The following is a 72,089-nucleotide window of genomic DNA, read 5'->3' on the forward strand; positions in this document are numbered from 1 at the left end:
AATATTTCTCTCACATTTAAGAAGGAAACAGTGGAAACCATCTCCACTGATTACAAAGCAAGAGCGGAATTTAAACAGATGAAAATAAATGTAGTGGCACTAAATCAAAGCAGGAGGCAGTTGCTACTGTTTTTGGTATTCAGAAGATGGTGCTATTTGTTTGAGTATGCATTGTATTCATGAATCTGTTTATTTGCTCCCTGTGGCTTTCACAGCTGCCCTCTGCAGAAAGATTGTGTTTTATCAACACTGCTTGACAGAGCCAGGAGTCCATGTTACAAACATATGCGCTTTCTTTATTAATTTGTTGGGGATTTACGGAAGAAAATATACACAAAACACGTTGACATCAACACTATACGGCTCAATTGAGTGCACCTTTTGTCCCGTTGTGTAAAAGGCATACATATAGGAGAGTCATTTTCATACAGAGGACCACCTTTAGTACTGTTTCTGCTTCCAAAACACACAGAAAAAACATGCTGCTGCAGAGTTTTTCTTTTTTTTCTTTTCTTTTTTTTTTTTTTTTTTTAGAGATTGTTATTGGCAGTTTCTTCTGGCTAAATACATATAGTCTAATTAAATAAAGCTTGTTCAACTCTGCCACATTACATTTGCATAGCAAGAGCTTTAACCCATAAAATAATAACATAATAACCTATAAATAATAACTTCAAATTTTCTTCTTGTTTTAATGTGAAAAAAAATATAATACATCATGCCTATAAATAATGACAACACCAAACTTTTCTGTTTTAGTACAAAAAAACCATTTAATTATGAAAATATTTATTTTCCTTTAACAAAAAAAATGTGAATTACCTGAACAAATATCAACAAACTGAAATGTCTTAAGAAAATTAAGTGCAATTTTAACAATATTCTGCCAATCAATAACAATCACATTACATTTGCATAGCAAGAACTTTAACCCATAAAGACCCAATGCTACTTTTGCGTCAGTTCCCAAATGAAAACTGATTTATCACCATTTATAATATTATCCTCTGTATTTTGCATTTTTTCAGAATAAATCAGGTATTTTCCTGTACTTAATTTACTGATCATGAAGATGTTTATTAAAGCTCAGTTTAAAGTTGATGGTCATTATACAGGGTGGGGAAGCAAAATTTACAATATTTTGAGGCAGGGATTGAAAGACAGTGTATGACCAATTATTTTATTGAAAGTCATGAGAATTTATTTGCCACAAGAAAATGGACATAACAGAAAATGTTTTTATTCTATGTGTCCTCCTTCTTTCTCAGTAACTGCCTTCACACGCTTCCTGAAACTTGCGCAAGTGTTCCTCAAATATTCAGGTGACAACTTCTCCCATTCTTCTTTAATAGTATCTTCCAGACTTTCTCATAATAGTTTTGCTCATAGTCATTCTCTTCTTTCCATTATAAACAGTCTTTATGGACACTCCAACTATTTCTGAAATCTCCTTTGGTGTGACGAGTGCATTCAGCAAATCACACACTCTCTGACGTTTGCTTTCCTGATTACTCATATGGGCAAAAGTTTCTGAAAAGGTATGGATAATAGTGTTAGGTATGATTATGACATCAATATATGTTTGGTTTCAAAACAATTGACGTAGTGCCTGCTGAGAAAAAACAACTAAATGTTCATTGTAAATTTTGCTTCCCCACCCTGTATAAGAAACAGAGAAAACTGCAGAAAAAGTGACTTTTTCAGTAAAATATACCAATAACTTAACATAAACCATAAAAGTGTCATTTCTCAAACTCCATGGGTTTTACTGATGAATCAAAGTTGTAGAAGATGATGTTTCCACGGTAACTACAGAGCCTCTGAACATCCAAATGGGTCATATCTACCAATGAAAATATGATAAACTGCATTTCACACCAATTATTTTACATGTATTGATAGGATTAGCAGCTCAACAGGTATTAAACAGTTTAGATCAGTAGATGGTTCCAGTCGGTGATGGATATTTGGGTATTTAAGGGTTAAGATTCAGTAAACTGAAGTTAAAGCGTGACTTTAGCCCGGACCGATCATGCATCAAAAACGTGGGCAAACTCTAAAAGTCAAATATCAAACACAAATCACTAAGATGCCGCAAATGTTTAAATTGATTGGCTCTGTGATCTCGTCTTATTCTTTTGCTTCGCTTCAGCACTTTGCACCAGTAGCAGAGAAGAGGGACTTTTGACTGAAGCAAGAGAGGAAAGAGTTGGGGTAATTTAGACTAATTTGAGCAAACTCAAATCTCAAAGCCTATTCCACAGGAGACCTCAAGAGCACTTTTAGACGGTCAAAAAACTGTGGTAGTGTAGTAAGAAGAACAAGATCATTATTTCCATCGCACTTGTTCCATATACTGTAAGTCTGAGACGAGCCCAGAGGGAACAGAATTGACATTGATTTTTCTTTAGAAATTGATTTTTCTCTTCACTGACAAGAGTGTGAAGGCTTCAAAATATATCAACAGGAGTGAATATGAACAGCAGTAGTTCATAAAGTGCTTACTTCGACATTAAAACTTCTCATCTGGTCAAATGTTGGGCTGGAGAGGTCAAAATAAGGTGGGAACGTGTCACCTATTCAAAAATACGACCTCTGCGAGTTTGTAACTTTGTGCAACTTAGTGAATTCGTTCTAAAAAAAAAAATAAATCAACCCAAAAGATTGTGAAGATTGTGAGCCTGTGTACACGGACCGTAAAAATCCAGTTACTGAGTAAATGAGATAATTATAATAATTGGATCTGACACATTTACATGCACTTCAGAAATGTGATAATTGAAAAATCCAGGTTTAGGCGTTTCAGTCCATTATCGTATTTCTTTTGGAGTATGAATAAAAATATATCGGAAATTTCACGTTAATGTCTGATGAGTTCACTGCTGTTTTCTCCATTTTTTTTTTTTTTTTTTTTTATGTAACTTATGTGCAGATATAATAGAATGAAGTAAATCAGACTAGTGCAGTGGTTCCCAACCTTTTTTGGCCTGTGACCCCATTTTAACCCTATAACACCAAATGTATCTCATTTGATACATGAGTTTTGAAGCCCTCTACATGATCAGTGTGATTATTTTTTTTTCCTTGAAATCTTGATGTATAAAATTAGATGCATGCAATACATGGATAATCCACTGGGGGGTGGGGGGTGGGGGGGTTGTCCACCAGAGGCCTTTCCAGTGACACTACAAGATTGTCATTAATGAGGAAAGAGGCAGAACTTTGCCAATTTTGAAAAGGAATTACCAATTTGTTAGACATGTTTGTGTTATATTATGTTTTTGTTTGTTCAAAAATAATATTTGAGCATTGAGACCTGATGTATCAAATATGATACAAAATTTAAACTCATACATGAAAGTTGATATTTGAAAAAAAAAAAAAAAAGTGGTTGTTCAGAAGGACCAATAAAGGCTCCAGTTTCAAAAAACTGGGATTTTCTGTAAATGATTTAATGGTTCAGGCTATACAGGGTTAACATTACGAATTTCTGTCAACCCAGACATTCAAAACAGAGACTATTTTTTTTTTTTGCCAAAATTAATTTGCTTTTGATCTATACTATGTTGCAAATAAATGTTCGTTTTAGATGGCATTTAGTCTATATAATGTATATTATTATGGACAGAGGCAGAAAAGCCAGGTGTAGATTACTGCACAAAGTGAGAATTTGATTTTCCTTGGTCAGGATATGTACAGTCAGTCCAGCTTGGATTTACAAGGCTGACAATTAATACTGAACAAACAATAACTCAAAGTATGAATTATGAAAGAGCTGCAGCATCTGAAACCGACCACAATGAACATTTGAAAGATAAACAGTACCACAGTGCTTCAGTTTCAGCTTCAGTTTGTCATGTCTTTTATACACTGTGATTGTCTCTGTCAACCCACCATATATTTTTTATTAGTAAGTTTTTTTTTCTTTTTTTTTTTTCTTTTAATTTTTTATCAGTTACTAGAAATTCCCACGCCGGGTCCCGACCCCATGGTTGAAAAACACTGGATTAGTGGGTATACATGCATGAGGACGTTGGAGTATTGGTTAGAAATCTAGGTGTGATCATGTGATTTGTCATAAATTATCATATGGCATTATGCTGTTGATGGTCACTTGAATAATCGGATAATTTCAGAAATTCGATAAAGATCAGATTTTTAGTGTTTGTGTAAATGGGCTGAGTGACAGAGAATCCTTCCTTCCTTCCTTCCTTCCTTCCTTCCTTTCCTCCTTTCTAGTGAAAATACAGTAAAAAAACACACACACAGACACTCATTTCTCCACCCACTTTCCCTTCGATACGACAGAATACAATGCAGTCACAGGCTGTATCATTGGAACTCTGTCATGAGTTTAATTTAATCAAGATTTTAATTTAATCAACATAGAGCTGAGCAAGTAATAAGCTACCTAATAGTCCCTCAGTTTGACTGTTTTAAAGCAGCTAGATCATCTCTTCTGCTTGCATTAGTGTTTTATTTCCACCTGTACTCTAGCAGTGTTTTATTTGTCCTATAGTGAAGTATTTAGCACGAGCTTGTACAGTCTGGGTTTTTTTTCAGTTTTTCCTGTTTTTTTGTGTGTGATTTTAATAGCTGTGATAGGACACATCATTGTTCTCTCTCCCATCTGTCTGTGTTTTTACTGGATAAACACTGTCGAAAGTCTGTCATTGAAACCAGTAAGTGAAGCAGAAGTAGACAGCAGATTAAGGGGGAAGCAGGCAGCCGTAAATCACAGCATTCACTGGAATTTTCACTGGAAAATAACGGCTGCAGTGTATTGGTCCGCAGAACTAGATGATATCTAAAAGTGAAAGAGTGCATGAGAGAGGATTTTTTTTTTTTTAACTTTAAATTATATTAATCCCAAAGCTCAACACATTCAGCCTCACTTACCCGAGCTCCTCTGATCCCCTTAGACTCCCTTCTTTTGCCGTCTTACTGTGTGCATTTAGATCTTGAATACATTTTTAATGAGAAAATGTCAATAAATGTTAGTAAGTACATGCAAGGCGAAGGGCAAACAGAGTTCACGTCACATCTCACATATTGCTGTTTAGATTACAGGTGAGCTGCCTGTGCTGGACAGTGATTAGTAAGACCTGTCGTACGGCTTTGGCAACCTCACATTCTTTGTATAAGGCCATGTAAATATGCACCGCATTAATGTAATTATGCAAAACCACCCGGTGAAAAAGCTGTCCGGAACATATCCCGTTCAATTAGAGGCAGCGCTGATGCAATTGATGTACGTACTTCCTGGGAAGTGACACATATTCTGCAACAGATTTTATCACTGCAGGCCAGTTTGATACTCTGACAATTTCGTAGTGAGAGTAACATGCTGCAAAAACCGAGTGTGGTTTTGCAAAAGCACATGATTAGTGGATTTTTCTCTGCCTCTGTTCTTAATATATCCATCAGTGTGCAGAGGATGTAATTATTCCTGAAAGGTGGAACAAGGAAGTGGCTTTTACGCTTGCAGAAAGCATTCCTCAAAGTGATGACCGAAGGAAGTGAGATCAGAAGCAATTAACTACCGAGGAAGGAAAGTCACGGGGCTTTAAATCTTATTGCTACGTGGCTCTTAGGTTTGTGTTGTTGTTAATTACTAAAGTAGCTCACACAAGAGAAAGACAATCAGCATTTTTCTCATTGAATCCCATTTTGTTTGTCAGTGTCGGTGCATTTTACAGAACAGACAGGGGCAGACTTTGCAGACTTTACATGATTGTTTTTCCTTGAACTCAGGCTTTAAAAAATAGAAGATATGCTGTTTTGCTGGTTGGAAAGAAAATGCTGATTTAAACAGTGTGAAAGTTCATCATATCTAACCTCACAAATGACACATTTTCGGGACGGCTGCGGTAGCCCTGATACCCTCTGTGGTTTAGATTGACAAGCGTTAAATAGCTTGGCGGTGGCTCCTGTATGCTCTATTATCACAAGAGGACATATCGACTGTTCCTGTTTAATGCATCAAGACTCCTCCTGTAGCACCGTGTCTCTGGCCTTCATCTATGATTCATTTTTATTACCCATCATTCCTGGGACAGAGGCCCCCTGAGGCTTCTACACGGCACGTGGGGCGGAGCGGAAGTTAGCTGACACCTAATCTGCTCAATGATAGACCGGTGTTATTTATTAGATCGCGGGGTGAATCCTGATTCGTTGACGAATGGCGCTACAAAGAGATCAAGCATTCAGTGTACATAGACAAAACACATAATGTGCTGAAAGCAAGGTTATGGTGCAGTGTCTTTTCACATCCTATATTGAAAAACACAATGAAATAAAAATTCATAGCAATTCCTATCACCCCCCCCTCTCCCCCTTCTCCTTCCCCCTCCCCCAAACCCATCCCTTAACCTGTGAATATATCTGCACAAGACCATGACCGGCTACCAAACCCCTCTGTATTTCTCAGATTACTTTAAACAAAATTACCCCGACCAACATACAGTGATTCTCTATGCGGACAACCCCCCTGCAGATAATTTTCCTGTGTGCCTCTGTGTATATATTATTCTCTTTCTTCGCCCTCTATCAAATTTAATCAGTCTCAGCTTTCCTCACAAGCTGCAGCGGCATGGCCAGTAAAATGCAACACGACTGACAACAGCAGAACTCTATTAATTCCTGAACCGCCGTGGTCCTGTGTAATATTTGTCTTAGCCAGAGGAGGGGTGTGTGTGTGTGTGTGTGAGGTGGGGGTATGTAAATCGTGTGGACTATGTTTCAGAATATCAACGATTAGAGTTGCTTGCCTCATGGCTCAGCAAATTATTCCATTAAATAGCACAGGTCCACTTGTGTTACTAAACACTAGATATTAAACAGCTGCAGTTTATGCTGTATACTGTACTATATGAACCATGTTTGGATATGGGGCTGTTGTATTAACTCTTTAAGTATATTTGGGTCATTTCTGACAAAGTGACAACAGTGATTCTCAAACAAATCAGACAATTTCACCAAATGGGGCCTTTCCGTGTTTAGATACTATAATGAATGTGTTTAGACGATAATGAATGAATGAATGTTTATTTACACCAACACACCACCAATACAAGCAAATGCCCAAAGCAAATTAACCCATTAAGACCCAGTGCTACTTGTATGTCACTTCCCAAGTTAATTTTTTTTAATTTGTTTAATGATTTATCTCCATTTATCATAATATTATCCTCTCTATATTTGCATTTTTTCAGTGAAAAATTGGACATTTTCCTACATTTAATTTACTGATCATGTATTTTAATCATCATGCTGAGATTACTTTTGAGGGTTATTATACCAAAAACAGAGAAAACTTTTGAAAAACTTACTTTTTCAGGAAAATGTATCATTAACTGACCATAAATCAAGCATCTCCATCCACTGTCATTGATCCAACTTTATGGGTTTTACTGGTGAATCAATGTTGTAGAAGATAACGGTGTTTTCATGTTCACTACGGAGCCTGATCTGATGACCATGAAAAGACGACAAACTGTATTTTACACCGATTATTTACACGTATTGATAGGATAAGTGGATCAGATGTTATTCAACTTTTTAGATCAGTGGATAGTTTTGGTCATATTTGGGTTTTTATGGGTTAACAACATAAGACAACCAAAAATATATTTTTATATTAATGTACAAAATAAATACTATAATTTTAGTGTTATTTACACATCTGAAAAGGAGTGGGGAGAAGTTAAAACTTAATTTAATCAGCACATGACAAAAAAGAAGTATATGTCCATAAGGCAGGTTAGTTACACATATTCGTGATGCAAAACCTCGTACAAAAATAACTGATATGTTCGGACCAGTGAACGTCATGAAAGGGTCCCATATTTTATGAAACACCTGTTATGTAACTTTCTTCTGAAATGGTCTAATATCACATGCACCTTGTTTATATATACTTATATTTAATACTATAGATTATATACTTAAGATTTTGCAACTATGTGTGTGAATATTTTTTTCTTTTTTTTTTTTAAATTCTGTTTTTTAACATTGTGCACTGTCTTGGTCTGAGCACCCTTATTTCATTGCATGTGACTATTCTATTCTGTTCTGTTCTATTCTATTGCTCTCCAGTTCAGATGAACACATTTTCTTGTACATAATGTAAGTATCCTGTAGAGTTGCCTTTTATATTTCCCAGTAATAGTGGTATTTGTTACACACAGTGTTTCACGCCCTGTAGTATGCTATAACAAACCAGAATCGCTGTATTTTCTTAAAGGACAATGTGTGCTACTGCCTGTTTATATTAAATATATGTATCTGAACGTATTGGCCCTGCCACCAGGAGGGAACACAATGACAAGGTGTTATATGTTATATATATCTGCAGTTTACTTCTTCAATTGTCACACGTTGTAACAGCCTCCTTCCTGAATGAAATATGAATTTGTCGCTCCATGCTATGGCACCTTAATTAATTAGACATAGTCAGGCATTTGGTCAATGAATGGCCAGCCACTCTGAGCCAATCTCAAGATCGCATTTGCCAAACAATTAAATAACAATTCCTTGAAATTTGACATTCTGGCCAGGGCACAGCATCACAAATATCAAGAAAAATAAAGCTCACATGCTGATGTTTTCTGAAAATCAGCCATCATGGTGTGCATGTTTTAGCAGTTCATTCTGGGTATTAATGCGCTGAGTGTTGGAGGTACTTGTTTTCTCTAATGGATATGCACTGGGACTGAAAAAAAAAACAAAAACCCAAAAACATTTTCACTACACGCTGTGCTCTACATTTTCAACTGGAGACCACTGGGATTATTGTTTATAATTGTGTTACATTTACTGTATGTACATTATTTCCTTGGCTGAAGGTGCATTTCAGGCTCAGTGAACATCCAAAGGTCGTAGAATACACAGAACAAGAAAGTACCTCAGTTTTGAGCTAAAAACCTTCACATTAGCCTTAACAAACATATACTAATGCAACTAGCTGCTCATAAATCTAACATAAAATGAATCATTTTGTAAAGAAAGAAAGAGATTTCAAGTATATATTCATCCCCAGTATGTTCTGAACTAAAAAACATCACATTAGCTTTATCAAACATTTGTTAATGCAACCACCGACTTATATTTGACATAAAACAAGTCATCTCGTTCAAAAGTGGTTGAAGTATATAAACATCCACCTTAAGTCACCCATCAAGGACACACACAAGTTTATTTCTTCTCTAATAGTCCCTCCATGCTCTTACAGAAGACCGGAAAGGGCACATATCTGGAGGATACTGTTGTCTCGAGTGTTTCAGGCCTGTCAGCTTTTGACAGAGGCAACAATGAAAACCAACTAGATTGGGTGCAGGGTGAAAAGAGTCTTTGCAGGTTTATATATTCACTCTATCTCGCTCTTGGAGAATGGAGGGATGGTGTCTGTTCCAAGGTGGCTTCTTGCACCTTCCATTGTCAGATTAATAAATAATCTGTGAAAATGTAGCATTATTGTAATGGCTTTCAGGCAGCCTGCTGATGATACAGCAGCTGCATATGGCAATCTATCTCTTTAAATATGAATATGTTAAAGAACAGGCGCTCCATTAGCTATCCTTTGCACTTCCATCCCACCTTGTTCTCTAGCCTCATGCACTCAAGTTAAGTGTTATGCGAACCAAAAAGTAGTGGATGCACACGTCAGAGAGTGTATGTGGCTCTTCAGAGGAGTTCACAGAGTCATGCTATTCTTAGGATGGAAGCTTTTGTCAACTTTCAGCCATAAAGGGTGGCATATTGGCATCATTCTGTTAGGCAGTGTGAAAATCTGCTTCAAGTGGTGGATAATATCCCATTGTAACGAACAGGCCCTTTGTTACTGGAAAGTAGCATTTCACTCACATCGTACTTATTTAGTGAACCACTAATTTGAAAAGAAAAAAGGATTGCACATGGTTGTTTTAAATTTATTACCTCCACCAAGGAGGTTATGTTTTGTTTTTTCTGTTTGTTTGTTTGTTTGTTTGTCTGTTAGCAAGATAACTCAGAAAGTTATGGACAGATGTTGATGAAATTTTCAGGAAATGTTGATACTGGCACAAGGAACAAATCATCATAATTTGGTGGTGATCATGGTGGGGGGTGATCTGCCTTGGTGGAGGTGTGAAAAGAATGGCAACGGCATGAACGACAGCCGATCGCACCAAACAGACTCATGTCACCGACCTCGCCAGACTGCCCGATGACGTCCGACCGCGAAAAATCAGGTTGGTTTGTCTTCGCCTTTAACCACTGATTCAGGGTTCTGCTGCTGGTCAAGACCCTGCTCCTGTCCTCCAACGCACTTTATGTATACAGGGTGGGGAAGCAAAATTTACAATGAACATTTAGTTGTTTTTTTCTCAGCAGGCACTACGTCAATTGTTTTGAAACCAAACATATATTGACGTCATAATCATACCTAACACTATTATCCATACCTTTTCAGAAACTTTTGCCCATATGAGTAATCAGGAAAGCAAACGTCAAAGAGTGTGTGATTTGCTGAATGCACTCGTCACACCAAAGGAGATTTCAAAAATAGTTGGAGTGTCCATAAAGACTGTTTATAATGGAAAGAAGAGAATGACTATGAGCAAAACTATTACGAGAAAGTCTGGGAGATACTATTAAAGAAGAATGGGAGAAGTTGTCACCCCAATATCTGAGGAACACTTGCGCAAGTTTCAGGAAGCGTGTGAAGGCAGTTATTGAGAAAGAAGGAGGACACATAGAATAAAAACATTTCCTATTATGTCAATTTTCTTGTGGCAAATAAATTCTCATGACTTTCAATAAACTAATTGGTCATACACTGTCTTTCAATCCCTGCCTCAAAATATTGTAAATGTTTTCTTCCCCACCCTGTATGTCACTTAATAAATATGCACTTTCTGAAGGAAGAAAATTAAACAGAAAAAGAGTGGACCACAACTACTCCTGCCGCTGTCTCAATATTTCAGTAACTCACTGCAGCCCACTAGAACCTACTACAGCCTAACCTGCCTTCCACCCATACATGCAATTTACTGTCTTTGTGAAAACAACTGTGTCTCCGGTAGCTTGAAAATGATCATTCTGCTTCAACGCGGCAACTGACTGTTTTGACTGATATAAATATCAAGCCTATGTTCTTTGATGGGCATGATGTGCATTAACCAATGTGAAAAGCCAGTAACAATAGGTTTCTGTCACGCAAACAAGAATAGAAATGTCATTCCTGTCAGCGCCGATACTGACCAAAGTTCTCCCTCCGTCTCTCGCTGGTGGACTCTCTCTGTCTCTTCTCTCTCTCTCCTGACAGAAACTCACTTTGACGATGTGAAAGGAAGGCTCTGTTTCTTCCATTATTCAAACATTTTAGAACTTGATATTAGTGTGAGACCCAGACATCTCCTTATGTCAGCGGCGGTCCTGCCTGCATACGGAAAAACCAGAGCTGGGTACGCGCTGAAACATTTATGCAGGTTATTTCTACTTCAAGGAATTTTCTCTTTATTACTGTATTTCTGATGCAACATTGTGCAAATTCGTCTGGCTGAATAATTCATTAATTGAAATAAAGTCACTGAGAATAGATCAGCATGGCCTTCATCACACTCCCTTAAACATTAATGACACCGTCTCCTTTTTTTTGGTTTTATTTTTATTTATTTATTTTATTTTATTTGGAGGAAAATGCCCAAACAAGATGGCATTGCTGTACTTTAGGAGCTAGAAAATAAGTCAGAGCTAATTCATAAAATCGTATTAGTATTATTTTAGAACGTTAAGTGGATGCATGCAGAGACGAATCATGGCTTTTTGTATCTTACATTACACTGCTGCTTTTTGGGGAGTAATAAAGAAACATGATTAGTCCTGCCCTGGAGAGCTGACTTGGAGTGTTGCCTAATTCTCCAACATGCTCATACTGCACAGTTATCACCTTGGGATGATTGGAATTCTCTCTCTCTCTTTTTCTCTTTGGGCATCGCAAATCACTTAGGCCGTAAATTAATAGCACAACAGATAGTGAACAGTCAATAAATGCGCTGCTAACACTTTTCATATTCATTTTCAGGATTTTCATTTGGTGAATGTGCAAATCACCACTCTTGAATTAGTAAAAATCAAGCAATTATCTTAACACCATCTGTGTTCATTCTAAGGCAGTACATCAAGGGCATGGTATGTTCTCTGCACTCTTGTCTTCTGATGAGTATAAAAATTAAAGGGAGGTGGTGGTGTGTGTGGGGGGGTGCGTTTTACGGTTGTTATGGCAACAGCACTGTAATAGTCGATGCTCGGTAAGGTTTTACAAATACAGTAATGCATTTGTAGAGATGGCTGAATTAACTTCAGAGTCAACAGCTGAGAAATGAGCAGTTTTTCACTCCGTGACATACGCCAACAAATTCCTGAAAGCATACATTAGATGATTAAATGAAAATTACTGTAATTTCGCTTGGCGCAATTAAAGGATTTTTGTCACGGTCACATCGCCACTATTTGTTGTTACTTTTTTATGTCTCATGCAACAAATGCACCAAAAAAAAAACCAAAAAAAACCCCACATGCAACAGCAGACCACACCATACTTATGGTTTCAGGTCTCCAATAAATAGAGATAATTTCCCACTCACAAAAACACTTAGAACAAAAACAGCAACAAAGACTCGAAGCACATTTTATCTTTAATTAGAGATTTGACTCGAAAAACAACAACACAATGCTTACCTTGTTAAATAACTAAAACACTGGTTGTGATTCTACTATGTTCATGTCTGGGTGTTATTTGGCTGGATTTTGTTTACTCTTATAGACCTACAAGTGGAGTGCTTGTTATTTTAATGAGAACTGTGAAATGTTGACAGCATTATCATTTATCAGACTGAACAAACTTTTCGTTCCTACTTTTCCTAATTGTTTAAAATCATTCCCTAATAAATTATACGATGTTTATTGAATATAATGTATTCCCTAAAGCCAAAAGCCTTTTTAACTGATCATACTAGGTAAGAAGCTAAAAATCCAACCAAATGAGAATAGTAAGAGCTCATTATTAATGTCAGCAAAACTCAAATAACCCCAAGTGTTCTCGCAAAGAGGCTAATGGAGCAAAGTGAAAGTGGTTGATGATGATGATGATAACTTCAGAATCGAGCTAAAACTGGCATTAAAAATTAACTGACTTACACATCTTTCACATTAGCTTCAGTCTCAGAACATTACCAGAGTGATTTAAAGTACGATGGCATAGTGCGGATAGTTCCTGACCCTTTGCACACTTTGGTGTCAAGCTATCGGTTCACATCAGTCCGCCTGATCTCAAGTTCATTTGAGGGAAATTAGCAACAGTTTTAATAAAGCTTGTTGCCCGTGAGGTCAGCTAACTGTCTGACCATGCAGATGTGACAAATTTGCTGTAATTACTTGCAAGCTGCAGCGTAATGACAAAGTATTACATCCCAAGAAACCTGTATGTGTCTGGAAGCAGTGACATGGCCTATTTGATAGCTTCATGTTAACACTGGGACCCCTATTTATGTATCTGAAGGCTCAGCGCATTTATGATTCCTACTGCTGTGTCCGGTGCAGACTGCAGGGACCAACCATCATGCTGTAAGGCGGGTGGGTTTTAACCCATAAAGACCCAAACATCCAGCCCACAGCCGAAAGCATCCGCTGATCTAAAATATTAAATAACTGTTGATCCACTCATCCTATCAATATGTGTAAATAATTCAGGTAAAATGCAGTTTCTCAGCTTTTCATAGTCATCATATATGGACCATTTGGACATTCAGAGGCTCCATAGTGAACGTGGAAAGACCGTCATCTACTGCAACATTGATTCACCAGTAAAACCCATGGAGTTTGATAAATGTGTGGTTGCAGATGTGTGTTTTTATGCACAGCTGATTTTATATTTTGATAAAAAGACACCTTCTAATTTTTTTGTGATTTGATTTGATAACTTTTATGAACACCTACATGATCAGTACATTAACCCATAAAGACCCAGTGCTAGTTTTGTGTCAGTTACCAAAGGATTTTTTTCTCACTAGTTACCTTTCTTAAGTGATTCATTACCATTTATTATGATATTATCCTCTGCATTTTACATTTTTCACTTGAAGGTCTGGTTTATAATGCATTAAGCGCGCATTCATAAGACATTATAATGCATTTATAATGCATTATAAAAGTCATTATAACAGTTTATGATCATGTACAACAACTTATACCAAGGTTAATAAAGTATTATAAGTGTAGGCATAATGTATTATAAATTCAGCTTTCATGATGTTTTATACATCCATACCAAAGCAGTGAGAAGGAATTTATTTTTTTTTAGGTGAGGAACTTCTGTTAGGTTTTGTCACTGGTCTCTATACCCATCTATTTTAGGGATTTCATATTTATTAAAAAAAAAAAAAAAAAAAAAAAATATATATATATATATATATATATATATATATATATGTTTGAATTAACAAAGATTTAGAGCTGCCACATTGTTTTTTTTACATATAAAGCAACATGTAACATTTCTATTTACTGTCTCTGTTCTTTTAATGTTTTGTTTTTGCAAAATAAAGAGTTACGAAGAACACTTTGATGTCTATTTTTTACTTACACTTTATTTAGAGCCAGCAGATACTGCTCATAAATCATCATTCTTGTGTTATAATATCATCAGTCGTCCTGTAACTTATTATTGATGCTTCTAAGGCATTATTCAGTTTCAGAAACTACATGTCAGAGCAGTTCTCTGTGTCTATAACTGGCTAGAGTTATGATGGTAAGAATGTGTTATGTAACCCAGGACTTAAGATTCTTCCTACAAACACTGTTGTCACTTTGGTATAGATGTATAAAACATTATGAAAGCAAAATTTAAAATACATTAGGCCTACACTCATAATACTTTATTAACCTTGGTATAAGTTGTTTTACATGATCATAAACTGTTATAATGACTTTTATAATGCATTATAAATGCATTATAATGTCTTATGAATGTGCGCTTAATGCATTATAAACTAGACCTTCAAGTAAAGTGTTACCCATGTATTTTCCAACATTTAATTTTGACGTTCATGAAAACTCAGAGTCAAGGTTATCGAGGTTCAAGGTTCAAGGTTACTTTATTTATACCTGTGGGTAGATTTGTTTTGCAGACACAGTGATTGCTTTGGCATTACAACAAAACATACACTGAAAAAAGACAAACACAAATGCCAAGCTCTCACTCACTGCCGGTCGCTGTGTGCGCATGCGCCCAACACAAATCCTTCGCAAGAATTACAGTGACGATAATGCAAGCACACATATAAGACATAAGACATTATAAACACAGTACACAGGGTCACATGATGGAACTTTTTCAATGGATTCAGTTGTGGGAGGGGGACAGGAAAAGAGGAAGAATGTTGTAAGGCAGACAGAGATGGGGGGGTGGGGACGGGGTGTTAAATGCTTATATGTGGTGAGTTGTGGTTGCAAAAGTTCCATCAGGGCAGGTGGGCTCCCCCAGGCCCCTGTTCCTGGGTGAAAAAATCTTGTCAATTGTGCTGAATGACCAGTTGATCAATTCCATAATTTAGTTGTAGCAGGGGATCCAAAGACAAAATCAGACGAGACACAGAGGCAAAAGCAGGAGAAAAAAAAAAAAAAGGAAGGCAAGGACAGCTCAGAAACACGTCTGCTCTCAATAGAGGACAGGACAGGAAAGGTTACTGCAGTGTTTTTCAGCCTTGGGATCGGAACCCTACGTGGGGTCGCCTGGAGTTTAAATGGGGTCACCTGAAATTTTGAGTAATTGATAAAAACAAAACAAAACAAAAAAAAAAACTTACAAATAAAAAATATATGGTGAGTTGAGAGAGACAATCACAACACATAAAAGACATGATATGACAGCACTGTGGTACTGTTTATCTTTCAAATGTTCATTGTGGTCAGTTTCAGATGCTGCAGCTCTTTCATAATTCATACTTTGAGTTATTGTTTGTTCAGTATTAATTGTCAGCCTTGTAAATCCAAGCTGGACTGACTGTACATATCCTGACCAAGGAAAAAAAAATTCTCACTTAGTGCAATAATCTACATCTGGCTTTTCCGCCTCCGTCCATAATAATATACATTATATAGACTAAATGTGGTCTAAAATTAACGTTTATTTGCACCATAGTATCACCAAATATTACATGATCCAAAACAAATTAATTTTAACAAAAAAATTCTCTATTTTGAATGTCTGGGGTTGCCAGAAATGTATGATGTTAAAATGGGGTCACCAGCCAAAAAAGGTTGGAAACCACTGGGTTATTGTATCAAAACAGAAAACTAAAGAAAAAGTGACTTTTCCAGCAAAGGTATGAATAAATGAATGTAAAAACAAGTGTGTCCATCCACTGTCATTGATCCAACTCCATGGGTTTTACTGGTGAATCAATACTGTAGAAGACGACGGTGTTTCCATGTTCACTACGGAGCCTCTGAACGTCCACATGGGTCATATCTGATGACCATGAAAAGACGACAAACTGCATTTTACACCAATTATTTATTCCAAAAAAAAACATGACAAGAAAAAAGAAAACCAAAGCCTAACTGCTTTAAAATGCTCTAAAACAAATTAACTCTTTCCCGTCTTCTTAAGCCCATGATGAATTAAATATTTTTATGAACAAATTTGTTTCTTTTGAAAATAAAACTGGAATAATATAGACAAAAAGTCTACATCTCACTGTGTAATGGTTTTATTTTCATGACTGATCTACTGTATTTGTGCCAAAGGTTGCAAACATGCATATTAACCCATAAAGACCCAATGCTACTTTAGTGGCAATTCCCAAATATATTTTTCTCACTATTTATCTTTTCTTAAGTGATTCATCACCATTTATTATAATATTATCCTCTGTATTTAGTGTTTTTTTAAGTGTAAATTAGGTATTTTCTTAGATTTAATTCACTGATCATGTTGATATTCATTAAAGCACAGAATAAATTCAAAGGTTATTAAATCAGAAACAGAGAAAACTGAAGGGAAAATGACATTTTCAACAAATATATCAATAACTGAGCATAAAATGAGTGTGTCCATGCAATGCTGTAGAAGATGACGGTGTTTTGCACATTCACTATTGAGCCTCTGAACGTCCAAACTGATCATATGAAAAGACAACAAACTGTATTTTACACCAATTATTTACACTGATTGATAGGATTAGTGGATCAACAGATAATAAACATTTTATTTCAGTAGATGCTTTTGTTTGCAAGTGGAGTTTAGGTCTTTATGGGTTAGATATAGAAAAATACCTGATTTTCACTTAAAAAAAAAAAAAAAAATGGTGATAAATCACTTGGTAAAGATTCAAGATGCAAGATTCAAATCGTTACCAACACCATTTTTTATAACATTATTCTCTGCATTTTACTTTTATTTAGTGAAAATCAGGTATTTTCCTGTGTCTAACCCATAAAGACCTAAACCTCCATCAAACAAAAGCCAAAAAAAAGTCATTTGGAAGTTGTGACAAAAATAGATATGGGTCTTTAAGCTTTAAAAAAGGCATTGCTTTGACATTCCCTGCACAGAAGGAACCTCACATAAACCCACCACAGATTAGCTTATGTGTGCATTATTGCTGATACTGAATATTTATCAGTAAATACATTTTTTACACATTATTCATTTATTCAGCTAATCTTTTTTGCTTCCTATCCAAAAAAAAATACAAATACCTACAAAAAAATAAAAACATTATTATATCTCTGTGTAAAGTATGGACTGAAGAGAGTGAGAGAATGTGAACACCTATAGCCACCCTTTCGTCAATGAATATTACATTAAAGGAATATTCTAAGGATGTGTGGTGGTTGGCTTTAGTTGCAAGCGCACACGCAAGGTAAGTTACCTCTGCAAATACAGTGATATTGTTTAAAGTTTGATGTTAATCAATACTGGCACAATGGGGGGAAAAAAAGATATATATTGCTTTAAATTTTCATAGAGACAGGGCTTTGATACTGAAATTAAAAATTAAAATGATGCAAGTCGAAGCCTATTTCAGTAGCAGCTTTGAAGTATTCGGATTATATGTCGGTCTGGTACTTGTATGTTTTCTAATGTATATACGAAATAAATGTGAGCAAACACTAGTTCTATTTTTATGAAGCTATACTATAATAAAATGACCTCTCCACGCTCTCTCTGTGGTGTTTTCCTACAGTTTCCCTACATGGCCTCCTTTGACTTCCTCCGCACTCGTAATGATCGGGTGAAACCGATGACCCGAACAGCTGAGTCAAAACCATCCCAGTTCTCTCTCTGCAGCTCCAGTCCGGCCCTCTTTCGATTCTGTCCCAGTTAAACAACGGTAAATGTAGGTTTTTCAGTTTTTAGCTGAGCTGCTGCGGACACATAGTGCATGTATGAAGTTTCCAAACACCAGGACTTCCAGGACTGGTCTTTTGTAACCGAGTGGAGAAACTATGTTGGGATAGAAGTTAACAAGTGATCACATATTTCTACAGCAGTGAAAATCCTCCTGTGTAGCTGTGCTTTTTCTATCATCTTCACAGAAAACACTTGAAAGACGCGTTCACAGATAGAAACGCACCACAGCACCGCAGTATATGGATAGTGTTCTGGGCTTTGTCTATTCTCGAGTGCTGTTCTTGACAGTTTAGCATGTTTTATCTTTCTGAATGATCCAGCGTAAGGATTTAACAGTTAAAAGACTTCAAACTATTTCTGACACAACTTCCAAATGATTTATTATAGACATTTAATCTTTCTTAAGTGACCAGTTATTAAAATAGTTCCCTCTGAATATTGGATATTTCAGTGGAATGCAGATATTCTCATTCACTGACCGTGTAGATGTACGGTTATTATATGAAAAGAGAAAAAAAAATGAAGCAAAAGTGACTGTTTCTAGCAAAAATATACATTTCACTGAACATAAAAACAAGCATTTTGGTGCTTCTTTGAAACTGGGTTCATTTTGGTACCTGGCACTTTGCCAGCTTTTAGACCCAATAATAAAAGAGAAATTTAGACATATTTCCCCCCAGGATGTAACTAATGATGACCTCATATAAATGCAAAAAAAAAATGATCCTCTTGCTCTGAGCCATACCAAAATTAATTAATTTTTTATCAAATATTTGGGCCAAAAATACGACCAAAATTAGGACATGATTAGCTACCTTGGTGTCAGTGCATTTGATCTCGAAAACATGGCTGTAAATGGTCTTATATACCACTATAAATAAAGACACTGTTAAATGTGTTGATCCTAGTGGTTTTTCTTAATCCAGACATGTGGGTTTTTCATGAATCTCAGTCTCATTCCAGGTTTTCTGTGTAACCCATCGTGTCCACTTGCGTTACATGCAGAACCTGCCCAGTTAAACACAAATAAATCACAAATGATTTTGGAACAGCGGTCATTTATGAAACACTCTGCCTTACATAATTAGTTCAATTCCCAAAATGTACAGGGTGGGGAAGCAAAATTTACAATGAACATTTAGTTGTTTTTTCTCAGCAGGCACTACGTCAATTGTTTTGAAACCAAACATATATTGATGTCATAATCATACCTAACACTATTATCCATACCTTTTCAGAAATTTTTGCCCATATGAGTAATCAGGAAAGCAAACGTCAAAGAGTGTGTGATTTGCTGAATGCACTCGTCACACCAAAGGAGATTTCAAAAATAGTTGGAGTGTCCATAAAGACTGTTTATAATGTAAAGAAGAGAATGACTATGAGCAAAACTATTACGAGAAAGTCTGGAAGATACTATTAAAGAAGAATGGGAGAAGTTGTCACCCGAAAATTTGAGGAACACTTTCGCAAGTTTCAGGAAGCGTGTGAAGGCAGTTACTGAGAAAGGAGGAGGACACATAGAATAAAAACATTTTCTATTATGTCAATTTTCTTGTGGCAAATAAATTCTCATGACTTTCAATAAACTAATTGGTCATACACTGTCTTTCAATCCCTGCCTCAAAATATTGTAAATTTTGCTTTCCCACCCTGTACCTGTGAGAGAATAAAGAGATATTCGAAAAAAATAGTAGCATGTAATTTTCGTGTCCTTTTGACTGTGTTACATACGGATTTTTGTATTAAATATAATGTAAAATAACATGATAAATGTTTCATAAAAAATATACTTTCTCTTTTATCTCAGTAGATAATTATTTTTAAAATAGACCCAAAAGTGCTTCCAAACTTGCTTCATAACATTAGTCTACATCCGATTTGAATTTTTAGCCCCATGTCCTGTTTTTAGGGACCAGTTTCATAGTAGCACCCATTTCCATTTGATGAATCAAAGTTGCAGAAGACGACAGTGTTTCCACGTTCACTACACCACCTCTGAACGTCCATATGGGTCACATCTGATGATGACGAAATGCTGAGAAACTGCATTTTACCTGAATTATTTACAAGTATTGATAGGATTAGTGGATCAAACGTTATTAAACATTTTAGATCAGTGGATGTTTTTGGTCCCTGGTGGCTGTTTAGGTCTGAGGGTTAATAGAAAAGCAAAAGCAGATCCATTTATCGCAGACAGTCTGACTGACTGCTGTGGAGTTCCAGATATTTAGTCTACCGAGTCCAGTTACTTTACTCCGAAACACTTATCAGGATATAAAAATGACCCGCACGACACAATCTCCCTAGACTTACTCTGACTGCATTTGTCGGTGTCACCATTTGTCACTGTCATGTTTATATTTTACGGAGAAGACAAATGCCTGAGCCACCTGTCCTCAGCCAGATGTTAAGGCAGATGTATCCATAGTGGGAGAAGCTGACGGAACTTCATGAAACAGCTCAGTACTTTACAATCACAACTAAACAGTGTATGTGTAAGTGTGTTTACGCATATGAGCCACTGCTACATAATGGAATATCTGGAAATGAACATGAATAATAATAATAATAATAATAATAATAATAATAATAATAATAATAATAATAATAATAATAATAATACTGGGTTACAAAAAAATGTTTTTTGCAAGTAGTCTGGGTTTTTTCAACTGAATTAGGACCATTTTGCACCGCTAAATCCAAAGATGACATCTGTTTTTCTCAATCAGGTCAGGTTTTTTTGCTAATTTGATTTTGAAAAATTCGATCTTCTCACAAAATATAATAATTAATAGCAAAATAAGATTGCTAAGCACACTTTATGAAACTTGTGACTTGATCCCTGTTAGGTACAATGGTGTATTCACCGCAGATGTAGCAGAATACGTCAGGCTTATTTTTACAAGATCTTCTAGTTGAAGCCATTTCATTCACCTGTAATATTAAAAAAAAACATTAATCATAAATTGGCAAAAGTAAAATCTTCAGAACTCATTTACTGCAAGAAATATGAAAGAATTTTGTATCATATGATGTGAAAATGCCCATAAATGTAAGCAAAAATGTTAAAAAGCCAATATGTAGCATAGTTCAGAAAGTTGACCTGATTGAGCAAAATTAATGAGATTTTTGGATTCAGCACACCAAAATTAAACAATAAACGTGTTGTTGACCAATGTAATAATAATAATAATAATAATAATAATAATAATAATAATAATAATAATAATAATAATTTTTATTAATAACACACTTTTCATTCAGTGAATCTCAGAGGGCTATAGTAGAAAAGGACCAAACCCCCCCCAATAAACATCAACTATTACAAGCCTTTTTAAATAGGTACGTTTTGAGCTTGTAATTACTCTAAAATATGCAGTGTTTTTTTGTTTTTGTTTTTTTTTCCTGTCACAATGACTCTGATGATGATGTCATCATGTCTATACGTGTTCTGATGTCAGCATATCAATTGCCTCTATATATGTGCCAAGTTTGAAGTAAACTGAAACAAAATTGATGTTTTTACAGACATTTCAAATTTCACCCATTAATAAGTAAAAGGAGAGAAAAAAAAGATTTAAAAAATTCATAAAAAATTGAAACTTTGACCTACTTTTCCCAAACATCTATTCTGGGTCAATGGGAATCTATACACCCAATTTGGTATGAATTTAACCAATAGTTTGTGCTAGAGTGTTAATAATCAAACAAAGAAAGAAAGAAACAACGGGGTAATAATAAGTATCATAAATATAAAAGTAAGCAAATCCCACAGAAGGGGAACATATCTGTCTGTAACCACCACCCCACCCCCAGTCTAATGGACAATGCAATACTCACTCATCAGTGCAAAAGTCACAACCCATGCACCTTGTTTTTAATTTTACCTTGTATATAGATCCTTTATTACTTGTATATATGTATTATGTATATTTGTATTAAACACTTTTTATTCAAATTTATATGACTGTTTGTTTTATGTGTATGTGTATGTTTATGTGTATGTTTGCTGCTGACAACACTGTGAATTTCCCCATTGTGGCATCAATAAAGGAATATCTTATCTTATCATTTTATGTTGTATATATTTTTTTTATCTGTAGTATAGTTAGCTTTTTGCATATTTTAGTAGTATTTATATATTTGAACATTTGATCTTTGCAGTTTTGTATAATGTTAATATTTTTCAGTATAATTTTGCATGATAATTTTATACAGTCTTTTTGCACTTTACGTATTTGCTGCTAAACAGAAACAGTTAAACAGATTTTCATTGTTCCTGTAAAGATCTATTCTATTCTATTCTATTCTATTCTATTCTATTCTATTCTATTCTATTCTATTCTGTATTTAAAGTGCATCTACTTTATTAATACTAGCATTTGTTAATTCCACCATTAGTATTGCGCCTGATCATTTTTATTTGTGGTTCAGTGATTTGTTTGTTTAAAAGAAAAAAAAAAAAAAAGAGAGAGAGAGAGAGAGAAAAAAATGTCATGATCTTTTAGTTTCATGCTGAACATTGATTAATTAGTAGAAAAGTTGGAATACTTTTATTTGGAATATTTTTATTTGTGGTTCAGTGATTTGTTTGTTTAAAAAAAAATCTAAAAGGACAAAAGAGAGAAAAAAAAAATCTCATCTTTTAGTTTCATGCTGAACATTGATTGATTAGTAAACAAGTTGGAATATTTATGTCAAATTCATGCCATATTTGCCTACAGCAGGTACGTTGCTGTTCTATAAAACAGTTTCTGCAGATACTTCATCTGTAAATATCTTTATATATGCTATAGAATATAGATGAATAGAGGGAAGAAAGATGACGGAACCCTCCTCTTTAAGTTTTGCAGAGGTTTTCTTCTCTTTTTTTTTTATGTAATGTGTTTTTCTTGTTCAATTCAGAACCGTTAGGACCTACCCCTTGAGGCTATTTTGTTATTTGTGACTTTGGGCTGGAGAAATTGGCTAAAATTGAAAAGAATCACAGACTTTGAAAAACAGCACAACAAAGTTTTAGACTAAATGGACTTTCTTAACATTTCACCTAAACTAAGATCCACTGGGGGAAATGCAGCGCTCTTGTCTGTTTGCAAGTTATAGAGTTGAATAAGTAAATAAATTGTAATTATAAATAGCGTTGGAGTGTATCCCAATCACTGTTTAACATTTTTAACAACGGTTTAATCTGCGTACTTGATCTTGCACATTACTCACACTGCAATGGAAATTCTAAATCCGACAAACATTAAATAGATGATGAAATGTGAAGACATACCCACTTTATGTTCACTCTTATTTCTAATGACCGTTATTTGAACATTATTAATACCAGATCTTCTCCTAATTGAGCAATTCTCCATAACATCTGGCTGATAATGATATGTGATTTGTGTTTTGGATGATATATAATGATGATATACTTATGGATTGACTGGAACTTCAGAGTGAAAGCCCATGTGAACAGTTGGAGGCAGAGGGCATCTGACAGCAGGAGATGTCTCACAGGTCACGAGGTTAAAAGGTACTAACAAGTCGTTTATTTTGAAGTTCTGCTTCAGTGTGATATTTATTTTCTTGTGAGTAGAGGCTAGACACATGACATACTGTCATCTTTATATCCTGTCAGCATGGTGCACAGTTTGCAAGGCATTATGTCATTGCGGAGGCAGTGTGTGCCTGTCTCTGCATAGATCGTATTTTTGTGAACACAGCAAGTCGGTAGATGTAGAATAGCAGCTTTATGCTCACATCACAGGTGTTTCTCCAAGGTAAACACAGTCTTATAAGATGTTTTGAATGCCTTGAAAAATAAACATGTTCTATATGTAGGACAAAATGTAGGACAGTGTTGATTCCATAAAGTAGGAAAAAAAAGCTGATATACTTACATCACAGGTTTGGTCCACAGATTGGATGAGATCTGATCTGATTTTGAAGCGTCTTACCAAATACATTTGCATATAAATGACAAAATAGTATTTAGGAGCTTGTCTCTTGATTCATCAGCATATATGAGAGTGGCTCATCAAAGACAAATTTGTATAAGTCATCAGAAATTTGTGCAGACTCTAGTGAGCATGAAACACTAAACTCAAGACCTTAGCATAAAACTGAGCAGAAATTATTCTGTACGGGTGTTTTTGTGTATCCTTCTTCTTCAACTGACCAGAAATACAGAGTAAAAACAAACTAGATCTAGTTAAATTAAAAACTGATATTTGTTCTTCTTTAAACAGTACAGTACACTGTGTGCCGTGTGTATTTCAAACCGCTTTATGATCATCTAAAACGTCCTGGAACACACTTCTCAGCCTGCCCAAGGTTGTTACACCTTAACGTGGCACACGCTGTCTAATCAGATCTTTGTGTGAGAAGATGGCTGTCGCAGATGTCAAGGAAAGGACAGATGACATGGATAGAGGATGGAAATTTTCAAAAAAAAAAAAAAAATTGCACAGGCTTCTAAGAAAAACATGAAAAGAAAAAAGAAAACCAATGCCAAACTGCTTTAAAATGAATTCACTCTTTTTAGTCTTCATAAGCCCACTATGAATTAAATATTTTTTATGAACAAATTTGCTTCTTTTGAAAGAAAAACTTGAATAATGTTGATAAAGAGTCTACATCTTGCTGTGTAATGGTTTTACTTTCATTAATGATCTATTGTATTTGTGTCAAAGGTTGCAAACATGCATATTAACCCATAAAGACCTAATGCTACTTTAGTGGCAATTCTGAAATATATTTTTCTCTCTATTTAACTTTTCTTAAGTGATTCATCACCATTTATTATAATATTATCCTCTGTATTTAGCATTTTTCAGTGTAAATTAGGTATTTTCTTATATTTAATTCACTGATCATGTTGATGTCATTAAAGCTCAGAATAAATCCAAATGTTATTAAGTCAGAAAAAGAGAAAACTGAAGAAAAAAAATATCAGTAGCTGAGTATAAAACGAGTGTGTCCATCCACTAGCATTGATCAAACTCTATAGGTTTCACTGGTGGATTAATGTTGTAGAAGATGACGGTGTTTTGCACATTCACTACTGACCATCTGAACGTCCAAATGGATCACATGAAAAGACAACAAACTGTATTTTACACCAATTATTTACATGGATTGATAGGATTAGTGGATCAACAGGTATTAAACATTTTACATCAGTAGATGGTTTTGGTGATGAGTGGCTGTTCGGGTCTTTATGGGTTAAATGCATATTTCCAAATAGACATTTTGTTCATATTTTTATTAAGCCTTCCAATGAACAACTCACAGTCTGAACTAGAGGCTGCTTCTCCAAAAATCCTGCAGTTCTATCACATCAGTGGACCGTACTACTATCAACTGAATCATTAAGCCAAATTAATGATGCATAATATTCAGTGTGCTTCTCTGTTCAAGGTTCTTTCTTGTGGAGGTTAAACTCTTGGAATACTGAGAGCGCGTGTAAAATGAATTTAAAAAAAAAAAAAAAAAAAAAAAAAAACATGGTCAAATCATGGCTGGAGTTTATTAGATATCAACCCTTAGGAAAGAGCTGATCCTAATTACATCTATCAAAGTAGTTCAAAGGTTGTTTTTTTTTCATCTTTTAAGTTGCTTTGACTCAGTTTCTTTGCCGTAATAGTTGTACTGTACATAAGTGAGTGACTGTGTCTATATATGGTTCTCTATTCACCCATGTATCTGGTTTTACATTGATAAATATACTCAAGTGACCTCATTATCGCTGCAGAACTACTGGTTATCACAGAGCTTTGTAAGAGACGTAGCTCTGACTTTGTATCATCAGTACAGTTAACTTTGGAAATGCCCCTTTAGATTCATTTCTCAGTTTGCTTTGTAAGTCAAGGTCATGTCAATGATAGATTGGACGGTGCTTCTGTGCCTGAATTTAGCCCCTTTATCTCTTTAAATCACTGCCTTAAGGCTCCAAATTGATAAAACAGCCAGGGTCTCATTTCCAAAACCATCTGAGCATAATAAGTATGAGCTGTCCAATGGCATTTATGTGTCGATCTGCTGGAGTGCAGAGATGGAGTGCAGACGCCGCCAAGGACCCATTATTTCAGACCCCCACAGTTCCAGGGAATTGCGAAGGTGCCTCAACACATACCTCAGCACATTTTCATTTGCTGCATTATCATAAAATGTGTTTTAACCCATTTGTACTCAAACCGTATTTTTACGATGCATGCTTTCCGTGCTCCTCTGGTCAATGGTTTGTTCACCTGTTTAGTGTTAAAACTGAAACACAATCATAGTTCATCTACTATAGGTGAGATGCACAGATGTATGTAGCCCAGTACAGAAACCAGGAAATGGATTTGTTTTAGTCAGTAAACATCTTTGAGATCATATAGTTTAGGGCTGCGGGATATTGGAAAAAACTGACATTGCGATTTTTTTTTAACCCTGCGACATATATATTGCGATATGAAAAAATACTCAGGAGTATATACAGTGGTGTATTCATCCCTGGAGAAGTGGGTATACTCACAATTTTTTCCTTTTTTTTTTTTTTTTTTTTGAAGTAGTCCAGAAAAATGCCGTTTTAGAAACAGTGACATGTCAGACTACTCTACTTAGTTTACCCAGAAATCCATCAGTAGTATTTGCTCACTATTATAAAATAATCATGACTTGATCAGGAGCAGTTTGTAGGTTTTACTGGTCACACAAGCAACTGCATGAATTTATTCAACATGAGGCAAACGGAGGATAACGTTAGCCTTTCATAATGTTAGCCTACTCACATAGTTGAACAATAGGCGACAAAATCTATTCTCTAAATGTGCAGTCATATGGGCAGTAGTTTAAAACAGTGACTCATTCTGAAACCACCTTAAAACTTAACTCAGAATTATGTATTCCATGAAAGTAGGTTCTCTCGATATGTGTCACTTACTTGAAAGACGTTTATTCTGCCTTTCTTGTTCGCATTTCCAGTAATCGCATATCTTTCAACAAGACATGCAGTGACCTGTCAATCAACTGGAGTGACACTGGCACTTGAGATGGCCAATCAGGTTCCAGAAGTGGCCAGCGCTAAGCAGAGCCCTGGCTATGACGCTAAGTTAGCAATATTTTCCTCAGCATGACCCGCCTTACTCTGCCTCTGATTGGCTCATCAGTCCTCATGCCTAAAGTTAACCAATCTAATCAGTGAAGGCAGTGAGTACTAGCCAATTAGAGGCAGAGTAGGGCGGGTCATGGCTTCACCATCCTAGGAGAAAAAATGGGCAATGTGGCTCATAGATACTACTGAATGGTGCGCATCAGGGGGGATTTAGAAGTGGGTATACGCAATACAGACTGAAAAATAAGTAGGTGTACGCCGTATACCACTGTATACCCTGGACTACACCACTGAGTATATAATAGCTGTGTGGTGCTGATGGAAATGGTCAAACAAATTAGTTGTGTTACTTTTCATTCTGGCAACAGGTGCAAGACACTGTCGATACAGAATACGTGTTTCAATATCATCGCTCCTATAGTTGAAATAATTCCAAACAACTGACATTGCTTTTGTTTTTGGCACCAAGTCTTTGTTTATCCTGTCCGTTGCACATTTTCATTGTTGTGACCGGCAACTCACTCCAAACTGATTAAGAAAGATTGTGATTGGTGGATCCCTGCATGCCATGTGTGTCACATACCCTTGAAATTAGATGAAAACACAGTGAGTTCATTTGCCTCCTACATTGCAGGACCTGCGATGTGACTGTTGCGCACACATACATCGCGATGTCGATGCACAAACAATCTATTGTGCAGCTCTAATACAACTTATTATCCGTCTGCACCTTCTGGATATCTGAGATAGGCATAAGGGAATTCTAAATTTTATCTATAAATCTGCCAGAATGTTAATCTTAAAACAAACCTGACAAAGACTTCATCTATTTTTGGTCCGCCAAGTCCTTTTGTCTCTCTTTATTATATTCTACTCCCAGTGCTGGTTGTAAAATCTTTTCCCATTTTCTATGGATAGAACGTGGTGCTGCAATAATAACACTAACAACCCTAGATATAATCTTGGATATATTTCTTATCCCCAGACAAGTCATAGAGCTTCTTTGAACATCAATTCAGTGTTAGATTTTGCTCAGCTATCGTTACAAAGTGTTATGTGAGGTACAAAGACATACTGATACAAAACGTCTCACATATGATGAAAAATGGGTTTGCTAATGAACACAATGTGGGTTGCAGCTCTTCAACACAAAGAAAGTTATGATCTGTTCTCTGCGCCTGCTACAGAGCCTTTGACCCACTCTTTGTTTATCCCATCGCAGTACACGATTCCCACCTCGCCTTGTCTCACACCAGTGGGTTCTTCATGTTGCTAATGACAGGCCTGGCCTTAGAGAGGGTACTTAACCAACAACTGGCATTTGGCACTGTTTTATCATTAGACACGCATGTCTCTAAAATGCAAGCTCCAAGGAGCAGAATAATTATACAAACTAATGCTCACCATTGTTAATTAGTCTGTTCCAGGGTTGGTTTGAAGTGTCACCATGTCAGGTTGGAAGATGCAACTTCCTGGTGGATGGTTGATGGAGAATCTCAGCGTGCTACTAAGAAACCGGGTAAGTATTTCCACCAGCCCATATGCTTCCTGAAACCATGTCTGACTCATCATTGTCAGAGCCACGTTGCAGGTGCATGTTTTATCTGGTCTCGTGTGGGTTTTGATCACATAAACCTGTCATTCAGGTGGAGTTGAGCATACGGCATATAAACCAGCCACAATGAGCTCGATGCAATTATGATCATGAACGCAAATCATCCTGTTTTTACCAGTTTGTGTCTATGATACTGGTAATTCTAAGGGGTGTTTGTATGTGTTAAAACAAAGATCTCACTTTTCCTCCTGAGAGCCCGCAATGCATTTTTGTCCTCTATAGGGGACAAGACCTCACAACTTTACTTGAAAAATATAAATAAATAAATAAATAACACTTTCAACTGCAAAGGACATTCCATTAAAAAAAATAAATAAATAACTAAATACATCTGAAAAAACTTGTTGCATCATGCTGTTTCCAATCAAGGCAGTTATTTAAAGCGGTCATATTTTGCTAAACTCACTTTTATTAGTCTTTGATACATTTATTTGTGTATTTGGACCAGTGGCGGCTGCTCGTCTTTCAGAGAGGGGAAGCTCATTGTCGGCTTACTTCAAAAAAATCGTCAAGTTATTTAAACATAAATTCGGCCCTCCGTTCCTTTTTAAGAAAATGGTCAGTGACCTTATCGTACCAAGTAGGTGTCTTTTCCAGGGACTTGATAGCTAGTTCACTCCGACCTAGCCAACAGTATGATTGATTTAACTATCTACAAAACGATATTAAACTCAAACAAGAAATTATTAAATTATGAAACTGAAACAAGAAAACGTTGAAAATATGTTAAATTGAAACAAGGAAGTACAATGAGTGTGTTTTATTTACAGTGCAAGAAATCAACGAGTAATTTCCTAGTGGTTTCTCTCTCAATTTCACAAGCAGAATGTGCGACGGTATTAAACTGAACTGTGTCAAGTGAAGGAGTATATGTCAAAATAGCTGTCAATCAAGCGGGATTGCCTTTCGACTGATCCTCCAATCAGCACACGGAAGCCCGGCGTCCAGCCCAGCCGAGCTCCGCCCACAGCTCCATTCACCCCCAGAGACACCAAGCGTCCAGGGGCGGGACAACATCATGGCTTTTATCCAATTACCGTCCAGTTTTGAGGCAATGAAAAAAACTGTTCCACTCAGTCCCATTGAAGTGCACAGACGCTGAGCATCTACGGGCAAATGCACTGAGCAGAGATCATATAAGAAAACAGCGCAACGGGAATGTATGAGAAGTGAACAACATCAAGTCCGCTGATTTGTGATAAAGCTGATTCTGAACGAACTCATCTTTGAGATGAACATGTTCTAACGCATTTGTAGTCAATGAAATGTCAACACAACCAAACATATTTAACCATTTAATTTTCATAATTTTAGGGAAAGCTGAGCTTCCCTTGCAGTCTATGAGAAATCGCCTCTGATTTGGACCCTAATAGTTTAAAAAGTTTGAATCTGAACCCTCCAGGTGCTGCAAAGTTATCTTTATATTCATTCCGGCAAAAACTGAGTGGATTTCTACAACCTGTTTTAATTCCTGTTTAATTTGCTACGTTTTATAACTAGTTACTTCACGACATTTGCACAAATAAGTTCAAGATTTCCGATGAACATTTCTCTGAGTACACCATAATTGTTTTTCAGCAGCAGCGGTTGTAGTCCATACTGAAAATATGTCCAAACTTCAGGCTGATTACCAAAAATGTTCAGTTGCTGGTTGTATTTAGTTGCTGAAATAGACAGAATGTTCAACAACCTGGAGGGGGCGGGGCGTGAGGTGGCCACGTGCATTTAAAGGGCCAGTGCTCTAAAGGACCTTTCTGGTGTCATTACTCAGAAATAGGGTTGAAGATGGATCTGTGGAGTTTAATTAATGAAAAATTCATATCCAAGCATACCATTTACCATTTATGTAGACCACAGAGAAATATTTTAAATGCATAATTCCATTTTTAAAAAGCAAAAGATCACTTCTTTAGTGTAAAAAAAACCTAAACTTTTAATTTCCTGGGTCTCAGGAGATTAAGGCTCATTTAGACTTGCTTTACGTATGTAAATATGCACGTCGGTTTGCGTCCATGCATCCATTGTGTTGGAATGAGCATTTCTCAATCAATCTACCACAGGGCGCTACTCTTAAGTAACATACTGGCCAAATACCACAAAGAAGAGTAAAGTTTTTTTTGAGAAGAAGAAGAAGAAGAAAGTCAATCATAACAAACATGGTGATGGCAGAGGAAGTATTACTAATGTGGATAATAATGCTGATATTGAGAATATTAATGTACACTGTTGTCCATAAAGTTGGAATAAAATATTTCATACCTCTTTCCATGAAGTGATTTATTCTGGATAAATAAAGTGTGACTGGGACACAGTATGTAATCATTGTACCTGGCTAAAGGTGATTACTGATGTGTATAAACAGGAATAAAAAGAAGGCCTGAAAACAAAATTATTCAAATTTTATGGTAACAGAGTACATCTGAAGCACAACAAATGACTTATATTGCAAATTAGCTTTGAATGTAAATGCTGTGGTTGGTAACAACAATCTACGTTACATACAAATACTTGTCCCCATACAAATAAATATTAAATAAATAAATCAGGTATCAAAGTTGATGATTACCAGATCAGTATTTTAGATGTAAATAGCTGATCCGGCTTTTCTAACTCTAACCCATAAAGACCCAGACAGCCACCATCATCTACTGGTATCAAATGTTTAATACATTTTGAACCATTAATCCTATCAACACATGTAAATAATTGGTGTAAAATACAGTTTGTCATCTTTTCATGGTCGTTTAGAGGCTCTGTAGCAAACGTGGAAACACCGTTATCTTCTACAACATTAATTCAGTAGTAAAACCTATAGAGTGGAATCAATGATTGTGGATGGAGACATCGGTTTTCTATTCAGTTTCTGATATACAGGGTGTCCCATAAGTCTCCATACATAGGAGACATAATACATGTGGTTCTAACATGTATTTCTTTATATTTCTTCTTTATAGTTCTTCAGCAGTGGAGGATACGCATTGAAATGTGTTCCCGACAAAATGGCAGTCATATAGAGCATATTATATAAATAAAAATGGTTTATGTCAAGAAACGTTTATTTTTCCTATGTATGGAGACTTATGGGACACCCTGTATTTGCTGAAAAAGTCACTTTTTCTTCAGTTTTCTCCATTTCTGATAAAATAACCCTGAGCTTTTATGAGCTTTTATGATCAGTGAATTAAATATTGGAAAATACATGATTTTCACTGAAAAAAATGCAAAATTCAGAGGATAATATTATAATAAATGGCGATAAATCATGTACAAAAGGTTAAATTTGGAGAAAAATTAAACAAAAGTAGCACTGGGTCTTTATGGGTTAAGCCAATGTAACAACAGCATCATTTCATGTTAGACTCATCACAGTGGATTTTTCAGCCTGAAATAAGACGATAGATATTCAATTTATGGATTTCACTGACGCTCAGAAATTGTAACTTTCCGATGTCATTTTTTATTTATTCATTTTTGATATCTGAATGGCAACCTTGGAACACTTTGTCCTGCCCACCTTTGATTATGAATTCCAAACCACAGTTGCTGAGCTGGTGTTATGATAATGTACAGCACCCCTGTGTGATATACAAAATTGGTTTTGACAACCGGCTTGCTTTTAGATTCACACTGCCCTAAGACCATAGATTTAACATATAACATACATCAGGCATGTACTCCTCTGCCCTGGTAAGGGTGGAGGAGCACAAGAAAAAAAAAAAAAAAAACGGGGGGGGGGTGTGTATGATGCAGTATAACTATTCCTGATAGATGTGATGACCAAAAAAATCATAAAACACTGTCGTTTTTTTCCTGACATATACACTCACTTGCTTCTCCCTGTGGATCTCCCCTCTAGTTGAGGGAAATATGCCCTTGACAGTCTTAACGTCAGCTGTGATTTTGTCACTCGGTGGGCGAAATACAGCGGTGCTGCAGACCTCTTGGTAGCTAATAACTAGAGGGGGTGGTCTAGGGTCCTCATAAATCCAGAGTTATATGTTTTTTTTTATTTTATTTTATTTTTTTAAAGAACTTTAACACAGAGGAAAAAAACGATTTAGGAAAGACACATTTGACTTTCATATGACTATATTACTGAATATTATAGGCTATACAGAGGATGTGCAGAGGTGCATTGTGGTATATAGGAAAGTGAAATGGATGGGTTGTCCTGCTCAGGTCATCAGTTATTGTTTGAAGTGTAACTTTTAAAAACGCTGAAACAAAAAAATCTCATTATGTATTCATATTGGTAATTTAGAGACTCTTTATCTGTCTCTTTATTATACCAAAGTATAGTACAGCTACACATGTCCTCTGCTGAAAATGAAAGCAACGGCTCTTGAATACATAAACAATTAAAGTACCTGACATCAGCGGAGGGGGATGTCTACTTCAGTGAGCAGCAGAGGTGAATCAACAGATTTGGCGTCCAATCGAAGACTGAAAAAAGACAGACATATACAGACACGCCAACCTGTGAGAGGACATCAGTAATGGGCTCACATTTTCCTAATCTCCTTTGATGGATTCAGGCCATGATTTTCATTTAGTCCAAAAGAGATAACCAAACTGTCAGCTGTGCTGCTGCTTTGCTTTAATCTCCGCCTGCAGCCAATAATCACCCTGCAACCCGCAACCCTTTGTCAATTGTTAATCTTGTATTGAAGACATTTAGATGCCAGGATGGTATTCCGCATCCTAGGATAATCCAGGAGGCCACCGAGGAGAGGCAAATTGGACTCATTATTAAATTTTGTATAATTAAAAAAGACAAATGAATTGAGTTCTCCAAAGAATATGCGGGATAGATTTTAAAATGATCATTAACATTTAGATGCGTATCACGTCTCCTGAAGGAAGATTAGCATGACTTCACTGTTTACCGTTAGAGTTTATAATAACTGACGATAAGAAACATAGCATGTGGTTATCAATGACTGCATTGTGACAATACAATAATATTACAAAAGCAAATTACTCTTTTTATACTATTATTTGAATAATAACAATTGTTTGGAAAGAGTTACGGTGATGCATTATATAAGGTTTATACATAGAATTAACCCATAAGGACCCAGTGTTACATTTGTGTCAGTTCCCAAATGATTTTTTCTTTATATTTAACCTTTCTTAAGTGATTTATCACCATTTATTGTAATATTATCTTCTTTAGTTATAGTTTTTTCAGTGTTAATCATGTATTTTCCTACATTTAATTCACTGATCATGGAAATGTTGATTCAAACTCAGAGTAAATTGAAAAACAGAGAAAACTGAAGAAATTGTGAATTTTTCAGTAAAATTTATCATGAACTGATCATAAACCAAGTGTCTCCATCCACGTCACTGTTCAAACTCTGTGGGTTTTACTGGTGAATCAGTGTTGTACAGGGGTTGGACAAAATAATGGAAACACCTTAAAAAATCAACAAAATATAATTTAATATGGTGTAGGTCCGCCTTTTGCGGCAATTACAGCCTCAATTCTCTGAGGTATTGATTCATACAACTTGTGAATTGTTTCCAAAGAAATTTTAAGCCATTCTTCAGTTAGAATACCCTCCAACTCTTTTAGAGACGATGGCGGTGGAAATCGACGTCTTACTTGAATCTCTAAAACTGACCATAAATGCTCAATAATGTTGAGGTCTGGGGACTGTGCCGGCCATACGAGATGCTCAACTTCATTAGAATGTTCCTCATGCCATTCTTTAACAATTCTAGCTGTATGGATTGGGGCATTATCATCTTGAGGTGAAGGTGTTTCCATTATTTTGTCCAACCCCTGTAGAAGATGACAGCGTTTCCGTGGTAACTAGGGAGCCTCTGAACGTCCAAATGATATCTGATAACCATGAAAAGATAATAAACTGCATTTTACACCAATTATTTACATGTATTGATAGGATTAGTGGATCAACAGGGATTAAACAGTTTCAGTAGATGATTTTGATAGATGGTGGATGTTCTGGCCTTTATTTTGAGCTCATTTTACGTTCATAAACTGCATCGGTGACAGTCTTCACATACCTGCATCTACAGAGACGCATACATATAAATATCATAGCCACTTGCTTTAAATTTGACATTTTTGTGCATAAATGTCATTGTACAGAGGATACACACAACAGGACTTAAATGAATCTTCTTGACATCACCGATAATAATCTCCAGACAGCCTACAAGTTTCAAAGTGCCGCAGTGTGCTTCAGTTAATGGAACAACAGCCTGTGGTTAAAATGAATCAAACAAAGAATGATTGGAGGGTCACTCCTAGCAATTTTAGGGGTGATTATATTAGCAGAGGCCTTCACATTTAAATGAAAAATCTTAAATAACTTCCCATTTGCTATTTGCCTTCACTGTGGAGCGTACGACACAGGATATGCCGAGACATGCTCAAACAGAAGAAAGGCAAAGGAGGCTGATTAAAGTTTATCTTTCGGGGCAATAAGTCTACTGGCATTCATTATTGCTTGTCAGATTGTAAATGGTCTCTAGAAACGATATTATGCATGCTCACACACATATGTTAAATGGAGTGATTTAGTCGCGCTGTCCAACCACGCTCTAACCTGTTTGTCCCTGGGTGTGTTGATGATCGCCGTGACTGAGGACGCCATCGAAGAGGGAAGAGCGACAAAACACTGACAAATCAAGGCACATTTTTTAACCGTTTTATTCATGAGAGGAAATTAAATAATCTTTCTGTAAATGGGGAAAGCATCACTGAATTAAGTATGTATCCCAAATGACCCTAAAACACTTATTTTGGGGAAATTGATGCCAAATGGTTCATAGGTTTATTATAATGAGATTAACTTTGTGAAGACAAAACTATTAGACTGTGCAATAAGGATGGATCTCTACCAATATTATGGTAAAGTAGGTTTATATTACATTAAATTAATCGGGTTGAAGGTTATAGTACTGTATAGGCGATGCCTGTTGAGTAGAGCTACAGCTACCAGTTGTTTTTGTAATTGATTAGTCTATCGATTATTTTATTCAATTCAATTTGATTAAATGATTTTTTGACAAGGTGAAAAAAAAGCTAAAAATGTGGAAAAGATACGTCTGATAATGACGAACAACTTGTTCTTTATTCCAGAAATAGCTGTAACAACTACAAAAAGTATACAGGGTGGGGAAGCAAAATTTACAATGGACATTTAATTGTTTTTTCTCAGCAGGCACTACGTCAATTGTTTTGAAACCAAACATATATTGATGTCATAATCATACCTAACACCATTATCCATACCTTTTCAGAAACTTTTGCCCATATGAGTAATCAGGAAAGCAAACGTCAAAGAGTGTGTGATTTGCTGAATGCACTCGTCACACCAAAGGAGATTTCAAAAATAGTTGGAGTGTCCATAAAGACTGTTTATAATGGAAAGAAGAGAATGACTATGAGCAAAACTATTAGGAGAAAGTCTGGAAGATACTATTAAAGAAGAATGGGAGAAGTTGTCACCCGAATATTTGAGGAACACTTGTGCAAGTTTCAGGAAGTGTGTGAAGGCAGTTATTGAGAAAGAAGGAGGACACATAGAATAAAAACATTTTCTATTATGTCAATTTTCTTGTGGCAAATACATTCTCATGACTTTCAATAAACTAATTGGTCATACACTGTCTTTCAATCCCTGCCTTAAAATATTGTAAATTTTACTTCCCCACCCTGTATATATATATAAAATTCTATATAGAAATAACAATAACATAAAACTATATATAAAAATATCTATAGATATAAACATCAAACAAGTCAAATGACATCTACAAACAATATGTGCTCTGTAGTCTTCAACAAATTTGTATAAACCTTACTAACAACTTCAGATAAACACAATAAGCTAAATAATAAGCATGTTTAGTGGCAGCAAAATTAAAGAAACAAAACATTGATTCAGGAAAATTGTAAATGAATAACTTTTTCAATCTATTCGAGTCGATGGTCCCAGTATACAGAAAGATAGAGGTCTTAATACTTATGTTACATCAGTATTCTGTTATAATGTTAATGTGTCCTTATTGTTCCTCATCTAGTTGACATGTGTTGTCCCTTTACCTTCTGGTATTGTTCTTACCAATGCTGGTATGTGCTGCCCTTTACCATTAGTGGTATTATAGTTTGTTTGTTTGTTTGTTTGTTTGTTTTCTTACCATTGTTAGTATGTAATTATTGCTGTTCTTTACCACTTGTTGTATTGTAGTTTTTCTTACCATTGTTGGTATGTAATTATTATAATGTAAGTTGACGGTTAACTGTTACCCATGGTAACACCACCAGGAATGTACTTTATTTCTATTTTTCACTCACATTTTGGTTCTATAATGTTAATGCTGTTGAATGAGTTTATTCTAATTTGGTATAGGCTTATTTTGTTCATTGTTCTGGCTTGAAGTCTAAGGACAGGAGTGAGTATTTTAAACATTATGTTCAGTTATTTGATGATGAGAATGGGGGTAGGATTAAATAGGTGTTTTTTTCTTCCCACTCCTTTTTGAGTATAGATGAATGATTTTGGGACTTTGAATTTGCATGTATTCTGTAAATGCTCAAAATAAACAAATAAAATGAAAAAAATTAAAAATGAAATGATTAATCAATTAATCATTTCAGCTCTACTGTTGAGTCTTTTAATTCAGTTGTGAAATTGGTAAATAAAGTATGACATAAGTTGCTGCTCTGTTGGATCCATAATTTGAACTTTCACCAATGACCAAAAGCTATGTCTGGAAGAACAGGAATATGGATAAAGGAGGAGGAAATGCATCCGCTATGAAGGTTGTCTGGGCTCACACTCAAAGATAGTACATCATTCAGGAGGGAGTTGTGTAAAACGCCGAGACAACTCCAACTCCTCCACATCGAGAGGAGGCGATCGACCCGCTGCAGGCGTCTGTCTGGGAGGCCTACCGTATGCCTCCCCAGAGGTGCTTTGGTCACGTCCAACTGGGAGGAGACTCTGGGCCAGACCCGTGACCTGACGGAGAGATTACATCTCTTGACTGGACTGAGAACGGCCTGAGAGCTGCAGGAGATGCTCCTATGACCTAGACCCCCATAAATGGCAAAAAGTGGATGGATGGATAAATCACAGTTGCTCTGCTAAGTAGTAGTGTTAAAAATACATGGTATAAGAGAGGAATACATTTGGTGGATTTTATGTAGAGCTGAAATGATTAATAGATTAATTAACATGATCCGATTAAAAAAAAAAAAAAAAAAAAGATTTAAATTTTTCTGAATCAAAGCTTTGTTTCCTTAATTTTGCTGCCACTAATCATTGGTTCCACTGTTGTGTTTCACACTTATTGTAATGAACACGCAACCAGGAACACCATGAATAACATGGAACATAGCTCAGAAGAGACAAGGACAAAAAAGCAGAAATATTTAAAGTGTTGGAACACTTTAAAATGAAAAAAAGAATACAGTACAATACAGCCACAGTGGTATGGAGGTTATTTATCACAAGGCTACGACTTCAATGATGCAGTAGAAACACTCATTCTGCAGAGCCGACACAATGAAATAATGCTAATACTAATGCTAATAGGTTAGCACAGTGTTTTTCAACCTTGGGGTTGGGACCCTGCATGGGGTTGCCTGGAATTTCTAGCAATTGATAATTTAAAAAAAAAAAAAAAATTACTTATAAAAAAATCTTTGGTGAGTTGAGAGAGACGATCACAATCCATAAAAGACATGACAAACACTGAAGCTGAAACTGAAGCACTGTGGTTCTGTTTATCTTACACATATTCACTGTGGTCAGTTTCAGATGCTGCTGCTCTTTCATAATTCATAGTTTGAGTTCTTGTTTGTTCACAGCCTGATCACAATCAAAGGTAGCAGAAAGAGTGCACATATAAATTAAAAATCATAATGCTCTATCAAAAAATCAGACAGGCCATTTTATTTTTTGTCTAATATTTCTCTTTTAAAGTCCAAAATATTTTTGTATTATGGTGTCTACTAAAAATTTTGCAGGCTTGTACCCCTGTCAAATCAGAAATGATTGTGTGTACGGACACTCCAGCCTAACAGCCTCCATATTTAATGCCTACAAAGATATACAAATGTTTCAGCACTCAGGATAATCATGCATTGTTTATTGCATAGATGTCGTGTCCAAAGCATGCGTGCTGAAAAATTCCATATATTGACAGAAACAATAAAATTAGACCCACATATTTGATATGGTGTACGGACACTACTTGGTGTACGGACTCTACAAGATTGGAATGGAAATCTGGCTTACCACATGTTAGATCTGTAACTAAGTCTTCCTGGTACAGGAGTAAATAAACATTTGTGAACAAGTTATAACAGTATATCTGTAAGGCATATACGCCATATTATTGATGGAAGTATATTGGTGTACAGACACTACATGAATTTTGGTGAACAACACACCATTGAAAACATGCGGTTGGACGTAAACATCCGTTTGACACATTTTTACCACATTTTCTGCAGCCAGGGAGCATACCAAAATCTGTCTAGTTGTGCATATTTAGTCCTAATAATTCTGAAATAACAGGTTCCCATTCTATTATTCCAATTAAAGGGCTGTAAAAGAAGGGGTTTCAGAACAACACAGTCGATTGTCTTAATACTGAAAATAAGAACTAATAATCAAACAGCTGTTCAACAAAAATGATCAATAAATGAAAAGCAATGTGATGTGTGTATTTTGTAATAAAAAAGACACAGGAGTTGAGTAGTAATTATTTATTGTGTTACAAAACTTTATGTACAATAAATTTGCTCTGTTATAACAATAAAATTGTGCACATTTTCACGCTCATTGGGTCGCCATTTTATCAGTTTTTATCCGATTTTCTTCAAATTTGGAGGATTGCAAGATCTAGTAATAAGATGGCCAAAGAAACATTTTGGGGGGGTATCTTTTTGCAATACTGATTAATAACTGATGCAAATATACTTGTACACCTTGATTGTGATCAGGCTGTCAGTATTAATTGTCAGCCTTGTAAATCCAAGCTGGACTGACTGTACATATCCTGACCAAGAAAAATAAAATTCTCACTTTGTGCAGTAAACTACACCTAGCTTTTCTGTCTCCATCCGTAATAATATTCATTATATAGACTAAATATCATCTAAAATTAATGTTTACGTGCAACATAGTATAGCTTTAACTATTACATGATCAAAAACAAATTAATTTTATCAATAAAAATGTCTCAGTTTTGAATGTCTGGGGTCGCCAGAAATTTCTGATGTTAAAATGGGGTCGTGAGCCAAAAAAAGTTGGGAACCACAGGGTTAACATTATGAACACTCCAAAATGTATGTAGCACATGATAGTTATGTTATTAACTTTAGCTGTAAATGTGGCTGCATTACTGTAATTCCTATTTTGCTGTAACTGTTGGTTAAGGAACAGAGAACGTGTGTCTCAACTGTGTCTCTTTCCCAAACAAGCAAAAGATGTGCATGTGCACTTGCACACACACACACACACACTTGCTTCCCACTGATGGTGTATAGCTATACTCTAACTAGACAGGAAATTATCAGGTGATATGTTGGATAATGAGCTGATATAGTACAGCTGGTGTTTTTTACTTTAGTTAAAGTGTATAGTATTTTCAGTGTTAGTCACATTAAAAAGTAATGGTTGTTATTTCTGTATAGATTTATTTTTATATGCTTTTACTTTAATACTTTCTGTGGTTGTTTCAGCTGGTTCTGGAATACAGGACGAGTTGTTGGTCATTTTTTTCAGACTGCATCTGCACATTTTCACTTTTTTCTTTTTTTTTCACCTATTCAAAAAACTGTTTAATTGAAATCAAAGAAAAACTAATCAATAGACCACTCCATTACAAAAATAATCGATAGCTTCAGCTCTATATTTCCACAACAATACTCCAATCTTCCAGCACAAAGATCCTCTGTATTATATTCTCTTGTAATATCTGGGCAAACTGTGTCATTAGCCAAAATATTACACTTGCAGAGGTGACAACTCCACCAAGGCCAATCCACACTTCGTGTCATTCCACAATATTATTAAACCACAAACAAGCTACTAATTATGCTGTTTTTTTTTTGTTTTTTTTTCCTTTTTAGAGATGGTGCCACTGGTTCATTAAACTGACTATTATGTATTTTAGTTCTCATTTGTGTACAGACTCACATACTGGATACAACATTCTGTTTTCTAATGCAGAACATATTAGGAACCAGCTGCATATGTTCTCCACACACTCACACCAGATACATTATGTTTTCTACACCACGACAGAGTGCAGTTTGCCGTAGCCTATGTGAACAGTAATGCACATATGACCAAAAAGGCTTATCACCATGGAAACAATCCCCTGTCAGCTGTTTGCAGATGTTTGCATTATGCTTTTTACAGGGAAATCTCAGTGAAATCTTTTGATACAAAGGAGATTTTTTACATGAATGACCAACGTTGCGCGAAGATTTTTTTTTTTTTTTTTTTGGGAATGTAGATAAACATAATGCAAAACTCTTTCACCCCTACAAGCAGCTTATAGCCTGTTTCTCATCACTACTGACAAAACATTATTGGACACACTGTAAGCACAGACTTTGTATTTACTAAAATGCTTTAATCACAAATTACTTAAATGATTTAAGTTTCATTCCATTACTATAAAATGTTAAGTACATTCTACTAATTTGTAGACATTGTCAAAAGTATGAAAAAGTTGAAGTTGAATGGATTTAAATCACTAAGTTTTAGTCATGACCACATCTTTTTATCTCTGCATTGCATTGTGGGTATTGGGCATGTTGTTGAAAATGTGTTATTTTTATGTGCAGGAGTTCAGCAGGGTTGGGGTGTTAGTGTTAATTTTGACTGAATGTGTGTATGGCAATATTTATTGGCCTTTTCGTGTTTGTTTTTTTAAATTTTTGTAGAACTACACCATGAGTGAGAGCCATAGACCGAACAATGGCTTTCCTGTTCATCTATGATTTATTTTGTTTTGTATAAATTTTTAAGCCTCGCCAAATTAAAAGCACTTTCTGCACTGATAAATTATGTTGAGCTAACTTCCTGCCTAACTTCCATCTATGCAACAATATATTAACCCTTTCATGCACAGTGGTCACTCCAGTGGACAGTTATTCTCCAGCTGTTCTCTTGTATATTCATGGATTTTGTTGTTTTACTTGCATATCAACCAACACAGTGGATACTTATGCACCATCCCATAATACACTGCAATTCATACCGTGACTGTAACATTCCTGTTCTTGATAAACCTGATCTCCAGCAACATATTTGAGTGTAAATCAATTGCTAATTGTTATTAGACTGTAATTAACAGGTTTTTGTTTTTTTTTTTTTAAGTTGTTGTGTTTTGTTGTTTTTTGCATATTATTTGAGAGAGTAATAACTACTATTATAGTATGTTAAAATGTGAGAAAACATCAGATTGTATGACAGTAAATGCATGTTTTGTTTGCTTCAAAAATTAAACACATGGTGTCCAGCTGTGTGGACATTTTTGTAATTCCATGAAAAATAGATTCATAAAAAACAAAAATTTCAATCACATTATTTTTTCATGCTTAAAGAGGAATAAAAACACTCAGGAAAAAAAATCTTGATTAAGGTTCTCATAATTCATGCATGAAAGGGTTAAGTTGAATAATTTCATAAAGCAACTTAAATTGCAAATGTTTTAATTTAAATCAACTTGGAAATGAGTACAATGAACTGGTGATATTAAGTCTAATGATTATACAAAGCAATTGACACTGCAACAAATTTTAAGTTAAATTAACTTTTGCATTTAGTGTGTTGTACTTAAAATACCAATTCCATTCAAATCAAGCATTGAAGTTTAATACACTCTAGTTTTCATAACTCATTACTTAAGTTTACTCAAATTTTTTTTAAGTAAACTCAACTTATCCGATCACAGTGCAGTCAAATGTTATGATCCCTTCGAACACGTAAATCCATCCAGTTACCTCAGACTGAATTACTTCCTGTAGGACATCTTGGTCTGTTTTTCATACTGTGCTACATCTTGAACAAGACAGAGTGAAAAAAAAAAGTTCTAAAAATCGAACCAGGCCTGCTCTCATGGTTCAGTTTTGATGAGCTGTGCCGTCTGTGAAAATAGAACCCTCGGAGAACGACTTCCCAATAAAACCTCATTGTCCCGAGGAACATAATGTTGAAGTTTACCCAGCACTCAGGCAGTCACTCAGAGCCATAGATTTCAGTAATATAATACTTGTGGCAGCATACACATCATATTTGGCCCGGGGAAGTGACTCATACCTGCCTTTCAAAGAGAGTTGTGTTTTGAACTTGTTTATTATGTTACCTTGTGTGTTCCTACATTACAAGCTTGGGAACAGCTTGTGATTAGTCTTACAGAGACTGGAGTGTGAGACCCTGCAGAAGACCCTGGAGCAAGTCAATAAAACATACAAACAACAGGTCTGTGCTCTGATTACCTCTCCCCTGGCTTTAGAAGCACACAGCACAACATGCTGAGCAAATGTTTTGGTAAACATCGGAAGCCAAAATGTCAGAACTGTGTGCACAATATGTTGTAAAGAGCTGGACCGCAAATGTTGTATATTTGAAAAAAGCAAATAGAAGAGTGCGACCTCAACTGCGGAACATCCTTTTTTTTTTTTTTATCTGGGGGGGAGGTAAAGGGAACATGTTTCACCATGCATAATCTAAATGTGTTTACACCACTATTAATATTAAATTACAAATGTACACAAGCAAACAAAAAACCTACACATGTTTGATGATCTTTGTGTTTTTGAATCAACATTCAGCCCAACACTGTTTGCACGGACTAATAATAACTTTACTGCTGCACTGCAAAAATCAAAAGCTTACCAAGTGTATTTTTCTCATTTGTGGTCAAAATATCTTATCACACTTAAAATAAGACATAATCACCTAAAGAGTAACTTGTGAGTGAGATATAAGAACTTATTTTTAGACAATAGATCTTGAAGATTTTATTTCAAGAAATCATACCAAGATAATTTTCACTTGTTCTGTTTGCATATTTTTTTTTGCTTGAATTAAGCAAACACAATATTGAATCAAGCAAAAGCAATATTGACTAAAGCTCAAACAATATTGAATTAAGCAAAAACAATATTGAGACAAGCAAAAACTATACTGAATTAAGCAAAAACAATATTGAATCAAGCAAAAACAATATTGAATCAAGCAAAAACTACATTGAATTAAGCAAAAACTATATTGAATCAAGCAAAAACAATATTGAATCAAGCAAAAATTATATTGAATTAAGCAAAAACAATATTGAATCAAGCAAAAACAATATTGAATCAAGCAAAAATTATGTTGAATTAAGCACAAACAATATTGAATCAAGCAAAAACAATATTGAATCAAGCAAAAACTTTATTGAATCAAGCAAAAACTATATTGAATTAAGCAAAAACAATACTGAATCAAGCAAAAACAATATTGAATCAAGCAAAAACTATATTGAATTAAGTAAAAACAATACTGAATCAAGCAAAAACAATACTGAATCAAGCAAAAACTATATTGAATTAAACAAAAACAATATTGAATCAAGCAAAAACTGTATTGAATTAAGCACAAACAATACTGAATTGAGTAAAAACAATATTGAATCAAGCAAAAAAAAAAAAATATATATATATCTTGGTAAAATTTCTTGAAATAAGATTTTCAAGATCTATTATCTAAAAATAGGTTCTTATATCTCACTGAAAAGTCACTCTTTAGGTGATTATGTCTTATTTTAAGTGTGATGAGATATTTTGACTAGAAATGAGAAAACTACACTTGGTAAGACTGTGATTTTTACTGCTGTAATGCATGTTTCAATTCAAGCCCCGGCATCTTAAACCTACACAGTGTGTTTTGACGCGTAGACATGTGGGCATCACAGAAGCAGACTCTAAAATAATAAATTTTTTATCAAAGTACTGTGTCAAAACCCTGGAAACTTTCTACCGAGAAGCCTCCTTTTGCAGCACACATGTTAGCCTCTAAACAATATCTAAAACAGATTTGCTAAAGTTGTATAAATAACCTTTGGATCCTACACACACTAGCGTTCTCATTGCTCGGTATACTCCGCCCTTACTTATACAACTCGCAATGTTCCGCAAAGACAGCGGGATGAGATTTGAATAGGATACACTGACTGTCTTCCTCGATATCTTGTAGGAACCCATGTACAGTGCCAGAATTTAAATCAGTTCATGAATATGGAACGGTCCAGTTGGAATTTCCGTACGGTAAAGCAGCTTGTCACTCAGAACGTCAGGATCAACTTTTGCCCTCACAAGCTTGAAATACAAAATTCAGAGACTATGATAAATCTGGCAGGCCCAGCTCACTGACAGCTGTGCAGGGCTCTAGAAGAATGGCCTAAGTGTGTACTGCATGTATAGGGGGTTCTGATCCACTGCCCCTCAGACAGAAGACAGAGACACACGCAGACAAGGGAATAGGGAGGGTCTACATGCGAATACAACAAGCCAAGCATGCGTTCAACTGCATCCCTTGGGCTTAGAGGTTGTCAGTGGGCTTGTTTTCCACCCTTCAGGACTGTAGTTTACTTTTCAAGATTAGAGTCGACTAAAATAGAGCACACACAAAAAAGAAAGTAGTGCTTTTCGGCTGGGTTTTAATGTGCCAATTGGACGTTTTAATACATTTTATTTCAACCTATTTTTGAGGGGGTTTTTTTGGTCGAAGAATAAAATTCCCATTGAAAAAAAAGAAAAAAAAAAGCTTTGATTTTCACTTTGAACTATCGCAAAGGGCGAATGATTGAATGATCAAAACTGTAGCATGGCAAACTCGGTGGAGGCGATGATCATTTTCTCTCACAGGATATAGTGCTTTAACAAGATAAGCTACGACTCAACCTCAAGTGAAACAGCGGTACTTCCTTCTCTTCGTCTAATGCAGATTATTGTATTTCTGGTTTAGACTGTCATAGTGATTCCTCTTGTCAATAAGATTACATTATGCAGCTGATCCAAGTTGATCCAGAAATCCTAATCCCAAAGCCCAAGGATGCCCGGTTTCTAACACCCCCCAATCTTCTTAGAAGGAGTCTAGCCTACATCCAGGGCTGTGGCTGCCTTGTGGGAAAGCCATGTCTGAGATGCTCTGGGTCTGGGGGGGGTCAAAACATCTTCCGTCATTAGGTATTCTGCACCCATCTGTACCCCAATAATTAGACTCATTCTACACTCTGCGAACTCACAGTGACCTGTTTTTGCAGAGGGAATCAAGGCTGTAGGTTGTTCTTGGGATATATCCAATCCAATTGAGTGGATGAGAAGTGACAGAGGCATAAAAGCCCAGAGAGCCATGCGGCAGATTCTGAACACGTAATTAGTCCTGTCCCAGGAGAACTTGTGGTGAGTCTGCTTATTCCAGACCATACATTAGCAATGACATCCTTCTCCAAGTAGACAGCTCCAGAAATGAACATCCCTTTTTACAGTAAGTAAAAAAAAAAAAAAAAACATAAAATAATTAGCACAAATTACCATGAAATTCAGCTCTTAAAGCTAAAACTGGGTAAAGTTGATATGAGCGGATTTGTTAAATATTCTTTTCTTTTGATGCTATTCCTTCATAAAATAAAGAAAGGGGAGGCCCGCTCTGGCACCAAGAATGTGAAGAGCATAACAGATTGATTTACTGAGTGAAATTAAATCATTGCCACAGGTTTGACAGCAAGCTTACCTCAGAGATATGGCTCATTCTAAAAGCAATCAAACCTTAATTGTTCCACTCCATGAACACATAACAAAAAAGAAGCACAGATTAGCATGACAGCAACAATGATTATGTTTCCATTAATTTTCTTTCATAAAACTATGCACTTAATTAAAATGACAGTTTTTCTTGGACAATCTACCTTCCAAACAATTATGCTTCCCTAGAATATATAAGGTACCTGCGTTCTATATATTTGTAGAATTGACTTTATAGTCGTGTATTCATTTGCTATTGTGTCATCATGCCCACTTAGCTATTTATAATCTGTTTAACCTGTTCTACTGTGATCAGAAGGCTGTTTCTTTCTAACAAGAGAAGCTTTGGCCAAGCTAGGAAATGGATCTCGCTGTTGGAGATTATCCTTTACCCTTGAGTGGGATTCTTCACTAGAGGGACTCAAAGACGAGGCTTGGGGGGGAACTGAGATTTCCATCTCTTTTCTGCACTCCCCTGCCCCTTTTCCCCTCCACGCTTTCACTCACTTTTGTCTCGCATTGACTTAAAAAAAACGCGCTAACTTATTCATTTCACACTGTATGTGAAACACATTTAAAATGGTACGTCGTTAATAATGCACCTTAACAAGTCATTGAAAACCAGCACACGATAGAATGTACTGTAGATACAGTCTTCAGCTTGAATCAAAGAGCTCTAAATGTGCAGGCCATATCTCATTTACATACTCGTTTGGGTCAATGCCATTGAGAAATCCAGGCTGCCTGCCAATTCACAGCACGCAGAAATATGTTTTAGAGTGAATAAAGGTGTGAAAGCAGGGATATCAGTGTGAATAGCAAGATGTGCTTTAGCATTTTCAAATAAGCTTCCTCACTCTTGGAGAGTTCAAAACTGCCTCAGTGTTTCAGTGATGCTATACTGTACTACAAAGCGTTCACCTCCTTTTTTCTCTTTTCGTGCTACTTCTTGCGGCAGTTGTCGAGGTTGTCTCTTGTGTTGACGCTAATGCTAATCCTAGGTGTCAGAAGAATTCAACTTACTGTCCACTGTACAGAGGAAGAACTAAGAATATTATCTCCTGACACAAACGGAGGTGCCGTGGTGTTCATCAGTGTGAGCCCTACTTAAATATTCTGTTCCTTTCCTGCACACGGGGAGGCTCGTTTGATGTTTATGGTAGAGATATAATGTCATGAGCACAGCATCAGAGGAAATGTTGGCTGTAGATAGAGCATAATAATAGGCAGCATTGATTATTTGGTTGCTGTGTAAAAGAAGGATGTGTAAGTGCAGTGTTTTTGTGAAGCAAAGACATCTAGAAATGGAAAAAAAAAAAAAAAGAACTATACATGATACTCAAACAGTCTGGGCTCGACGCAGCGGGGAGTTGGAGACATACAAAGCAAATGCAACAGCCATGTGTGCTCTCTCACAACTCCAGCTTGCCTCTGAAGCCATGTTTAATGTGCATCAATCTGTGCAATCTCCAAAAAGTCCATCTCACCAAGCAAAGGAGATGAATAAATGAGTGTGTCTGACAGAGCAGTCATCGTCAAGATCAAAGAAGAAGAAGATAATTAACAGCAGACTAATTGGTAACCACCCCGAGTTTTCATCAGATATGAAAAAGACTGAAGCTTTGCTGGATATTAATTGGAGGAGAATGTGCATGAAATATGTCAGGGCGAGGTATTTCCAGTAGTAGACCAGAATGCAGTAAAGTACCAGGTAGAAGGAAGGAATGACTGCATGAACATATGAATGAACGGATGAATGAATGAATGAATGAATAAGTGGGTAGGTGGGTGGATGGATGGATGGATGATGATGATGCATGAACATATGGATGGATGGATGGATGAATGGGTAGGTGGATGGATGATGATGATGCATGAACATATGAATGGATGAATGGATGAATGAATGAATGCATGAAAATATGGATGGACGGATGGATGAATGAACATATGGATGAATGAATGCATGAACAATTGAATTAATGCATGAGTGGATGAACGGTTGGATGGATGAATGAAAATACGAATGGATGGCTGGCTGGATGGATGAAGATATGAATGAATAGATGGATGACTGAATAAATAAATGAATGAATGAATGCATGAATGTATGAACTGATGGGTGGATGAATGAATGGATGCATGCATGAACATATGAATGAATGAATGCATGAACAAATTAATTAATGCATGAATGGATGAACGGGTAGATGGATGAATGAACATATGGATGGATGGATGGATGGATGGATGAACATATGAATGAATGGATGGATGACTGAATGTTTGTATGAATGAATGGATGAACTGATGGATGGGTGAATGAATGAATGAATGAACATTGTTTTAATTCTTGGGTTCTGGCTTATTTTAACATAGTCTAACTTATTTATAATTTATTTATTTTTATCCTTATATTATATTATATTATATTATATTATATTATATTATACTATATTATATTATATTATATTATATTATCATGATGTTTTTATCATGCTTTGTACATGTTTTATATTGGCATTTTTAGTGATATTTTAGTGATATCTGATGCCTTATTTATTTTAGTCTGTTTTTTTCTAGTCTGTTTTAACCATGATCAGTGAGCTGCTGGTACTACCTGTGTATGTCTTCCGTCTGTGCTGTTTTTAATCTGTTCCCTGTATGTTTCCTGTAGTTTTAATGGTTTTTTGTGTTTGAGATGCCCTCTCCAGACTGAACAACAAATCTACCTTCGGGTATTAATAAAGTCACCTTGAACCTTGAAATGAATGAATGAATGAATGAACATTATTTTAATTCATGGGTTCTGGCTTATTTTAACATGGTCTAACTTATTTATAATTTATTTATTTTTATCCTTGTATTATATTATACTATATCATATTATATTATATTATATTATATTATATTATACTATATTATATTATGTTATATTATATTATATTATATTATCATGATGTTTTTATCATGCTTTGTACATGTTTTATATTGGCATTTTAGTGATATTTTAATGATATCTGATGCCTTATTTATTTTAGTCTGTTTTTTTCTAGTCTGTTTTAACCATGATCAGTGAGCTGCTGGTACTACCTGTGTATGTCTTCCGTCTGTGCTGTTTTTAATCTGTTCCCTGTATGTTTCCTGTAGTTTTAATGTTTTTTTGTGTTTGAGATGCCCTCTCCAGACTGAACAACAAATCTACCTTCGGGTATTAATAAAGTCACCTTGAACCTTGAAATGAATGAATGAATGAATGAATGAATGAATGAACATTATTTTAATTCATGGGTTCTGGCTTATTTTAACATGGTCTAACTTATTTATAATTTATTTATTTTTATCCTTGTATTATATTATACTATATCATATTATATTATATTATATTATATTATCATGATGTTTTTATCATGCTTTGTACATGTTTTATATTGGCATTTTAGTGATATTTTAGTGATATCTGATGCCTTATTTATTTTAGTCTGTTTTTTTCTAGTCTGTTTTAACCATGATCAGTGAGCTGCTGGTACTACCTGTGTATGTCTTCCGTCTGTGCTGTTTTTAATCTGTTCCCTGTATGTTTCCTGTAGTTTTAATGTTTTTTTTTTTTTTTCTTTTGTATTTGAGATGCCCTCTCCAGACTGCACAACAAATCTACCTACGGGTATTAATAAAGTCACCTTGAACCTTGAAATGAATGAATGAATTGCAAAAAACAAAATTCTACAAAACACACCAAAATCCCGTTCCTCAGCAGTTTTAGACACTGTAAACCAGATTAAATAAGGTGTTAGATTCCTGCTGAAAAGTCATAGACAGTAAACCGAATCGTCTGGCAATGTCTTCGCACCTTCCATGAGTCCATTGTCTTTCCCAGAACTCTTCAAAAACTAAGGTTTCACAGCTCAAGTTTCACACTGCAGTGCCAGACACTGAGCGGAAGAAAAAAAAAAAAAAAAAACCTGCAGATTACACCAGTCACACATCATGAATATTTAATCAAAATCCATGTAAAAATGTTAATGGACTGTTGTTAATAGCTCACAGGGCATTGTTTACTAGAATTACAAGACTGCATTGGCCTCCACCTGTGTGCTTCTATATAACAGCTTCTGTGCATGTATTTTCTCTGACAGGACTCATAGTGTATCTGTGAGCAGAATGGCAGTTAAATCAATAATGGACATGACCCATGAAAAATTTGAAAAGACCTATAGTATTTTTGACAGCGCAGGGGAAGTTTTTTTTTTTTTTTTTTTAGTTTTTATTTTATTGTATTTATTTTAATTTTTTTTCCCACTAAAGCAGGGGTCTCAAACATGCGGCCTGGGAGCCAAATGCGGCCCGCCAAAGGTTCCAATCCGGCCCGTAGGATGAATTTGCAAATCGCAAAAATTCCACAGTCAAAGCTGTCGAACTCATTTTAGATACAGACCATTATGATCTATGGCAGGGGTGTCAAACTCATTTTCTTTCAGGGGCCACATTCAGCCCAATTTGATCTCCAGTGGGCCAGACCAGTAAAATTATAGCATAATAACCTATAAATAATGACAACTCCAAATTTTTTTACTGCAAAAAATAACATTGAAACTATTTCTATCCAAAACAAAAAAAAGATGTGAATAACTAGAAAAAACTGAAATTTCTGAAGAAAAATAAGTACAATTTTATCAATATTATGCCTCAACTTATGATTTCTACATGTGCATTAAAGATCAGATCTACCGTGACACAAAACAGGCAGAATATTGTTAAAATTGCACTTATTTTTCTTTAGATATTCCAGGTTGTTCATATTTGTTCAGATTATTGATATTTTATTGTTAAAGGATATCAGAATTTAATGTTCTTTGCAATAAATCAAAGAGAAAAAAAATGGTGTTGCCATTATTTAGAGGCATATTATATTATTTTTTTCACATTAAACCAAGAAGAACATTTGGAGTCATTTCTAGGTTATTATGCTGTTATTTTTGAGTTTGATCCCCTCGGCTGTTAATATCTTCAGAGTAATTTTTGCATTTTGCACTTTGTAAATTCATCTCGCGGGCCACATTGGAACCTCTGGCAGGCTGGTTTTGGCCCCCAGGCCGCATGTTTGATACCTGTGATCTACGGTAAAATAACAGCATAATAACCTACAAAATATAATGACTCCATATTTTCTCCTTGATTTGATGTGAAAAAAAAATATTACACTATGTCTATGAATAATGACAACTTCAAATATTTGTTTTTGTTTTAGTGCAAAAATAACATTAAATTATACAAATATTTACATTTACAAACTATCCTGTAACAATAAAATGTGAATAACCTGAACAAATATGAACAACCCAAAATGTCTAAAGAAAATTAAGCACAATTTTAACAGTTTTTTGCCTGTTCCTAAATATTTAGTGTCTTTGAGGATCTGATCCATAATGCACATGTAGAAATGATAAGTTTAGCTATAATATGGTTAAAATTGTAGTTATTTTTTTAAAACTTAATTTTTATTTGGTTTTGCTCATACAAATATACAAGACACTTTAGATGCATTAACAAATCTAATCAAACATCCCCATACGGCAAACATGAAAAAAAAAAAAAAGTATATCGGCAATAGATATTGATTACAATTCATCACAAATGAAACATGAATAACCAAAAAAAATTTAAAAAGTCATGTATACAACCACTTCTGAATGCTTATTGCATTAAAAGCTTATTCATGGGACTCCGTCTCTTTGTAAATATCTCTCCCTGAATTCTAAATGCAAATGTAATTTGCTCCATCTGATAGATTTCCCTCACTTTCTCAATCCAAATGTTATGTGTAGGAGGTTCAGGTTTCAACCACTTGATAGCGATGTATTTAATGGCTGCCGTTAGTAAAATTCACAAGAGGTATTTCCGGTTATTTCCCTCTAAACTTTCTGGGATTACACCTAAAATGACTGACTTGACTTTTTAATTTTTATATTCTCTTTGAAACTCTGCACTGCAACTCTTACTTTAATATGTGTGTTTTTATTTTTATTTTATTTTATTCTATTTTTTTTTTTTTTTAATTTTATGTGTTGTTTTGCTATTTTTAATCACCTTTTATGTTTCTTTTGTAATGTTTTAAATGTGTTTCTTTTTTTTTTTTCTTTTATTTCAATGTCCGTGTGAAGCACCTTGAATTGCCTTGTTGCTGAAATGTGCTATACAAATAAACTTGCCTTGCCTAAAATAGTACTTATTTTTTTAAAGAAATTTTAGTTTTTTTCAGGTTATTCACATCTTTTTTGTTTGGATAGTTTATAAAAGTAAGTATTTTTATAATTTAATGTTGTTTTTTTGCACTAAAACAAAGACAAAAATATGGAATTGTCATTATTTATAGGTTATTATGCTATTATTTTACTGGTCCGGCCCACTTGAGATCAAATCGGGCTGAATGTGGCCCCTGAAAGAAAACGACTTTGAGACCCCTTGCACTAAAGCGTGTGTGTGGAAGGCACAGCTGTACAAGAAAGCAGAGATCGAGTATATAGGCCTGCTGTATTAATGAGTCAACACAGGCCTAATAAACAGCATGTATCAATTTATCATTTTATCCGGCAACACGTGTAGAAATACAGCCTGAGGGAGGCAGAGCAACAGTCTCAGGTGGGACATTAAAAGCAGTATTTATAAGGCTGAAAATGCCTCATTCAGCTATGAGATATGGCATTGTTAGAGGCTCAGAGCAGCAGTATGCCCTGTGGTACTGTTGGGAAGTAATACTCGGCAAATATAAAAGGCTTACATACTAAGATCTTTTTAATCTATTATTACATTGTAAAGATAGAGCTTACATAGTGTAGGTTTATCATTTTGAAAGTCACCGGCACCAAAATTCCAAACACCACTATGAATCAAACTGTTTATACCACAGAAAAAAAAACAAAAAAGAACTGTTTATACCACTATCTCAGTATACATCACAAGTTAGGCAAATATATGAATAAGTCTGGACTGAAATATGATATAGTTTAGAAAAAAAAAAATCCATTGATGTGTTTTTTGACACTCAGTTTTTATTAGTTATTTATCATTTTGTCATAAATCGGCAACAGATAATACTCACAATCTAATAGTAAAGATAACACCGGGTTACAAAAAATTGTTTTTTGCAAGTTGTCTAGGTTTTTTCAACTGAATTAGGACCATTTTGCACCGCTAAATCTAAAAATGACATCTGTTTTTCCTCAATCAGGTCAGGTTTTGTTGCTAATTTGATTTTGAAAAATTTGATCTTCGCACAAAATTGATTACATTTTTGTGACTGTGGCTCCAAAATGACAACACAGCACGGGCTTCTTAAAGACGGGCGCTTTCATTTAGCTTCTCAAACGCTGTGAAAACTAAAAGAAATGAAATACAATGGATTTAGGCACTTAACTGAAGCCTAAACAACATGAAATGTGAATAGCAAAAGGCTATCCTACCTCGTGACCGCCTGTCACTTTGGAGATTTCAGGTAAACAGTCTTTTCGTTTTGCGCATTCTAAATAAACGCGTTAATTAGAACAAACGTGATTATGAATATACAATGATACAAATGTACACAGTATTACAAGATACCTTATACAGCTAGCTTCCCTTAGCAGCTACTGCAGACGTGGCTTCGTCAAAGGCTTTAGCATGTCTGGGCTAAAACGGAACTTGAATCTTCTCTAACTCTCACCAAGTCTCACGATAACAGCGATAAATAGACGGAAATAAATAAAATGCTTTACATTAACCTCAATATAACAAATAATGCCTCCTATACATGAAACAAAACATATTTTCCATAAATGAAGATAATAACATAATTATAATATTCCATCAAATATTTTAACTCTTAAAACAAAACAGAAATTTCTTCCGTGCTTACACTGTTACACTGACTCTTACAGTGACTTTATCAGTTGATTTTTTATATAGTTCTCACCCAAAATAGGTTTTAAGAGAAAAAAAAAATCATTTTCTAACAGGATTCCTGTTAGGTACAATGGTGTATTCACTGCAGATGTAGCAGAATACGTCAGGCTTATTTTTGCGAGATCTTCTAGTCGAAGCCATTTCATTCACCTGTAATATTAAAAAAAACATTAATCATAAATTGGCAAAAGTAAAATCTTCAGAACTCGTTTATTGCAAGAAATATGAAAGAATTTTGTATCATATGATGTGAAAATGCCCATAAATGTAAGCAAAAATGTTAAAAAGCCAATATGTAGCATAGTTCAGAAAGTTGACCTGATTGAGCAAAAATAATGTGATTTTTGGATTCAGCACACCAAAATGATCCTAAATCTGCTCAAAAAACTTAAACAATAAATTTGTTGTTGACCAGTGTAATTTAGGTTTACAGTTATTAAATAGCAAACAAGTTACACAATTCAATTTTTAGAGCAGCTGTTTATATGATATTTCACAGGACTATGAGACAAACCGCACATTAATTGTTTTTAAGGAAACTAATCCATTTGCCCCATCTTATTATGTAAAGTTCAGCTTGCAGCCTCAGCAGAAATATTAATCTTTCCATTTTGTGAATTTCATCAACAATTTCCAACCAGTTCTCCAGCACCGGTGGATCAAGTGGAAGCCATTTACAAGTAATTTTTAGGAGAGATTTGTCATTTATCGTCAAATCCTCAGGAAGATCTCCTAACAGAAGTGGTAAAGTAGGTTACTGTAATTTAAAACCCAAAATCTGTTCTATTTTTATTCCATCATCTTTCCAAAAAAAGTTGTAATTTTAATACCGGACCAAAAAATGTGGGTGTGGTTGCATAGATGTGTTTTCAGCAGTCATACATCCTCATGCATACTAGAAAATAATCAAATTAAAAGCATATTAACTAAGTAAGTATGCTGAGGAAAATGTATACACTGCAAAAAAAAGATTATCTGACTTAGATAAACTGGCTTGAATTTGGAATTTTTAACTCAAAAGAACATTTTTTTTTTTTAGATGTACTTGTTGAAATTTAATCTTGTTAAGATTATTTAACTTGTTCCAATAATTTTCATCTTGAGCTACCCCACTTAGATATTACAACTAATTTTAAGCAATATTTCATTTCATTTAATATCACACTCGCTCAAAGGGCTGGCTCACACTGCAGGTTCCTTCAGTGCATACTGAATTTGGAAAGTCCAGTTTTTCTTGCCGTGTACCTGAAACCTAGAACACTCCTCAAAACCATCTGAAACTTACCCACATTTTTATCATTAGGACAATTTAAATCCTTAATCACTTCTGATCACTTATGAATATCTACAAGATCAGTTAATTAAATATAGGAAAATACCTGATGTTCACTGAAAAATCACAAAATACAGAGGATTATGTCATACTAAATTGGGATAAATCACTCAAGAAAAGTTAAATATAGAGAAAAAATATTTAGAAACTGCCACAAAAGTAACACTGGGTTTTGATAAGTGTAATTTTCTTACTGCACTGGCAGATAATTTACTGGAAATAAGACATTTTAACCCAATTATGACGTTAAGTTTCTTATTTTTGTACAAGCCTTAGGTTACACAATTATTAAAAATCAAACTATATATACAAATATATTTATCCATTGTGAGATGGTTCAGTGAGTTTCAGTTTGGTAGAAGGATTATTCCATGTAAAAATCGCAAAACAAGTTAAGAACACATTGTAAATCAGTGCTTTAAACTACGTAAATATACTGAAGGAAAGCAAATATGGGTATTTCATTTGCTACAAACATTTTGCAGATATGTTTAACACCACTAAGCTGCGCTAAATTTGTTGCAAAGTTTTTTTTTTTCCTAACTTCTACAACTCTAAATGGAACTAATCGACACAAGGGAATGAAGAGTAAATGAGAAGAACAAGATAATAAAGGCTAAACAGAAGACTTTATTTTCTACCTTTCACTTATTTTTTCACTCTGTCTGAACGCTACATTGACATTAATCACATGTTAAATGTAATTCTCAGGTGTGTTTTAGTTAGAAAAAAAAAAAAACTCAGATGGAGAGTGAAAGAGAGTGAAAAGTGAATTGTAAGTGCTGAGTGAAGTCGATTTTTGGAGACAACAATGCCACAGCCTTGGCCACTGTGCCATGGAAAACAGCCAACCACAGACAGAACGCCACCGCAGTGATGATATTAAACTTAGGTGGTAAAATATCCATAAAAATATGTGATGTTTAAAAAAAAAAAAAAAAAAAAAAAGTTCAATAAGACTTTCTGTTCCCTATTCAAGTGTATTTCTAACTGATGCTTGCTTAAAAAAATATTGTTTTTTTCTGTACAGTTTAACCTGTAGATGTATGCAAAGACATGGAAATACAAAAACATATTTCACTGATAATCATTTGGACTTTTATGCACATAAATGTAGATGTCAAGGTTTTTGGCTTTCTCTTGGTTCTGAACATTTGCAAATTACAGCTTGGAACAGTCGTGTCTGGACAAAATACGAATCGTACTTCTTTACCTCAGCACATATACAGGGTGTGCCATAAGTCTCCATATACAGGAAAAATAAACGTTTCTTGACATCAACCATTTCTATTTATATAATATGCTCTATATGACTGCCATTTTGTCGGGAACAAATTGATCCAAAACACTTCCTGTTTTTTTTAACTTGACAATAAGTTTTGCCACAGTGTCGTGTGTGATACTCGTCCCATGTTTTCTGTTAAATGCGCTTGCAACCATACGACTGCTTACTGAACTGGCCATCAAGATGATTTCAATTCGTTGCTCTTTATTCAAATGCATTCTTTGGGTTATCTGAAATATAAAGAAATACATGTTAGAACCATATATGTATGGAATGTATTATGTCTCTTATGTATGGAGACTTATGGGACACCCTGTATATTGTTTGACACTTTTCATCTTTCTGAACTAGTTTCTAATAAACCACGTCCAAACATGTGGAACAACAGCCTAATCCCTGCAGTGCTTCGCCGTAAATGTGACCATTTTCTTCCCTCTTCCTCCCCCCCGATTGCACCTGTAGATAAACGATGATCTATTATATAAAGTAATGTTTGTTTATGCAGCACATATAGGACAAATGCGACTTGTAAACAAATCATAGCTCTGTGTTCTTTGAAATGCTTTCATTTCCTGAACAGTTGCTTACAAGCCAACGATGTAATAAGTCCCAGGAGAATACTTCTTTACCCGGTTGGAGTGGTAGAAATGTTAAAAAATATAAAATTAGGTGTGTGGATTATTCAGGCACAAGTGAAAGCCAGAGTGGTTGTACTTGACAGTGAGTTATTTAGTTGCAGGAACACACAAACACAGTATTACACGCTTACAACCCCCACTGGGAGCTGTGGGTCTAAAAATAAAAGGCCTAACAACACACATTTAAATCTCAGAGGGACGCAGATGTCTCCAGTCTTTCTTGAACTGCACCAGGTCTTGTTACATCTTCCTCTGAAGTTGTGTTACTTGTTTCTGTGTGTGTGTGTGTGTGTGTGTGTGTGTGTGTTTATTCTGTGTTGTTCATAATATTGTATGGCATGTCTGAGCCGTGATCCCCGAAGTCCCCGAGACACGATGGAGATGGGGCTTCAGGGACCTTGTGAACCAATACAAAAAACATCTGCTTGTTTGCACAGTTCCATATACGATTTATATGGAACTGATATACCCACTGAGGTTGTCAAAAAAGTTCAAGAAGCCAAGCAAAGGGAAGATTCAGGACGGAAAATGGGAGAGGATGCTGCTTAATTCTAGCTAGGTCACCGAGTCAGTTCATCTAAACCAGCAACACCTCGAGAAACAACTTATTCAGACATGCATTTACATACTCATACTGACAGTCAATAGAAACTTTGAAGTAGAAATGTCTGCATATTTCTACTTGTAGGGGGGTTGTAATTATTCATTATGGATTTATTGATGACTTAGTGCTCGGGTAGTTGAGATAATGATGAGTTGTCATGTTGTCACAGTTCATTGAACATGGGTTGGTCTCTTTGCAAAAGTGGACCAAATACACATTGAGCAACACTCAGTGGGTATCTGCACAATTTGAGGATTGGTTTTGAAGGCCTATATAAAGGCCCAAAAAAGGCCACCATTGTTAGTCCGGTGAACGGCATCATGTCATGTCTATCACATGAACAACGTCTCCGGGCACTGGGTATGGTGGAGGCTGGTTTGAGCGACAGTGATATATCCAGGCCTATGTATGGGCTGTTCCCAACCCACAATCACAAACCTGGTTGAACGCCACAACACCACAGGCTCTGTTGACGATAGACCGCCTGCATCGAAGCAAACGGAGGCCATACCTGGTGTTGACTGTTGTGACTAGGGATGGGAATCGTTAAGAATGTAACGATTCCGATTCCATTATCGATATTGCTTATCAAACTGATTCCTTATCGATTCTCATTGGGTGAGGGAATAAAAGAGTACAAATGGGTGTGTTTGCATTAACTGTCTTTTATATTTCCATCTCTGCACAGAAAATATAACATATAAAGTATGTACAAATAATAACAGATGACGCCGGGCCGGTTTGGGGGGGGGGCATGCAGTGAAAGTGAAACTAAAGATGCTTTACTAATTCCTCTACTGCCACATTTCTACTACATAGAACCGGTTTGACTCGGCTCAGCTTGTCTCCCGTTGTTGTGCACCTCATTTCCTTTCCCTTCTTACCTTCACAAACTTGTATTTGAGGCGTTATGACGTTTGTTGCCCACATCGGAACCAGAACCGGCCTGGCGTTCACTCTGCCGCTACATTCACAAGCGCCACTAAGTAGGGTATCAAATTCATGACATTCCTGTAAATGATTCACATGCTGTGGACAAACGTTTGAGGATATTGGAGGGATTCCACCCTTTTGAAGACATGGAAGCTTTGACAGTGTTCCAAGTAAGTGGACCTGGTGTTGTCTTTTTAGGTCGTTTCTGCCTCACCGCCATGTTGGCTACATTCTGACCAAAACAATGCAGTGTACGTGTGACGTCATCACGCATGCACAACGAAGGTGGAATCGATAAGCAGAATCGTTAAGCAGGCAGGCAAACGATTCCAAGGAATCGAGCTACTGGGAACCGGTTCTCAAAAAGAACCGGTTCTCGATTCCCATCCCTAGTTGTGACTTTGTGTTTGGCAGGTGCCATTTTCTTTTGTTAAGTTTTTTGTTTTGAAATTATTCTTGAAACTTCAGATTTTTGTTTCTGTATGCCAATATCCTAAACAAATGATTCATATGTAAAAATTCCATTTTAGGGTTTCAAAATAAAAATTATGTCGAAAAATATGATCTCAAAGTTTTCACTGACTGTGAGTGTACATGTCAAAAATCTGAAAAAACAAACATGCTTTCAGTTGTAGCTGAGAAAGTAAGAGAATAGCTTTAAGTAGTGCTGTCAAATGATTACAATTTTGTATCAAATTAATCACAGGGTTGCTGTGGATTAATTTCAATTAATCACAATTAAATATAATTCATTTTTAATTTATATTAATCACATTTCATTTTGCATGAACAACAGGGAAGATGCAACCAATTGTGGGCCCCACAAAAGGTAAACGTTGTGGACCCTTTCATGAAATTCAGTGTTCAGTGTCTTGTCAATGTGTTGGACAGGGACGGGGGGGGGGGGGGGGGGGGGGGGGGGGGGGTTGCATATGTAACGTCACTTACCCTAGTGCCTAGTGTGAAAACGAAAACAAAACTGAAACGTTGCATTCTTTCAACATCTGACTCCCAGCTTCTATGCATCTCTTACACAGCGGACCTTACACAAAATTTTCACACCTTCTACCCTGTATCCACTGGACCCCCTCCACTGCTCTAAGGCCCCCCACAAACCCTGGGCCCTATGAATTTGTCATGTTTACCCCCCCTTATAAGCACCCCAGATGAGCAAACGCACTCAAGAAAAAAGGGAATACATATGCACTTAACATATTTATCAAACATCTTCAACAGTTTCAACAAAACAACTGCTCCGTCTTGTTTTTTTTTTTGTCCTCATATTTCCACCCAGAGGGCCAACATGCTGATTAGTGTCTTCCATCTTTATAGGTTGGTTCTGTTTCCTGTCACTACCGGATCGACTACCTATTTGCACGTGTGACAGTAACTCTACTTGGACAAACTGACCAAAATGCATTGGCAGAGATGTTCAGAGTCATTCTGTGCTGCAGGTGAGTTAATTGCATTAAAATTTTTAATCAGATTAATCATGGTGACAGATTAATCTGCGTTAACGCATTCCTTTTGACAGCCCTAGTTCGGAGTTTTGTTTATTAGAGAGTAACATGAGACTGAAGCCAGGAAGTAGTTAGCCTCGTGTAACTTAACCCATAAAGACCCAAACAGCTGGTACCAACCAAAACCATCTACTGATTTAAATATTTAATGCATAAAAACCCAGTGTTACTTTTGTGGCACTTACAATTTTTTTTTTTTTTTTTTTCTCTACTTAGTTTTTCTTAAGTGTATTTTGCACTTTATCAGTGAACATCCTGTATTTGCCTATATTTAATTCACTGATCATGTACATGTTAAAAGCTCAGAATAAAGTTGAGAGTTATTGTATCAAAAACAGTGAAAACTGAAGAAAAAGTGACATTTTCAGCAAAATACATGATTAATTGAGCATAAATCCAATGTCTCCATCCGCTGTCATTGATCCAACTCCATGGGTTTTACTGGTGAATCAATGTTGTAGAAGATGACAGTGTTTCCATGTTCACTACGGAGCCTCTGAATATCCGAATGGGTCATATCTGATGACCATGAAAAGATGAAAAGCTGTATTTTACCCTAATTAATTCAACGTACTGATTATTTTAGTGGTTCAGAAGTTATTAATCACTTTATATCAGAAGATGCTTTTGGTCACTGGTGGCTGTTTGGGTCTTTATGGGTTAATAAATTCTGAACCATTAACACTAAAATAATGCAGGTAAAATGCAGTTTGTCATCTTTTCATGGTCATGATATATGACCCATTCGGACGTTCAGACGCTCCGTAGTGAACGTGGAAACACCGTCATCTTCTACAACATTAATTCACCAGTAAAACCCATGGAGTTGGATCAATGACAGTGAATGGACACATTTGGTTTATGTTCAGTTATTGATAGATTTGACTTAAAATGTCACATTTTCTTTCAGTTTTCTCTGTTTCTGATATAATAAGCCTCAACTTTAACGTGATCTTTTCTCAACATCTACATTATCAGTAAAATATATATAGGAAAATACCTGATTTACACTGAAAAAAACACAAAATACAGACTATAATATTAGAATAAATGGTGATAAATCACTTTAGAAAGGATATATGACTGACACAAAAGTAGCACTGGGTCTTCATGGGTTGAAGAGAAAAGAGGAGAGAAAAAACAAACAAAACAAAACCAGCATGGTTCTAGTTTATAACACGTAAAAGTTTCATAGTTAAACTGACTGTATCCTATCACATGTCTGTACAGAGACCTCTTCAAAGACCCGTGTTCTGGCTCTATCTGACAGCCTGCACCACACACACACACACACACACACACACACACACACACACACACACACACACACACTCTGTACAGACGGATAAAGTGTTGTTACTTTCACCCCCACCAGGTCTGTCTATCTATCCGTCTGTTCGCACCTGTAACTCAAAAACTACTGCACATTTCAACTGGAACATTTTACACATTATAGGCTTCTATGACATCTATAGGTCCAGATCCAGATGCAGATCCAGATCAGACTCAGCTTTACTGTCACTTGATCAATGGTACTTGATAGAATGACATAATTACCCAGGTCTCAGTTTTATAGCATAAAAGATAAAACAATAAACTGTGAAATGAACTATATAAAAGGTAAAAGGGTAGTATAAAAAAAACTACTATAAACTGTACAAACAATAAAAATAATAAAAATATCTTGGATTTAGTGCCGCCGTGATTAGTCAGCTTAGTTGACATAATCGACCATGAAAATTAGTCGACGTGTCATTTTACTCTCAACCGCCTATTTATTTTTGATCTCCCTCCCATCTCAAATGCAGAGAGCGAGAAACCCCCGTCTTATAGGCGTCTCAAGTTTCATGCCCCCCCCCCCCCCCCATCCGCTAAAATGGACACAACAAATAACAAGCACTTCCTTTTTTTTTTTTTTTTTTTTTTTTTTTTTTAAGATTAGTCGACTAATCGAAAAATTAATCGAAAGATTAGTTTTTACAAAATTTGTCATTAGTGGCGGCACTACTTGGATTTCTTCATTTTTGTAATTTTTCCAATAATGATCCAAAAATGACTGACACAAATAATCAATAGTCACTAGACAGTGTTGTTTTTCCTCACTCCTCTGCCGTTGATGAGCACTCAGTTCCTTTCTACACAACTAAATATTATGTTTTGGACACTGTGATGCCATCACTACAGCCTGCCTTTTTCCTTCACCACTGACAACCTAAAATACTTTGATGTCATTTCTAAATCCATCACATCTGATGGGTGTTTCCAACCACATAATCACTTCAAATTTGACATTTGCAGCCAATGTTCATTCCTTCCTTTATTTTATTTTATTTTTTTTTTTTATAAGACTTCTTCCTACTGACGCTGGACCCACATCAACTTCACTCTAAGGAGCATCAAAACAAATGATAATAGAAACACCAATCCACATCCTGGGAGTTTTAAGGGTCAAAGAATTGATTTGGAACATAGAAGTTTCTCTGATTGCCTCTGAATTCCAACACATTACTCGCCCAAATAACTCTGGATGGATTTTGCAGCAGTGAAAGCTCCAGATGAGCTGCCACTTCTTGATTACTGTCTTTAACTCTAATCTAGACAAAACACTTGATGTTTCATCCTGTGTTGGAAAAAAGTTTACTTAATTGCACATCACAGATACCCAGTGTTGTGCAACTTACTTCCAAACTGTAATACATTACAAATGACTTGTTACTGTTATTGAAAAGTGATTCCTTGCCTTATAATATTAATGTCTCAAAATTATAATGCATTACACGACTCCTGTATTACTTTTGAGTTACATACAGACTAAATGGCACATGTGCAATAGAACCCCCCCAGAGTCAAACAGTAACACCCCCCCACCCCCATACAAGAGATATGAGAGCCTTGAGACACATACATTTGTCCCCCAAAGTATATGTGGCCAGATAGCTTGGTAAGTAACGCTACGGTCTACGATGTTTGAATCCCAGCAGGAACACTTGCATTTTTTTCAACATTTTATGTGTTCAAATGGGGGGCATGGCAACGAGGACGCCAGTAGATGAATCCACAATTGATAAAGAATTCTAACTAGTCATAGAAACTAGGGATGCACCGATACCGATACGAGTATCGGCATCGGCTCCGATACTCAGTGTGTGTACTCATACTCGTACTCGTAAAAGACATCCAATACAAATGCACCGATACCACTTACGGTCATGTGACATTCACAGTTCAGTGCAGCAGGTACGAGGAGGAGGAATAATGGGTGTGGAATGTGAAGAATGTGGAGATTTTTCAAAATAAATGACGGTGATAAAAGTAACGCTGACTGCAAGTAACGTTAAAGACACAGACAGATACGGACGCAGCGTTCTATCCGTCCTCTGCGTACATTCCATCCGTTTACCAGGTGCTCGCGGATGCGTAAACAGAATGAGAATACCAGCGGGTGTATGGAACGGTGCGGACCGCCACCAACAGAAGTGAAAATGAAACTTATCGCTCATTTCTCTTTTCTCTACCTGCTGAGGCTAAACTATTAAACCTTACCAGTGAAAACGCTGCAATATTAGTACCACATTAGTGTTGCCTCTGTCGTCTCCATGTTTGTTATTACTGACTTTCTTCTTCTTCTTCTCAAAAAACTTTACTCTTCTTCATGGTATTTGTCCAGTATGGTTAATTCAGAGTGACGCCCCCTGGTGGATTAATTGAGAAACGCTCATTCCAACACATTAAATGTCAGTAGTAGCACTTTTTTCCAGTTAGACTAATGACAACGAACAATAAAGCACATTTACAAAAGGAACTAAGAACTGGAATGGGATTATTAAGTACTTGTATTGGTACTCGGTATCGGCAAGTACTCAAATGTAAGTACTCGTACTCGGTCTGGAAAAAGTGCTATCCCTGATAGAAACGTTAGCTTACCTTGTCATTGCTGATCATAGGGCTCATGCTAACTGGTTTCTTAAAGCAGGGGTGGGGAAATAGAACTTTCCTGCTGCATTTTGATTCTTTAAGGTCTTACAGTCTTTGCTGTTTTTTTTCTTCATTTGAGCAATTAAATTATGGGTGAAAAGTGTGCTGTAACGCAAGCACTATTGAACATGTACGGAGTAAAATATTACTGAAAATTGATTAGTAATGCCTTACAACGGGGGTTCCCAAACTTAAATTTGTGACCCCCAAAAATAACAGCGTCAGAGACTGGCAACCCCCACTACCCCCAAAGTTACTGAAACATTAAAAAAACATGCACACAAGAGTTGCGCAATGATATTGTGTTAATGATAATAATGATAATGTTTGCCACATTGCATTGTGGGTACTTGACATTTTACTCATTGTATTCTGTTTTATGTGCAGGGGTTCAAGGGGGCGGTTATGTTAATGTTTGTTTAGGTTAATGTGTCTGTTTTACAATGTTTATTGGCCTTTTTATGTTTATTTCTATTATATTAATGTGACTCCATTAGTCAAACCTGTTACCTGTTTGTCGCTGTCAAGCTGCTACACATTAAGGGTGGGTGATACTGGGAATATTGGTGTCAATCTGGTACCAAGTAAATGCTGTGTTAGCATCGCCGATACTGACACTAATATCGATACACTTTACTCAAAATGTGATGATTATTGAATAATTTTGTGATTTTGCCTTTAGTTAGTTGATTATGATTATGATAAAACACAGGACAAAGATTTTAGGCAAATAAACATGTTTTTTTTTTAATTAAATAACTAGAATATAGAACAATTTAACAGTATAAAAATAATAAAATAATTTCCCTTTTAAATTTTTGGTGTTACCACAGTGGCGAATGACTTTATTGCACACATCACATGTGGCAGTTTCTCGATCAGCTGCAATAAAAGTATCTGATCACACTAGTATCGATCCAATACTCACCTTGGTATGGATACTATCAATATTTAGATCAATACATCCAGTCCTACTGTTCATGCCGAATTCATGAAACCTTTGATCTTTCAAAGTAAAAGCACTTCCTATGCACCTTAAAACCCACAATATCAATAAAATAACGTTCTTTCAAAATACATGTGCAACAATACTGGCCTTAATCAGTTGTAACCACCTCAGGGATCACATCAAGAGGTTTATGAAAATTACCCCACCCCACATTAGGAACCCCTGCCTTACACTACTGCGTTACAGCAAAAGTAATCTGTTCCTGTAATGCATTACTATTGTACACAACACTGCAGATACCTTAAGGCTTAAAATGATACATTTATGAGTCTTTCCAAATATATGGGAGATATTCAGTCAGACCAACAGAAGTTTATATTTTGAGTATGAATGCAAACTCACAGAAGTATGCTGCATGTAATGGGGTTTGTTCCATTGTATCTATCTAGATATCTCTGCTAAGACCCCGCTTTGTGTTTCACTTCAACCTCCCCACAGTGAGGAGTTCTATAGACTGTTTATTTATTTGTTCATTTCTAGACCATACTTCTGCTGAATACACTGAGCTACAATTCATGTCCTATGAATAAACAAAGTAAGATATTCAAGCAACTGTATACTTTTCAAGGTCTAACAACTGTTTTTTCTCACCAATGCTGACAAATATATATTTCTTATTAAAACCGAGTATCACTCCAGATTTAATAGGCAGTATATCTGTTTGGAACAGCACTCCTGAAACACACATTTACAAAAAAACAACAAAAACTGAAGGATCTGGTTCCAAAGCATTTTCACAAGCACATATGTACAAAAATACACCAAAAAGACAGTTTTAATTACTGCTTTCCAGGAGGTTAAACTGTTTCAAGTCTATTTTCAATAAATTAATGAGTTTGGAACATAATATTACATGTAAAAAGTTGTTGTTGGTATTAAACCAATAGTTTGCAAAACTTTTACTATTGCATTGTCATATTTAGAACTCCTTGGCTTTACTCTCCTACTTTCTGGCAAACTCGAAATCAATTATTCAATCAAACAGAGCAACATTTACACTAAAATAGGACTAAAAGCAGAAAACAACTTCCTCTGCAAACCACACACATAGGCAGGACAAGTATGATGTGTTATTTGAAATAAAGTTGCAGTTAGTTATTAGAAATAAATTGTTTTTTGGCCTCACAGTTTAATATTAATGTATACTCCATGTATCAATGCCCCATTGCTACCAGTCAATAATATATTTTTAATGTCCTAGAATACACTGGGATACTGAAATATTTAGAAAATACTTTTATACCTCTATAAAAGCAGGGTTTTTCTGAAAAGAGTGCATGAAATAGTTAAATGCTCTCCACAGATGTCAGTTTGAACAGTGTGGTGGAACGTGCCAATGTTCACAGATAGAAGACAAACAGTCCACCAAGGCATTGTTGTCAACAAAACAGCAGTAAAAGCTTTATCTTTTCAAATGCTGGTGCCACGGTGAGGACAGGGCAAAATATGGAATTATAGCACAATAATACAGATTGGCTAGTAACAAGGTTAGACGCTGATAGGATTTAGGAAGAACCTTGTGCTGCATTTCTGTGCAAGGGTGACTGGAGTATCAAGCCCTGGTTAAGAATAATGGTTTCCCTTCAGGAGGATGTGAAATTGGATTGCTCATACAAAGTGCTTGCTGAGGATAAACCTGTGTTATCCAATTATCCACCTAAACTACATTAAAAAGCAGAAGGTGTGGAGTCCTGGTAACAGTGGTGCTCAAGATTGAAAACATATCATATGCTATTAGAAAGCAAATCCCTTTGTTTTCAGATCAATGTGGGTTTTTTTTTTTCATATAAATAGTAAAAAAATCACCTTTTTACACTGAAAGATATGATGCGGTGGGAAGATCCTGTTCTCATATCACAGTCTGTCTGCTCTCATAGCCTCTTCACTGCATGTCAGAGCCAATGCAGATAGCACTGTCGCCCAACAGAGGGCAATAGTTTATTGCATAATGTATTTCACACTATAACACAGATTTGTAAATTAATCTGTAACTACAATTGTATTTGTCTATAGTTTGATAACGGTCATATTTTCTGTAGCTGTGACATTCTGTACAGAGTCACTCTTTGATTAGTGTTACAGTGTTGGCAAAAGGTTGCTGCGTTGGTGCAAAGACTGGCCTTGAAGAATCACAGCTTTTGATTAGAGCAAGAAATGTCAGTTTTTTGCACATAATAGCAGATGCTTTAAACTAAGGAACATTTATGTGACACATTCAAAGCTATCATTTTCCGTGCCATTTCCAGCTGAAATTGTAGCAATGATGTGTGCAAATTCACTACCACCGACAATTATTTTTCCTGCATTTATTGTAATTATGATCATCACTAGTCTTAACATACAGCATGAAAAAGAACATGTTTTTTGGGGGGGATTTTTATTTTCAACATGCCTGTAATATTCATATTTTTGTTTTAATGTTCAAAGTCGTCCTTGAGTGTTCAGCGAAGTGTGTTCATATCAGCTGTTTAAATCACACAAATATCCAGCTGTTACACTGTTATTAGCTTTTTGGAAGATATCTGTGATGATTGTTTATACAAATGTAATGTGAAAAACAGTACGAATTGTTGACCTTTATGTAAACTTTTCTGTGTCTGATGCTGCTGCTACCATTAAAACACTTTCATAGATCATTTATGCAAAACATAATCAAGTCCTGTAGTACTGGTCCATGTATTTGATGTTATACAGAGGTATATAACGACTCAAACAAACCTAATATCATCTAAATTGAGCAAACCTGTGGACTTAAACACAGGAGACTAGTTTTCATTTCCTGTTTCAAACTGAAAATAAATGTACTTTTAAACTGTGGTTTTTACTGCAACCGTGATGATGGCTGTAAACATCTCTTAACCATGACCTTGTCACAGCATAAAAGTAACAGTTATTATGTGTGTTTGAATGTTTTCTGTGGTATTTTGTGCTGTTTCTCTTTCTGTCATGCATGTCACTTACCAATCAACCGTATCTGCCATTTAAATATTAATAAAGCTTCAGTGGTGAAAAATTTATGAGGATTTAATAAATAAGAGAGATGTAATATCCACATTTGTGTTAACAATTGTGTTTTTGTTGAGAGAGCATTTTGCCTTCCAGAGTGCCTCCTATTGCATCACCATGTAATCAAGAAAAAAATTCTTTTTTTTTCTCTCTATTTCTTTCTTATAGTGAAATATGTTTGGGGACCAGAGTTAACATCGCTGTAACTGAAAACCCCAAAAATGGCAATCCAAACACTGGCTCTAATGAGGGTCTTTACATTTTTAGTGGCCAGGGGATGTTGAGGCGAGTGGATTTCATTTGGTTGCAATCTCCAGACTTCACCACAGCCAAATACACAATTAATTTTAACACACAACACTCGCATCTCAATTTTAATTTAGATTCACACATGCATTAAGAATAAAAAAAACATATATATAGTGTTACTACATTACGTGTCCAGAGGATTTCACTCTTATATTTTGAACCTGTGAAACTACGTACCCACTCGTGCAGTCTTCTAATGGTCAAATTAAGTCTCATCTTTTGAAACAGTTTAGAATTTGCATATGTGATACACTGATGATGTACATAGTAAGGCAGTTGTAAGTTGCTGCTGCAGCTCATTTTGATAAAGGAATTTCCATTTCCTAATGAGTGTGATTCTCAATAGGAAATACAAAAGCCTTTCTACTTCTAAAAGAGTCAGTCAGCACACATTTGCATAAAAAAAGGCTTTGATTATGATAGATATAGCCTGCAGTCTCAAAAACCGTGGCCTGGGGTGGCTCTCCAGTCAGTTAGCCTCCAGTTATGGCTGATATTGTTCTCTGATATGAAAAATTATGCACCATGTTGCTGTGCTTAAAGACGTGGAAACGCCGTGGCTTACTTTTGTTGAAATTATTACAGATTACATACTAATTAGGAACAAATCTAAACAAAAAACATACACATTTCGACTTCTTTTTTCCTCTTATTTTGTCAGCATTTGCATTCTACCTCTTGGGAACGATAAGTTAAGAGATGCAATGAGTTCATAAAGACAGTTTTATTGTTGGCCGGATTTATAAAACACTCAGCATGGGACTCGGCATCCAGACAGACCGACTAAGTAAAAGATTAAAAGTGAAACTTCTAAAGTGGGAAATAAGATGAAAACCACTGGGTTCTGAAAAAGAGAGAGGACCAATGAATTAGTTATCAACCATTACTGACAAACCCAGCCGACTTCATGCCTTTTAAAAAGCAGAAAGATGAGAGGAGGGGGAGGTAGAGGAAGGGTGGGGGGTCGAGGGAATTAAAAACATATTCTGCATATGCTGTCATCCTCTTTGAAATATATTATTAGTTACAAATGGGGAATGTAAAGCTGTGCAGTCCAAGGATGGGAGGGGTAAGGCAGTGAAGACCCAATGTTTTTTTTTTTCCGTTTTTTCTTCCTAAGTGACAGTACTATGGACCTCCCACTGCATAACGGATTGTTCTTTAAGTCAGTAATTAGTGTGTGTGATGCTGTGAGTACACATTTATTAAAAGTAGGAGGGCCGGGTTTCCAGGGAGCAGAAGTCTGGCCCTACCTAGGCCTCTGGCCCCCCATAGGGGTGTAAAGTGTCGGTAAAAATGCTCAGCAGGCATGAGAAGAACCCTGTGCCAGCGATGATCGAGTGGGTAAAAGGCAGCGGCACTGCAAGAGGTTCTTTTTGAAGGGTGCGGCAGTAATGACCTGTCCTTACTGTGTGCCCTCCAGTGGTGCCGATCCCTGCCATTGCGATGCTGCTTTCAGATTAGGCCTGCGAGTGCCACCAATACAAGGAGAGGGATCACAGGCTTCAGGTCACTCTTGTCACACTGGAGCAACGGAATTGTACTGGGACTCTGACAGGTCTGGTGAAGGCGGAGGACAAAGATGGGAGTCCAATTGCCCGTTGGCCCCCTGACGCCCACCACCACGTAGGCACATGATTCCCTGCAGCAGAGGGATGATTATCTGCATGACAGAGCCTGGTGCATTTGCAGCCAGTGACTATGATAGTCCCTGGCAGCAAGCATTTTTTAGTTCACTGTCTCATGCTCCTGTTAATTTGAAGAGAGCGAGTCCTGCACAGCTGCAGGAGAGGGTGTGTGGCTGCATTTCATAAATAATATCATTTAAAATTCTATATGTGAATGGTGTAATGCAAACAAAAAGGAGGAGAAATCAATTAGAAAAGAATAAAACGTATATGGAAATGTGACAAAGGTGATGGACTTACGGACATGTGGATGCAGGGATGGGAATCGAGAACCGGTTCTTTTTGAGAACCAGTTCCCAGTAGCTTGATTCCTTGGAATCGTTTGCCTGCCTGCTTATCGATTCTGCTTATCAATTCCGCCTTCGTTGCGCATGCACGATGACGTCATGCATACGCTGCATTGTTTTGGTCAGAACGTAGCCAACATGGTGTTGAGGCAGAAACGGTCTAAACAGACGACACCAGGTCCACTTACTTGGAACACTGGCAAAGCTTCCATGTCTTCAAAAGGGTGGAATCCCTCCAATATCATCAAACGTTTGTCCACAGCATGTGAATCATTTACAGGAATGTCACGTATTTGATATACTACTTAGCGACACTTGTGAATGTAGAGGCAGAGTGAATGCCGGGCTGGTTCCGGTGTGGGCAACAAACGTCGTAACTCTCAAATGCAAGTTTCTGAAGGTAAGAAGGGAAAGGAAATGAGGTGCACAACAACGGGAGACAAGCCGAGCCGAGTCAAACCGGTTCCACATAGTACAAATGCAGCAGTAGAGGAATTAGTAAAGCGTTTTTCACTTTCACTGTAACCCCCCCCCCCAAAACCAGCCCAGCATCATCTGTTATTATTTGTACATACTGTATATGTTATATTTTCTGTGCAGAGATAGAAATATAAAAGACAGTTAATGCAAACACACCCGTTTGTACTCTTTTATTCCCTCACCCAATGAG

The sequence above is a fragment of the Sphaeramia orbicularis genome, chromosome 10 (genome assembly GCF_902148855.1).
Source record: "Sphaeramia orbicularis chromosome 10, fSphaOr1.1, whole genome shotgun sequence".
NCBI classification, from domain to species: domain Eukaryota; kingdom Metazoa; phylum Chordata; class Actinopteri; order Kurtiformes; family Apogonidae; genus Sphaeramia; species Sphaeramia orbicularis.